The sequence below is a fragment of the Neofelis nebulosa genome, chromosome 1, assembly GCF_028018385.1.
Source record: "Neofelis nebulosa isolate mNeoNeb1 chromosome 1, mNeoNeb1.pri, whole genome shotgun sequence".
NCBI classification, from domain to species: domain Eukaryota; kingdom Metazoa; phylum Chordata; class Mammalia; order Carnivora; family Felidae; genus Neofelis; species Neofelis nebulosa.
In genome coordinates this window covers 50,057,621-50,129,709 of record NC_080782.1, presented here as the reverse complement: position 1 = coordinate 50,129,709, position 72,089 = coordinate 50,057,621, and the positions used below count along the sequence as shown (strand labels likewise).

The 72,089-nt window shown below is 41.1% G+C and overlaps 1 non-coding gene across 1 annotated transcript; it reads right to left on the bottom strand.

Moving 5' to 3' along the window:
* Window positions 1-53,538: 53,538 nt before the first annotated feature.
* Window positions 53,539-53,645, bottom strand: LOC131489624 (U6 spliceosomal RNA). The gene has a single exon (XR_009250667.1). It is a non-coding gene; the product is annotated as a U6 spliceosomal RNA (small nuclear RNA).
* Window positions 53,646-72,089: the final 18,444 nt, after the last annotated feature.

The window sequence follows — 72,089 nt, the reverse complement described above, 5'->3', positions numbered from 1 at the left end:
GGAGGGAGGGATGAAGGGAAAGAGATAAATGAGGGAGAGAAAAAAAGTAAAAATAATCAGTGAGAAAGAAACAGGGAGAGACAGATGTGAAGCAAGAGATGAGAAGTGGGGAGGGAGAAAAGACAGAAGCCTGATGACATCGCTTGAGGTCCTGCTTCCAGTCCACCCTTGAGGCCACCTGAATCTTCATATGTTCTACTTTATAACAAAGTTTGAGTTGGATCCTATGCTACTTGCAACCAAGAGTGATGACCACTCTAATGTCCTTAATCGAATACATTCCTGTTTCAAGCTTAGCTCTCAGTGGCTGTGTTCTAGAACTCAAAGATGAACCAGAGGTTTCACTGATAACCTTAAAACATAATCACTCTTGAATCTATCTAGTTGACTTCCATATTTCAAATAAGTGAAAAAATATATATAAGTTCCTTTTCCCTGCCTGCAGAGAGCATGTAAAGAAAGATCTTCATTTTTTTTCTTCCTACTTCCTATTTGGGATCTGGCTATTAGAAACCAATCCTCCACCAAAAATACAAAAGAAACCACTTGGAGGTTAAAAGCAGCATTTAGGAGAAAATCATGTTGTACATCATACCAAAATTTAATATGACTTTATGCAAAATAGTAATGTGTCTAGTAATACAATGATTCTTCTAAAGTAGGTTAATAACAATCCAATATTATTCTCCTTAAAAAAAAAAAAATGAAAATGTATGTCAAAAAAAAAAAAGTCCTAAAGTAGCTAAATCTTGTACCCATTGATGGAGCTGATTTACATAGATAGCATTTAACATTCCATCATCATTATCCTATCAGTCTCCTGTCTAACATGCAAGCCTAAAGACATTCAATGTGCTTAGAGGTTAAAAAAAATAAAAAATAAAAAAAACCTATATCCACCAGCCAAAATGGTGGTAAATGACAAAAAAAAAAAATTTAGGCAGACAGATGAATATCAACTGGATGAGAAAAAGACTGTCTTCTCACTACCTTCTGTTCCAATATAGTAACCTAAAAGATTGAATAAAAGAAAACTAAATATTTAAGAGTAAAATGTGGTTATCAAATGGGGAGAAGGGGAAAAAAGGAAGCATTATGATAATGGTTGAGTCTGCCTCTGCTAGAGGAAGCAGCTTTGAGTGTGTGCACCTTGACTTAAATGGAAAACAAATGTAAATGAAACACAGTTCATCCTTTGGAGTTGATTGTGTGAATATTTTCAGATGTTTTTTTCTTTTAAAACGTTAAGTGAATTTAATTCTGATGAGAAGAACCAGAGAGAAGAGAGACTCTGGGGAGACTCATTTGTCTGTCTATGCACAGTGTGGAGAGGGGAAGCAGAGTTACATGTGTGTACATCTTCCTCGTGTTGAGAGCTCCTTCTTGACCATGTACTTGACCATGGCCTTGCAAACATGATGACCTGCCCTGTTTAGTGCCTCTGCCAACATAACAGGAAGGCCAGAGGGATTAGAGGCAAAATGGAGCCTGGGGGGTTGTTGTAAAGCCATTGACCTCCACCATCACCTTAACCACTAGGTAGTTCTGTACTATATTTAGACTAGCCCAGAACTAGCCCTGAACTATATTTAGATGATCCCAGAAGTGCCACTGTTATGTCAGATGTGTGCAGCTGGATTGGTGTGGGAAGTACTCTTTAAATCAGCTGAAAGAGTATGTGGAGGCAGAGAGAAGAAAAGGAGAAACAATGGAAGAAAGAGCAGGGAAGTAGAAGGGAGAAAGGAAGGCCATAATGAAAGAGAAGATTACAAAGAGGTGGAGAAAAGATTAGTCAAGGGAAACAAAAATTTTCTTAGCTTCCATTCATCTGGTTCCTTACCTTGAACACCTGAACTGAGGCCCAGGCTTTCAACAGTTGCTCCAAACAGATGTTAAAAGTCCCCATACCCTTGCCCCTGGGCAGCAATCACTGACCTTGCTCTTTCCTACCATGCTGAAGTACACATTAGAATCCTTTCTAACACAACATTCCAGACAGTCACTGCTATTCAAGAGGACTCTAGCCTTGATACATAAGTGCCATCCCTAGAGCTTTTCCTCAGCCTTAAATCCAGACTGTGTCCCTTCTAGCAACTGTCCACTCAACAGCAGGCCATGCCTGGGATTGTTCCTGACAATGTTGAATCTCATTTACAAGAAAAAAAGGACAGAAGTCAATTAACAGAATTTGATACCAAGAGTAATATGCAGAAACTCCCAAAAATCTTTTTAAAAACTAACAACCTTGGGCCATGTCTCTTTTTGTCCTACCCCACAGTGTGACAAGACTAAACCAGACAAACCAGGTTCTCCCAGCCAGCAGTCTAGTCTACTAAAGAACAAAGATAAAATAAAGTGACAGCTTTTGAATATTAATAGGGCATATCAGCAAGGGTGAGCAGCAAACAGTGGAAGTCATCCACAAGTTCTAAAAGCAGTTCCTAAAAGCCCGAATTCATCTCATCGCTCCCCACTTAAGAATTCCACTAAGAAAATGAATCTTTATTTCAAAAATAAACTTCTGAGATGACTAGAGATAAAAGCAGAGGAAGAAATACTGAAGCACCACAGGACCATCCTTCACTCATCTTCTCTCCCTGGGGCCCATCACAATCACAATGCCAAGTACATTACAGATGCCCAATAAATGTTTGTGGCATGAATGATGTGAAAAGAAAAGGAATATTTTAAAAATCAACTTCAGAATGGGAATGGGCTTTGAAAACAAGCTAGCCCCAATCAGGATCACAGAAATAGAAAACAGAGTTTGAGGTCACTGAGATCTACTCCGGTTATTACCTATAGAATCTTTGGGGAGTTTTCATTTCTAAAGAAAAGTAGAAACAAAGTTTTCTAGAGCACATTTCTATCTTTTTTATTCACTCGCTCACCCACTCACTCAGTTCACTCACCCACCTACTCATGCGCTGATCCAGTCATTCATTCAATAAATGTTACTGAATGCCTATGATGTGCCAGGCGCTATGCTAGGTTCTGGGACTCTAGTGGTAAAGAGAGACAAGAAAGGGCCAACTCTTATGGAACTTACATTTGCTTTGTTCCTTCCCCTCACCCTAAACCTAAGCCTTACATGCTTAAGCCATTTCACAACAGCCTGAACTGCTTCCCTACCACAAATGTCCTCCACCCCTAATTCATTGCTCACCCATTTTGCGTTAATTTTTCTTAAAGATTACTGTCATCATGTTGTTCACCTGCTTAAAAATGTCCAATAGCTCCCTATCATCTTTAATTCACTTTAGGGCCCATTTATCAACCAGGCACTCCATATCCTAGCACATAGCTAAAATTATAAGATAAAGTCTAAACTCAACATAGCACTGAGGACTGCACTCATTATTTACCACTGTATAGCAAGTTATCCCCAAACTTGGCAGCTTAAAACAAAAACAAGTATTATCTTCCAGTTTCTGTGGTCAGGAATCCAGGAGAAGCTTGGCTGTTAAAATGAGATTGCAGTCAAGTTGTTGGCCCGGCTACAATAATCTGAAAGCCTAACCAAGGCTGAATGATCCACTTGCTGAAGGCTTGCTCACATGGCTGTTGGCAGAAGGCCTCAATTCCTCACTAGGTGGGTTTCTCCATAGGGCTTCTTGAGTGTCCTCACAAACTGGCAGCTGGCTTCCCTCGAAGTGAGACCCAAGAGAGATAAACAGAAGGAAGCCACAGTGCCTTTAGGAACTAGTCTTGGAAGTCACACACCCTCACTTCTGCTGTATTCTATTACAAGTGAGTCACTAATCCATACTTAAGGTGAGGGCAACTAAGCTCTACCTCTTGAAGGCAGAAATATCAAAGAATCCATGGACTTAACCTAAAACTGCCACAAATCTATTATCAGATTCGATTCTATTCTATTCTATTCTATTCTATTCTATTCTATTCTATTCTATTCTATTCTATTCTATTCCATTCCATTCCATTCCATTCCATTCCATTCCATTCCATTCCATTCCATTCCATTCCATTCACCACTAACTATAATCAGACTCGACCCTATTTACCTATTTTCATTATTTTCTGCTGGTTACAGTATTAACCTCTATACTCCAACCCAGCTGGCTCTCCTGAATATGCTGTACCCATTATAAATACTAACTCTTTCTTCATGTGTTGCTCACACTTTACCCCTATCCTCTGCCCTCCAAATTCCTTACTCCAAGAGAGGTAGCACTGTAGTAGCTAAGATTTGGGAAACTTGGGCTGCTTGGGTTCAAATCCCACCTCCTCTTTTGGTGAGTTACCTAAGCTCTATCTACTTGGATTTCCTAACCTATAAAGTGGTGACAATATTGTCTACTTAATAAGCTTGTTATGAGGATTAAATGATTCAATATTTATAAATTACTAAGAATAGTGCTTGGTGTGTAAAAAGTGCTTTATAGTATTTGTTAAATAATATAGATATTGCTCTTCTACATCCAGTTCAAGTTTCGCATGATAGCCCATAGTGAACTCATTCCCTGCACTCCTAATGCTATCACTGTGACCCACCTTAATCCTGGTCAGATCTACAAATTATCACTTCATTACCTCACTTGTAGAGGTTTTGCCTCATCTCCCAATTGTTACTTCCTGATGATCTTAGAGTGCCTAGGAAGAGTCAGCATTCAATTCAAAAGCAAGAAAGGAGGGAATTAATTTACATTAGCTTCTAGGGAAAATATTCATGCTGCTAGTCTAGTTTCCCCAAATACCAATAAACCACACTCTCATTATTTCCATGTGATCCTGTGATATCACAGAGCCAACCCAAATTAGGCTTTCCTATAAGACCAGCCATGTATGGACCCCCTTCCTCACTAAGGGAAACATGCAACATGGAAGAGGTGGGACATCCTTAGACCCAATGGTGGGGAAGGACAGGCATGAGCATCAGAAAGAGGGCCCAGGTACTGCTATAGCCACAGGTAAAGCCAACTTCAACATTATGGGATTGTGAAATTCTCAAGAGACTAGCATTTCAAAATCATCCCCAGCAAATGCTCCTTCTCCGTCTCCAACTCAAACTCAGTGGAATTTTAGACTCCCCACCTATACTTTTCCTCAAAATGGTAGTATTTCCTCCCCAAGAGCTTAAAGTTTCTGGTATAGGCCAAAACCTGTGCTGAGCCATTTCTCATATTTGGAACCTGCTGCTACTTCCAGGTGAACATACAAGTAATGGCAATGATAGGTATAGGGGGCTCTGGGGCAAATGTTCCCTGCCCTCTCCATTAGATAGAAGATTCTAGTGGTCCTGATTTAGCCACAAAGAGACTACCTTCATTTTTAGAGTCATTCCCTCATTCATTCCTTTATTCAACTAATCTTTATTAAGCATTTACTAGGAACAGTAGGTGATAACCAAGAAATAGAACACAAGTGCCTGAGCTTCAAGTAAGTTACCTGGAATAAGTCACCCTCTCTGGCATCAATTTCTTTGTCTATAAAATGAGAAGGTTGGACAAAGTCTCTAGGGTTCTTTTAACTTAAAAAAAAAATTGCTATTTTTCTGATTCTAATGCCTGCTCTGCTTTGCCAGGCAGGGTTGCTATGAAGATGAAGTTAGAAAATGTGCATGAAAGTGCTTTGAAAACTATAAAGCACTGCTCAAAATGTGAGGCATTATCCTCATTGTTGTTGCCATAGCCCCAAAAATCCCTAGAGGAAAGTTTTCAAAGACCTGCTTGATAACATCCCACTGGGATCCTAAATAGGAAAAGCTCTTCCTCAAGTCTCACTGGGATCTCTCCTGCTGCTAGAAAGTCCACAAGGTTGTTTCTGTACATTAGCAGCTTCTCATAGCAAATGCTTTTCAGAGATTGCAATTGCCCCCAGGGGGGCGGAAATCATTATGTGACCTAATCCTGAGGTCTAGTCTAAGTCCAGAAGGAAAAAGGCTGTGATCAATTAGTGATGTCTGCTATGGGCTTGGAAAGAAGTGGTCATCAGCTGATTGACATTCCTAGACAAGGTCCTTTTGTAGCTCTGAGGTATGAGCCTGAATAATGTGCCCTGCATGTTACTAAGTGTTTCATAAGAATTATCTCATTTTTGAAGTAAGTACTAATATTAATCCCATTTTACAAATGAGGAAACTGAGACCCCGAGACGCTGACTTGCCTAAGATCACACTGCTAGCAGGTGGTAGAGCTAGAATTACAAACAAATGATGAACAATCACAAGGCCAGTGTACTTTATGACATTACACTGAACTTTAGCTGAGATCCTAAAACAGCATCCGAACAGGTGAACTAAAGCAACTTTCTTACATTTTTTCCTGCATAAGCGAAACTAATATCAGCTCAAGGTTAGAAGGTATTGGCAGCCTTCAGCTCAGCACAGGGATTGAATCTTTAAAGTAGCAGTGTGTAAACTTCTTTGATTGCATATTCCATTAGTTAAAACAAAACATTGTGTCATCCAATCCAATATATAGGTATCTATTTATATATGTGTGTATTTATTTTCATATTGCATACATATAACACTAATGTAATAGAGACATATTAAAACATACAGAAAATTAAAAATTTTTAAGTGAGAAATCTATACAAATACAAATTCTAATAGTTTCTACCCAACCCCAAAGGGATTGTTGTCCCCAGTCTCTGAGGCACACATAGCCACTTCTTACAACACAGAGAAAGAATGATGTGTTTTCCTTATTTTGCCTCTGTTTCCTCTTTGGGCTCAGCTTCAGGGCTTGCCCTGGGAAAAATTCTCAGGAACAGAACCACTCCCTTTTCCCACCCTCCCCTATCTACCTCTACACCCCATACTCCACTCTACACCTCCATGCCACCTACCCCTTCTTCCCAGCCTTCTACCCAGGCTCCCAGGCACACAGATAGCTTCTTGTTTTCATACATTCATTCATTCTCACAACCTCTAAACACTTAGTAACCCTCTATTATGGGATGGCACTGTAGGAGCTCAGAGAATTCAAAGATGAACCAGTCCCAGGCATATCCAGACCAGAAAGGGATTTAATACACACACATAAATCAACATGATATTAAGTTAAAAGTAATACATTTGTTATGAGAGACATGAGAGAAATCATTTTTAGGTGAAAAGATAAGGAAAATGTACATGAATAAGGAGACCATGAACACAGGTGGGTGGGACTCAGAAATGGCAGGAAGTGCACTTTATAGGCTCATGGGACAATGAGGGGGGAAGGCAAATAAATAGGGGATCTTCCTAAATGGAACAGAAGATATGCACAAATGATGATCCAACAGGTGGGGAGTTGATCTTGTGTTATATGAACTGTGCAGTCCAGGCAGAGACCACAACATCCACAACAAAGTAAAAGAAGACAAGAGTAGAATGGTTGGAGTAGGCAGGCTAGGGAGTGCAGAATTTGATGAGGCTGAGCCCTGGGCCTGGCTCAAAACCTGAAAGGCTCACAAGGCAAGGCTCACAAGGTAAGTCATTGAGAAGAAAGTGTGCAGAGCAGCCCTAATCAGATCTACCTTCAAGAAAGATTGTTTTGGCTGCAGTGCACAGAATATATTGAAGACAGGTAAGGGAAGGTCCATCACTAAGGGAGGGTACACTGGCCTCCCCCGGAATAAACACATCACTCCAGGGTGTTCCCTGAAACATTCTGGTGGGGTAAAAGACTTCTGCACTGCAAAGCACTCCCAGCCTATTCCCAGCTTCTCTGGGGCCAGCCTGCTATCAGGATTAACTACAGAACACAGGCTGCAAAAAGATGGCAGGAGAATGCATAGTCCACCCCTGTACATTTTGCAGGCCAGCCCATCTCTTTATGGAGACTTTGGGAAAATATTTCCAGCCTCTGGGCTCCTTATAGCCTGGCAGGACAGATTCTTCTCTTGGTCAATCAGAAGCTTGGGAATCAGATTTCCCCTTCAGTTTCCAGGGTGCTCCAGCCTGAGCTGACACACTGCCTCTTTAAACACATTATGAAGATTATCAGCAATGTATCAAGGTGTCTTTGCAGAATGGTATAAACTTCGGCTGCACTACTTATTGCCATAAACCACACTTTCAGGTTTTTATTTATATGCGCATTAGTTCAATATGATTGGATCTGTAGGCAGCAGAGGGGATTGGGGTAATTTATATATATATCAATAAAGGTCTCCAGCCAGCCACTGGGTGCTCTAAGGGGAACAGTAGTTCCATTTAAAACATTAGGAACTGAAGAAATTGAAAATAACTCTCTATTTAGAGGCCAAGGATTAAGGTATTTTGCAGGGAAGGTCTCAGTCCAGCCAGGCTATGCTAAAAAGGCTGTTAAAATGTCATTTGGCTGATAGTTAAGCCACAGAATTTACCTTAACCCCTTCATTTCAATTGGATTGTGTGTGTGTCTGTGTGTGTGTGTGTGTGTGTGTGTGTGTGTGTGTGAGTGTGAAGCATTGACCCTAAACACAGGGACAGCGCAGTATGGTGGAAAAGGTGGCTGAGTGCATGGGTTTTTGTCATTTTTTCCTCCTAACATGCATTTCACTTTCTATGGTAGCATCACCTCAGTGAGATCTACCACACCCAGTGAGTGAGGTCTTCCTGGAACTGTTGGTCAAGGTTCCCTGTGATCCCCAGCCAAAAGACCTCCTTGTCCAGGCTGTACCAATCAGACTTTCCCCCCACCCCCCGAGATTTTGACTACTGATAAATTGTCACAAGAACCAACACTGGTGGAAATTGACTTTTCCTGGTAGTGGTATCCTGAAAGCACTCTGTTGATTCCTGCCATCTATTTCAGTGGAGCTTCCCTGACTCCTGGGTCTCGTGCTTTCTCTTCCATTTTATGAACGATGAAATAGCCATCTACTGGGTTCTTCTGCTTGTGTTAGCTAGAGTTTCTCTTGCTTACAACTAAGTGAGCCACCAGGAGCCCGTGGGATGTTTGGCTTGGACCCATTGTTGCTGTGTGCGGGGACAAGTAACCTCCCTACTTTGGATGTCAGCTTCCCCACCTGTAAAATGAAAGCACTGGAAGAACCCAGTGATTCTTGAATTGTAGAGAATGTCAGAATCACCTGAGGATCTTGTTGAAAGTTCAGATTCTGATTCTGTCATTTTGGGGTAGGGCCCAGGCATGTGCTTTGTAGCCAGCAGTGATTTTGTACCTATTAAGCTTTAAGAGCACATTGTCAACTTATGTTCTTAGGATCCTTAGTCCTGGAGAGGATCCACAGAGATGGCCTCTGGTGCAAGAAAAGTTGACAAAGGTGGCCCTCTTGTTTCAACTAAAGCAACTCTCCTTTTATGTTTTATATATTGAGGTTCTACATTAAATTTCCTCTCTAAAAAATGATCTACCACTGACAATAAATAAATAAATAAATAAATAAATAAATAAATAAATAAATAAATAATCAGTGAACTAGGATCACTAGATAATCTGCAAGGAACTTTGCTGTCTGATTCCAAGAGGCACCTCCTACATGGCTTCCAAGGGGAAGCAGGTGTCAATCCCTCTGGGGAACTGAACACTGTATTTATTTTCCTTGAACTTCAGCTTAGAGAAGCAAAACCAAGACCTCAATACTGAAATTATCTTCCTAACAAACCCACGAACAGTTTATTTACCCCACTGGTGATGATGTAGCAGCACAGACCTTGAATGACTTGCCTGGTGCGATGCAATTAGATAACAGCAGACCCCACTGACCTCTCAATCATATGGCAGGGTTCCTCCTACAGTGCCTCTTCCTGCTGTGGAATTTGAAACACCATAAAACTGGAGCCAGAGGAGATCCATAAACAACACAGTTCTTATTTTTTACTTTAGAGTCCCTATGTGGCTTCATTTATTTTCAAAAGAGCATGTGACATGTTCGTTGGCACCTTCTCTGCCATAAAATATCTGTTGACATTTGTGGTTTGGGGCTGGGCTGGATTAGTTGCTGTTTCATTCCATTCACCTACTGCATGTAGTACCAGGAGAAACACCCTTCTACCCTGAGCCCCTGTTACACCTTCTACCCTCTGAGAACAACACATGTGTGCCCTCTGCTGAGTGGAAAGACTAAAAGATCTACTCCATCTTTTATCAGGTATGCAACCTTAGACAAGGCATGTAACCTCTGACTCCACCTCTTGGCCTATGTGAGGTTTCTTATAAGGATAATGATTAAAAAAAAAAAAAAAAAGGAGGTTACTGACAGTGGCTAATGTTTTTCCACTACCACTTACCATGAATCAGACACTAAGCTACACTGCTTTCTTGAGTTGTCTCAATTTTTCCTCTCATAAGCCTACAAGGTACTCATGACTATCATTACCCCATTTTACAGAAGGAAAAATGGAGGAGTGAAAAAGTAAAGTAACTTTCCCAGGGTTACATAGCCAATAAGTGGTGGAGTAGGCTTCAGTTTCAAGAAGTCTGACGCCAAAGATGTGTGTTTTATTGCAATACTATCTTCGTGGTGCTTCTCTGTGCCTGGCTGAAAAGTTTGGAGAAGTGCCAGCCTCCTATAGTATGTTGAGAGAATCAGAGGGAGGGTGATTTAGTGTAAAATAATGCAAAGTAAAAATATGATTCAATGGAAAAAACACCAACCTAGTCCCAACTGGCAGTGGGATTTTGTGTTACTTGCCCTCCCAGAGGCTCAGTCTTCTCACCAGCAGAATGGAGAGTTTTCCTATCTCAGAAGGATAACAAAAATAGCAATGTGTGCACAACCACCTACCAACTACTCAGTAAAGGGAAGTGATGTGATGTGTGTGCCAGCATTCCAAAAAGCTAGTTGAAATCAAGACATTATTATTCATATAAAGTATTAATATATGTTAGAGTAACATAGAATCATTTCCAAGATTATAAAGCTAACCTAGAATTTTTTCCCCCACTAAGTTAAACTCACAGAGAGTTTGAGTCAAAAGTCCATAGAGTTAAAACAAACAAATTCGTCTCCATCTTCCACCAACCCAATTTACCTGGGCCAAAAGCCTTGAAATTCCTACAATAGGAATGTCAGGGCATTACATATGAAGGACAATTTAGGTATTATCCCATATGGAAAATAATCTCTTTTACACCTGTCATCCAGATAGAATTTCTATTAATAAGTTTACATAAATCCTTTTAGATATGTTTCTGTACCTATACACATTACACTTACAAAAAAATATTTTAATGAGAACATATTACAGATGCTAAAATTGAAATCTATTTTTCCTTAAAAATATGCCATAGACATCATTCTATGCCAATAAATGCAGAAACACATCACCATTTTAATGCTGTCCTTAATATTTTGTATAGATTTACTATGATTAACCGAGTAAAAATTTAAATGGCTTCCAATTTTTGCTATCATAAATAGCGTTGCAACAAATGTCCATGTACATGCATCTTTGTGTATTTATTCTTTAAGGACTTAGGATGAATTCCTGGATATAGAATTGCAGAGTTATATATACACACATATTTAAAACTTTGCTGTAAGATCTTCCAGATTGGTGAACACATCCACATGCAAAGAGGGAAGTGCACCCCAATTCCGTGGGGACAGAGCTTCTCCTCTAGGGACTGTTGAAGACCTCCCTCTATGTACTTCTTCATTGGGCTGTTAATCTGTATCCTTTATAAAATCTTTCGTAATAAGCTGGTAAACATAGGGCTGAGAAAATTAATGTGAATAAGATCTATCACTGGTTAAGTGCAGGGCTAGCCTTGAAAACAAGTTTGTTGGACATCAAGCCAAACGTCCTTTCTGCTCTTGCTGGACCTCTTCATGGCTTGTTGGTCCAAGATTCAGGTCCTGGAATTTGGCCTAATGAGTACAAAATTGCACGATGAGAAGACTGTGGCCAGTGTGAACAAGTTAAAGATGCTGAGTGGTTATTAACTGACCTGATTGGAACAATATTGTTCACAGTGATGAAGACCGTTGATTAAAGATGCCGAACAAACATTACTAAGACCACTAAGTACATGTTTAGACAGGAAAAAATAGCTGTGGAATGCTGGGAACCTGAAAAAGCGTTAGAGGATAAATATTAGACCTGTGGAGGAGGGATGAAAAACTTAGGCTTTCTTAACGTGAAGAAAACAGGAGTGGGTAATAATTCAATAATGACTCTATGATACATAAAAATTTATTCTGTGGGCTACAGTCTGAATCCATGATGTGTACATGGCTTGATCTGTTACTTTATTTGAGAACATAATTCTCAACACTTGCTCTTGAGAAAGTTTAAATATAGTGCTTTCACATCTAAAAAAAAAAAAAACCTTGCTATGTATTTCTAAACTATTTTTCTTTTTTTTATTATTTTTAATGTTTATTTTTGAGAGAGAGAAAGAGAGAGAGAGAGAGAGAGTGGGGGAAGGGCAGAGAGAGAAGGAGACACAGAATCTGAAACATACTCCAAGCTCTGAGCTGTCAGCACAGAGCCTAACATGGGGCTCGAACTCATGAACTGTGAGATCAAGACCTCAGCGGAAGTTGGACGCTTAGCAGACTGAGCCACTGGGTGCCCCTAAACTATTTTTCTTTAGAAAGATAGTTCCATCTTAGCTTTCTACTAACTGTTATGAGTAGAGGGACTTAACTGGTAGGTTGAACCTATGAAATTGTCCTATTTGTTGGGCAAAAGTGGTTGAACATTGGTAAATTCACACAGTTCAATCTAATAATTCATTCCTAATGGGAATCAAACATTGCCTTTCCATTGCAAACACTATGTTGGCCATTAAGAAAAGGGCAAGTAACATGTTTGTATTGTGCACCTTTTCACGAAGGATGGGAGGAGGAAATAAATAGATGAAGATTGTTTTAACTGCCCCTCTGACAATGTGCAATTACTTGAAGAATGCCTACTTTCTAACCTGGAAACAATCTGTTCTTAAGTAAGGTAAGGCATTGATCCTGAGTCACAGGATGGCAAAGAGTGAGTCAGTCCTCTACCACCCCTGTTTTGTCAAGGGATAGATTTAATAAAACTTAAAACCATCTCCCTAAATCTGGAGGGATGTCACAGGCATTCCTGGATTGTGTTCTAGGGAACATCAGTCCTGCAAATGCTCTGAGAATAAAAATGTCCATGGTCATATATGTTAGAGTAATAGGGCATCCTCTTTAATTTAAAATTTTTAATTTATTAAAATTAAATTAAATTAAAAATTTAATCCTGGCAAGTCACAGTGTACTGAGAAGTCGTACAGTAAAGAAGCCTGCTCCTTTTATTGAGCTCTGTGTTTCTCACAGTTGTTTGACCACAAATCCCTTTGATCATATAATATTTGGTACCATTCAGTGGGACAGACTTGCAAAAGTGTCCCAAACTCCCATTTTATTAGAGACTATCCTGAATTATGAAGATTACACAGTAAATCAATGGCAGAGCCATGAGTAGAAGTATTATCTCAAGCCATCCAACAGATATTTATTGAGTGACTACTATATACCAAAATCTGTGCCAGGCACTGGCAAATGTAGTGAACAAGACCTAATCCTTGACCTCAAAAAGGTTATAATCTAGTGGGAGGAAAAGGCAAATCAACAGGCAATTTCAATTAACTGTAACTTGTAATAATCTAGAACATGTGGCTATTAAACACTTATAATGTGGCTTCTGAAACAGAGAAACTGAATTTCTTAATTTAATTTAATTTTAATAAATTTAAATTTAAAAACTAAGGCAGTGTAAAATATTTTTCTATTAAATGCAGCTTTGTTGTTTGGAAGGACTATATTTCACTTTAATCACTGAAAAGTTAGCATCTAAATTGAGTTGAACTATAAGTATAAAATACACACCAGATTTCAAAGATTTAGTTCAAAAAATGTAAAATATCTCAATAACTTTTGTATTGATTATATGTTGAAATGCTAATGTTAATGTAAATAAAATGGATTGTTAAAATTAATTTCATCTGTCCCTTATTTAATTTTTTTTAACATGGCTACCAGAAAATTTTAAACTACATATGTAGTTCATTATATTCCTTATGGATAGAGCTGATCTAAAAGACTTAGGGTGCTCAGAAAACAGAGAGCAAGATGCCTAACCAAGATCTAGGGAAAGCTTCCCAGGAGATGATGGTTAAAGTGAGATCTGAAGGAAGAAAAAACATAAGCCAGAAGAGAAGGAAGAGTGCTTCTAACAGAGGAAAAGGTTGTGCAAAGGCCCGGAGGCCAAACAGAGCACAGCACCTAGCTCCAGATGGGTATCATTTCCAGTGTGCTACAGCTTCTCTGCTCCAAGCCAACAAATGCTCCCCCTACAGATCACTACCTGTAAAACCACTACTGGCTCTTTATTTGGGATGAAATATCTCTGAAATCAGATATCAGGGGCTTGAAAAAGAATAATATGTTCACATTTCATGTAGATGAAAGCTAAATGGAGACTCCACTCTTGCACAGGCCTCTAATTCATTCAAGCTGTGCAACAATTTTATGTGTGCTCAGAGGAGTCTTCTTTATAGGAAATAGCTCCCATCAAAGCAAACATCATATTATTCCCAATAAATGTAATTGCAATTGGCTATTGTGAGGGCAGAGAGGAAACTCAGCTGCAATCGTGGCTGCAGAGGGGGCCACTAGGAACCATGTAGCACAGTGATGAGACCTCAGGCTCTGACAGCTCCACCACTTACCACTGTGTGACATCAGACAATGCCACAAACACTCTGGGCCTCAGTTTCCTCACTGGGAAACGAGGGAAGGATCAGCATCTACCACCAAGTTGCCCAACTATTGACATTTGGGCCAGATAACTCTCCATTGTCATGGTGTGCTTTGTGTACTGCAGGATGTGGAGCAGCATCCCTGGTCTCTGCCCGCTAGATGCCAGTAGCACCCCTCACCCCATATGTGACAGCCACAAATGTCTCCAGACATTGCCACATGTCCCCTGGGGGTGGGGGTGGGGGAGTCACGGCTTACTGAGAACTACTGACCTACCTAATAAGTTGTTGTAAGGATTAAACAGAATTCTGCAGGAGAGGCGGTGGGTATAGTGCTGAAATTCGGCAGATGCTCAATAAACATCTGGTAAATAAATACAGAAAGGAAGGACAAGTCCTACAGGAATGACAATGGTGCTTAGCAGATCTGCCATTTTGTGAATTTAACCAGCCATCATGTTAGCCCAAGAACTTTCATCTATTCCCTCTCCTCCTCCCACCTAGAGAAGCCAGGCCCCGAGTCTCCCGGGGAATGTGGGCAGAAAGGCCCTGCAAATGGGACATGACTGCCTCGATGGATTTAATGGTGCTTTTTAAATGTGGATAATTATAGGGCCTCTTCTAAGCAAGTGCACCAGTGGCAGGAGGCTGTGGGCTCTGGGGCACTGTGGGCCCGCATAGCTCAGCTCCGTCGAGCTCATGGTAATGTTATTAAATGTGCTCTCTCCTTTTATTAGGCATCTTAATAACCTCTAAGTTGCACCCAGGAGAGTTGGTGCAGAAAAGGAATTCTGGCCAACCTAATTTGTATTTGAAAATACCCCATAGGCCAACGGAACAAGATTCAGATGAATTTCACAGGCAGCTGAGTGTTTCCAAATTGTACTCGATTACTGAATGCAAAATGCGTGCCTCTCTGCCTTCCCCACCCCCATGCTTTGCCCTCCTTCTCTGCTAATGCTGTTGTACCCCCCCACCCCCCCCCCCCCGCCACATACACATAAATATACAACCCACACTCCAGCCACTGGCTAACTAAGAGGCTTAATGTGGGTCCTCCCTTGTCCACAGGGAAATAATGATAGGAGCTCATACTTATTGACCATTTATTATCCTGAGCCAGACCCCAGTGCATTCCTTAGAATAACCCAAAAGGTGACTACAATCGGTATCCCATTTTATAGTTGAAGAAACTGCAGTTTGAAAAGGTTAGTATCTTGCCAGAAAGAATTACACAACAAGATAATTACAGAGCATGGATATAAACCCAGTTCCATGTAATTCCCAAACGGGAGCTCTTCACCACCCCACTAACATTATTCACTAGTCGAGTGGTGACAAGGAGTAAGTCCAATTATTAACTCACCATATTTGGGTGACCATATGTTCCAGAATTGTATGGAATATTAGGAGAAGACACTGCCCCTCTCCTCAGAGATCCCATAATGGTAATTACACACAATGGAAAGAACATTTTAAAGGAATCAGGAAAGATGAGTCACAACTCACATTCATTCAACAAACTTTCATGAAAAGTTACTATATGCCAGGCGGTATGTTCTAGCTACTGGGGATATTGCCACAGTTACAAATAAAGGGGGCAGATTTGAAAATCATTCCAGGTATAGAATGACTGAAAGGTTAAGGAAGAGAGGGAAAGCAAAGGAGACTTCGATCTTCCTGGTGCAAGAGACTGTAAGGATGAGCTAGCCATTAGGTAAGGGTGGCGGGTGGAATTTGGAGAAGTAGTGAGTTTGTCTTCAGGATTGTTAGGTTAGAGTTGTCCTAAGGCATTGTATTAGTTTCCCATTACTGCTATAACCAGTTACCACAAACTTATTGGCTTTAAACAACACCAACTTAGTTTCTTCCAGTTGTGGAGATCAGAACCCCAAAGTGAGTCTCATGGAATAAAACTCAAGGTGTGTACAGAGCTGGTTCCTTCTGGAGGATCCAGGGGAATATCCATTCCTTGCCTCTTCTAGATTCTGGGGATTGCCAGCATTTCTTGGATCCTGGGCACATCATTCCAGTTTCTGGTTCCGTCATCACACAGTTAGTTGTTCTCTGTCCTCCTCCATTCCCCTTGTAACCACACTTGTAATTACAACAGATCCACTGGGATAATCCTGGATAATCCCCCCATTTCAAAATGCTTAACTTAATCACATATGCAAAGCACTTTTTGTCATCTAAGTTAATATTCAAAGGTTCCAGGGATTGGGACATGAACATATTTGGGGGGCCATTATTTAGCCTACCACAGACATTCAGAAAGAGATGTTCTATACACAGAGATGTAAGTCTGGAACTTGGGGTAAATGATATTTCTTCATCCATTCAGCCATTCAATAAACATTTGTTCAGCAGTGAATATGTGCTATGAAGATAATTACACCAAGGGAGTGGATTTGGAACTCATCCCCATAGTTCATAAGTGATGGGAGTCTATGTAAAGAGAGTGTAGAGAGTAAAAAGTAGAGAACTGAAGACAACATTTTGGGGGAAATTGACACATTTCTGGAACAGACAAGAAAAGGAAAACCAATGTGAACTTGTCCAGATTTAAGACCTATCATGCAGCACAATTTGTACAGGTTTGTTTGTGTTAATGGGTGACCATAGTTGATTAGATAGATATAGATAGATGATAGATAGATAGATAGATAGATAGATAATAGAAAAAATATGATCTCAAAATATACTGTCTGGTGGCAGGAAGGTGGGGGGGGGGGGAAAGGGGGAATTCAGGTACATTCCTTCTTGGGCCATGGCATCTCTGGAAGTTCTATTCTCCAGCCTCTCATCAACACTAGTGACTATGGTTCTGGCCTATTCTTTTTTTTTTTTTTTTTTTAATTTTTTTTTTCAACGTTTTTTAATTTATTTTTGGGACAGAGAGAGACAGAGCATGAACGGGGGAAGGGCAGAGAGAGAGGGAGACACAGAATCGGAAACAGGCTCTAGGCTCCGAGCCATCAGCCCAGAGCCTGACGCGGGGCTCGAACTCACGGACCGCGAGATGGTGACCTGGCTGAAGTCGGACGCTTAACCGACTGCGCCACCCAGGCGCCCCTGGCCTATTCTTTTCTTCTCCTTTTCTCAGCCAAGTGCAGCCATTGAGCACTTCACATCCAATCGCTACAGCCTGAGCTCTTGGCTGCCCCAGTAATGGAGGCAGCAAGAATTTAATCCATGGCAGCCTCAGGTGCAGAAAGATGATACTAAATATTTCATTCCTGGGATGATGGGAACTGGAAGCCCCTGGAGAGGATCTGGCTGAATCTTTTAAGTGAGCCCTTCCAGGAATCCATTGGGTAACTGTGCTATTGGCAGTAATGATTGCCACTCGGGCCTTAGCTCCCCAGTGGGAGGGGAAGCAGCATTAATGTGCAACAGTGTTAAAAGGCCAGCTCCAACTCTGGTTCTAGGAAATTAATTTAATTTTTTTAAAATTCTGCTTTCAGAGGTTTCCTGTCACCTCTTTGGATCCAAAATACATTTGTCACCCATTTTTCCCTTTTTTGTTTTCCACAAAGAGCCAAATGAAAGGAGAATAAAAAGATCTAACAAAGAGAAATCATTTAAGGTACATTTCTTCTCTTCAGGAAATTACCTGCTTTGGCTTACATCTTTAACTCCTCTCAATCTTTAATAGCAAGCACTAGAAGACAGTAAGTGTTAGAATGGACGAGAAAAAAACAGATGCATTATCTTGGTGAAAAATTGTATGGATTGTATTGGTAAGTAAATACCACTTGTTAAGCACTAAAGTATTAAAATGAAAAAAAAAGACTATTTTTCCTTTAAAAATTAAGTGTTTTGAAAAACTGGATTAGATTTTTTTTGTTATTCTTCACAAAACTAAAAACAAAATGTATACGCTACAGACTGAAAAATAAAAAAAAGAAAGTGAAAAAGGTCAGTTTCAGTGTAATGCAAAGGGGAGATGACCTGAAATATGACCCTTTTGCCCTTCAGACTTGAATTTGGATCTGATTTGTGACTCTAGGCCAGAGCTGCATACACTGAAGGAGTGGGGTGCAAATTGGAAGTTAAAGAACCATCTAGCAGGAAACTGGGCTCCTAAGGGCACTTGGAGATAGTAAACACCTCATATCTCTTCCCTAACCCTGCCACCCTGTAGGAAACTCTACTATCCGGCCCAGTGTCTACTGCCTCTTATGAACTCCTTCCTTGCTATCTGGACCATCCCTGTGTTCATAGAGCTTGCTTCCCTCAAAGATAGTGTGAGCTCCTTGAGGGACAGTTGAATGGAAGCTATTAGGAGCCTGCATGGTTCATTTCCCTGTTCCCAAACTATTGTTTGCTTCACAGAGTACCCTGAGGTTGGCTTTATATGCAGGTAGAGTGAATTTTTATGTATCTTTGTATCCTCTGTGTTTCCTACAGAGTGATAAGTGAAGTAAAGGTAGTGTGAAAGATGGCTTTAGATGGTAGTAAGTGGATATTCTCTAAAGGGAAAATATCACTAAAGAGTAAACATTACTATATACTAAGTAGAAAGCATTTTCTGTTGATATCAATATTATTTTTATGTGTCTTAGAAATATACACATTAAGAATTCCTCAAAACATCATGACAATGGAATATAAACATATAATAGTTTTCAAAAATGAACTTATGTAGAAAAATATTAAGTCAAAGTTCACATGGAAATTAGAAATGGCAAAAATCATGAAGATGATGCACAAAGACTGATGTGTTGGAAAATGCTACCCTATGCCATTTAGCACAATACTTTTTATATCATCCAACATATATTTGTCAATTGAATGTATCTCAAATGCTATTGTTTGCTTATCATCCCAGTAGCTTTTTTTTTTTTTAATCCTGAGAAAATATCGAGAAGAAAATCATTGGACAAAACAAATAAATAAATAGAAGCTTTCATAACCACCGAAAGCCAAGGCAATGAACTTTGGAATAACAGCAGACCACTGTTTAAATTCTGGTACTGTTATTTTCTAGCAGAACTCCTAAATGTAAATAATTATGTGTTCAGTGCCTCAGTGTTCCTATTTGCCAAATGAAATTGATATGAGGAGAAAAGTAAATAATGTTTTCAGTGTTTAAATAACATTGTTTAATAATAACAATAACAATAATAACAATGTTTAAATAATGTTGCTAGCTTGGTGCCTGGCACCAAGAAGAAACAGCCCAATGTATAGTAACTGTTATTAACAATAAGGGCATCAGCAATAACAATAAAAATTGACATTTATATGGAAATGCACATCTTTTAAATGGCTTTTATCCAGCCATTAACATTTATCCAACCCATCTACTAGGTGCCAAGCACTGTGCAAGAGTTGGGGATTCAACTGTGGAACAAGAAAAGCATGACTGCAGGGTAGGTAGGGTAGAGAAATTGAGCATAGAATCGGGTGGCCTATTTTCAAGCCCAAGTTTTGCTGCTTCTAGTTGTATGGCCTTGGACCAGTGACTTACCTTTCCATACCTCTGTTTTCTCATCTATAAAATAGTAATAATAATAATAATAATCTCGTAGCTTTGCTGTGATGATTAAATAAATCCATGGACATTATCAGAAAGGTATCTCTACATAGTACACTGAGTTTATCTTAGTTTTTATTATTGTAGTTCTTGCCCTCACAAGACTACCATATTCCTCCAATGACAGCTGCCTTCCAAACTTTGTATTTGCCACAGATTATACCTAGCCACTAATTCAGAGACAAAGGTGTAGCCATATAAGGATGTTTGATGTTTCTCTACTGAAAACATTTTATCACTGAATCAAATCAATTACTTAATATAGATTCAGATAAAGCCAGTCTTAGAGTAGAAGGTTACCTACATCATACATTCTCCCAACCACTAGGAAAATTTCCATCATTGTCTTCTACACCTAGAGACTAGAGCACACAAAGATACACACACACACTTTCTCATTCTGTGAAAGTTTATTGTTAATGGAAATACCAAACAAGGCAACTGCATGCTTCACTCTTGAACCTGAGGTCAATTTGGATCAAGCACTGACCTAAAGTCTTCCGTAGGAACAACTGGCTATCCAAATGCAGCTATACCATCTGTGTAAGAAGGGATATAAGAAGCCTGATTTTTTTTTTTGATCCAACATTTTTTTTTCTTTTTTACCTTTATAGAAAATCCAGACAGGTACCTGAATGGCTAGATTCAACATATAGATAATGAAGTTGCATGAACCCAGCTCTAGATAGTGTCAGAACTTCCATTCTTTTGACAAGTGAAAACAGCCAAGTCAAGACATTCCAGCCAGAGACTGTGGCTTCTCCCCCTGATGAAAACAACTGCTTCAATCTGGGCTGTGCCAACGCAGCCCCAGACATAAAGGTGATGAAGGGCTGTTTTCAAAGCCCAAAGTCTTGCCTCAGGACCATTTAGAAAACACTGCTGGCTAGGGAGTCATCATACACATAAGTCAATGAAATATTACCCCTAATTGAGTGGGCCATTTGAGAATGCAACCAAGAGCGTGTCCAAGGAGTCAGCACTCCCCTTTACAACTCCCCAAGCCCCTCCTGGGTTAGTATCCATTTAAAGAGAGAGGAAAAAAAAGACCACTTTCATCACTTAAGTGTAAATGAATCAAAGTATGATATGGATAGGGGAGCAATCAGGTTCCCCTGATGACTGATCTATTAAAGGGAATGAAGGGTGATTCATTCCGGATGTGGAACTCCCGAAACACACTACTGGGTCATTGATTCTAAATTCTTCAAACCTCCACAAATACAGAGGGATATTTAGGTCAGTTGGCATGGACATAGGAGAATTGGTGGCCTTGAAAATGAAACAGTGGGGTGCTGAGTGGCTCAAGTCTGTTGAGTGCCCAACTCTTGATTTTGGTTCAGGTTGTGATCCCAGGGTTGTGGGGTTGAGCCTGTGTTGAGCTCCACACTAAGTGTGGAGCCTGCTTGGGATTCTCTCTCTCTCTCTCTCTCTCTCTCTCTCCCTCCACCCTCTTCCCACTTGTGCACTCTCTCTCTAAAATAAAAAATAAAATGAAAAGGCTTTGGATGCATCAGATTTGGACACCAAGGGCAATCCAACTTAGTCTCTCAATCACTCTTGAAAACTCCATTAAGACGTCTCCTGGAGAAACTAATCCCAAAGCCAGTTTTGAAAAGCTAGATATCTCCCAAAACTGAAGAGGCATATTAAAGTCAGCAGTAACAAACTGGCCCATTTTCTTTAGCCCAAACAGTGCTTTGTTATTTTCATTTTAATTTATTATCAATATTTTTTTAAATATCAGGATGTTTAACTCAGATTTTGCATCTCTTGAAGATCATCTGACCTTCTGTTTCCACATGGTGAGTAACAGCACAAGTTAAGTAATGGCTACATCTTCATGCAACCCCCATAACCTCTATCTGGCCTCCTGGCATGTTATGTTAACTGTTGGCCTCTTCAGGCAACGACTTGCAACTGCTGTCATGAAGTGCCTGTATAGAGAGAAACCACTTCTATTCCCCTGGTACTGACAAAGAATCTATGTTAAGGACTGAATATGGGCAAAGTCAAAACCATCTCCATTTGGCTTGACATGAAACCCGACCCAACAGATGCCTCATGCTGAGTGGTGACAAACTGGCTGATTTAGATTCTTTCTCTTGAAAAGTATGACATATCTGTGAAGCGGCTTGAAATAGCTGTCAGTTTTCCATGAGGTCTGCCATATATCCCAGTTTTGAAAGTATCAGAATCCAGAACATTGTGTCCACGAAGGGTGACTAAAATTCGCAACAATGCCTATTTCTAAAGATAGGCTAAGCTTGTCTCTTTTTAGAAGTATTAAAGACAAAAATTTGTTCCTTCTGCATATCTCAAAGCTCTACTGTCTCTACACTTGCATCCCTATGGAGTAATGTTGCTTTAAGAGGAAGTATAGCAGAGTGGTGATGAGCAGAGCCTCTAAGATCCAAATGCCTGGCGTTAAGTGCCTGTTCTAGTCCTTGCTACATGATTTTAGGCAAGTCTCTTTACCTCCCTGAGCCATTGTTTATTCTTGTGCAAAATGAGATTTAAAATAGTACCCACAAAAATTACTTACTTAATTAATTAAAATAAAATAGTACCCACATCGTAGTACTCTTGCAATAATTAAATATAACAACACATGTAAAACACAGTGATTGCCTATACAATATATATTCCATAAACAACAGGTTTAAAAAAAATGCAAAATCTACAATGTGAAACTTTCACCTATATCTTGTTTAAACCTTTTGCGTTAGCCTTCCTGTTGCTCCTGTAGACTAGCCAAATATAAATTGTATAGCCCCGCATTTTATACTTTTGTCCCCCAAACTCCTCTTGCTTGAATACTCTTTTTTTCTAGGTATTTAATATACTCTAATCCATATAGTAAGGCTTAATTCAAGTTCCACTCTTCCCACAAAGCCTTCCCTGACTAACTCAACTACAGCATAAACTCCCACTCTTCTGTAATCCACACTATCAAGTGGTAGATGTTTCAAAACTACCCAGACATTGCAATGAAAGTGATCTTGTTGCACACTAACACAGCAACCTCAATATAGCAGAGACAGAATGATGTGCGGCTTTTCCTCCTGCAGTCATTGCCATGTGGATCCATATGATATGGTGAATGTTTCATAATTACTCAAAGGCTTAGAGGGATTTCACCTCAAAATTCCCAGCAGTAAATTCTTTGTATTAGCAGTTAATGTCTGCTTCCTAGTCATTGCAGATACCAATCTTGGTATGATAAAAGTCAAATAATATTAAAATACGAAGTATTTATCACTGATGGGGGAGAAACTATTTGAAAGGAGAGCCAACAGGACTTGTTGTTGGATTAGTTTGGGGATGTGAAGCCAGGAGCAACCAAGGATGACTCCTGGGTTTGCGGAGTAAATGAGTGAGTGAATGGCAGTGCTCTCTCCTGAGACAGGAGACACTGAGGAAGATGTGAGAATTGTGTTGGGTGTGAAAGGAAAATCAAGAGTTCTGGCCATGTTAAATTAGAGATGCCTATTACAAATCCAAATAGACCAATGAAGAGGGAAATTGTGGGAGTCTGGCTCTCAGGAGAGATACTGATGTTAGAATATCAATTTGTGAGTCATTACTATAGAGATGATATTTAAAGCCAAGGGATTGAATCAGATTACCTAGGGGATGAGAACAGAGAGAAAAAAGAAGGCTGAAGAAAGAGCTGTAGGGGCAACTAACCCCACTGAGAAGAGAGAGGCAGTGAGATAGGAGGAACAGCAGGAGACAGTGACACAGCACAAGTCATGTAAAGAAACTTTCAAGAAGTTTCTTGAACTGTGGTCAACTGTAACAAACACTGCTGACAGGATGAGTAAGTCATCAGTCACTGATTATCAGTCACTGATTTTTTTTTTTTTAATTTTTTTTTCAACGTTTTTTTATTTATTTTTGGGACAGAGAGAGACAGAGCATGAACGGGGGAGGGGCAGAGAGAGAGGGAGACACAGAATCGGAAACAGGCTCCAGGCTCCGAGCCATCAGCCCAGAGCCCGACGCGGGGCTCGAACTCACGGACTGCGAGATCGTGACCTGGCTGAAGTCGGACGCTTAACCGACTGCGCCACCCAGGCGCCCCTATCAGTCACTGATTTTAACAAGACGGCAGACATTGTGCCATTGACAAGAAGGTTTCAGTGGAGTGGTAAAGAGTAACATGATTAGAAAGAAAAGAGAGCGTAGTAAATACAATATAGTAAACTCTTTTGAGATGTTTAGTATAAAGGGGAGCAGCTATGTGTGTGGAAATTCATCCATAAGAGTAAATAGAAGCAAGAAGACCAACGGGAGGCTATTAAAATTGTGATAGAACAAGTTGACCCTTCAGAGGTAAGATGGTTATCCAATTCCACTAAAACCTAAAAAATAAAGTAGTTATACTGCCAATGTTCTGGCATAATGGAGGAGTTGATTTTTTTTTTAAGTTATTATCAGAAGTATTAGAAATAAAGAGAACCCCAGATCATCTAATCAACCTCAACTGCCACTCACCTGACATTTTCGAAGTAGAGAAACTGAGACTGAAAGAGATGAAATCAGGTGTCCAAAGACAGAAAATTTATCTGTGTAGAAATAAAATTAGAAACTGGAATGCCAATTTAGTACTCTCTCTTCATACTATATGTGTGCCTTGTGTGGAAAACTATAGTACATTAAACCAAAGTCAAAAGGGAGAAATTGTTATTTCATGCAGAAAGACATTTTAAAGTAAAGGTTAAAAATAGGGGCACCTGGGTGGCTCAGTTGGTTTAGCATCCAACTTTGGCTCAGGTCATGATCTCATGGCTCATGAGTTCGAGCCCTGCATCGAGCTCTGTGCTGACAGCTCAGAGCCTGGAGCCTCTTTCAGATTCTCTCTCTCTCTCTCTCTCTCTCTCTCTCTCTCTCTCTCTCTCTCTCTCCCCCTCTCTCTCTGCCCCTTCCCTGCCATACTCATGCTCTGTCTCTCTGTCTCTCTCTCAAAAATAAATAAACATTAAAAAATTAAATAAATACAAATAAATAAAGGTTGAAAATGGAAATACCTTATGTTCCAATAATTCTACTAGTGAGTATTTACCCAAAGAAGACAAAAACACTAATTCAAAAAGATATTGCACCCCTATCTTTATTGCAACATTATTTACAATAACCAAGATAAGAAAGCAATGTAAGTGTCCATTGATAGGTGAATGGATAAAGAAGATGTAATACACACACTTGCACATACACACATACACACACAGTGGAATATTACCAGCCACAAAAAAGAATGAGATTGTGCCATTTCCAACAACATGGATGGACCTAGCAGCTATAATGCTAAGTGAAATGCTAAAAGACAAATACCAGGTGATTTCACTTATACGTGGAATATAAAAAACAAACAACAATAAAAAAAACAGACTCTTAAATACAGAGAACAAACTGGTGGTCACCAGAGGGGAGGTGGGTGGGAGATGGGCAAAATGTATAAAGGAGATTAAGAAGTACAAACTTCCAGTTATAAAATAAATAAGTCTTGGAGATGAAAAGTACAGCATAGAGAACATAGTCATTAATATTGTAGAAAAAAACTAAAGGCTAAAAACATAAGTTTTAAGCTGCAGTTCTGACTTGGCCAGTTATTGTCTACATGACCTTAGTCAAGTTACTTGCATTCTCTAAACCTCAGTTTCTTCATTCATAAAATGAGATAATAATAGCACTTGCCTCACAGGGATTTTATGAGGATGAACCGAGATGATGTGCATAAAATCATAATGTCAGGCATACACTAAGGACTTAATAAATGATACCAATTAGTACAATTTGTTGCCTTTTAGTAGTTCAGGTATGAATCCAGAGGCTAAAGTCAAATTCTTGTGAAGAATCTCAACAACTGAGAATGACAGGGAGAGAAATTGCAGGCAGAGAGATTATGATCAAAGTCATCGAGGAAGGGATCATAGATCACATTTAAGGAAGAGTACAACACAAAATAATAACAAAACATCATTTTGGGGCTCACATCACAGAGAGTCAAAAGGAAATTCAAATTCACACAGATAAGGAACTTAATTTTTTTTAAATGCTAGTCTATTACGTCTGGGGACTTCTGTGATTCATAAAGCACAGCCATGAGCATTTGATTCCTCAACCCTGCCAGATAAGCCAGGCAATTACTGTTATTATTATGCCCATTTTAGAGATAAACAAATGAGGCTAAGAGGGATTAAGTCCATGAAATCTAATAAGTGCCAGAGCCAGGACCACAGCTCAGGTCTTCAGTATTTCCCATTTAGGTGTCTCATTACATGGGGGGAGTCTAAATACAGCTTCTGTAGCATTTGATGATTTTATGATGTGCTTTGGGATTTATGGATGTTATTTTGTTGGTACTTCTCCACCTCATAATCCACAATAGCAGTGTCTGCCTTTTGTCTATGAAACATATAAAAGTACCCAGAGGTTGTTAAGTGGTGGGTGCATCCAATAAATACATAAATCATAAAAATACAAAGAGCATATGATGGCTGGTTTCCTTTCTGACAAATCTGTTTCCTTCCTGACAAGAGATGCTGCCCTGTGGTTCTTCATGTGGGGAAATAAATGTCATAAGTTATCAGCCATTTAGTATTATGCTGTGTATGCACCTAGAGTCCTATGGGGATTTAAATTTCAAATTGAGGCACATCATTTATGAGGGCTGGCCTAGGCTTGTATATCGGCAAAGTCAGTGGATCGTTTTAAGAGGTTATTTGAGAACCTTCAAAAGTGTCTCCTCTGTCCTCAAAATTATTTCTTTGTCTTGCAATAGTCTCTAAAATTTCCATCTTTATGCAGTTCTTTGGGTTAAGTTATTAAAGGTTTTCCCAGTGTTATTCAGGTATATCTGTTGAGCTATGACATATTAGCTATGACACTGTTCTCAGTGCTGAAGATGAGGCTATAAGCAAAATAGATAAAGACCTTACCATCACAGAGCTTTCCTTCCATTATGGGATGGAAGAATAGACAAATGGCAGTGTTGGGAAATAGGAAATAAACAAAAGTAATAGAATACTATTAAAATATTTTCATTCAACCAATATTAATGAAGAGCCTATTATGTATAAAGGCAGCATAGGTCTTGAGAGAGGTTATCCGGGAGGTCATTTAGAATAATTTAATTTGTTAGGTGAGCCAGCTAAAAACCTCAAAGAAATTCACATAGTGTCAAGCTCTCTATAGTTTCTTGGCTCTCTGTGTCTCCCTTCCCTGCACCTGAAATAATTTGGTTTAGCTCCATCTCTAGGACCAGTCCTCACCATATATGAACAGGAAGGATCTAAGCAATGCCAGTCACCAATTCTTTGGAATTCCCTCCCAAATTATACTGATAACTGAGTTTCTTTCATTTGCTCAAAAAACATTCCTGTACATTAGATGTTAGAGCTACAAAGATGCATGAGGTAATCCCTGCTCTAAACACTTCACAACCTCTAGCAAGAAGAGGAAAAAGTAAAAAAAAATAAATGATGCTGAAGCCCTATTACTACTTACAGACTTCCCTGCTACTCCTTCTAGATAAATTCGCCATCTAGAATTCCCACTGTCTAGAGAAGTACTACCGAACAGAACTTTCTGCAATGATGGAAATGTTCCATATGTATGCTGTCCAATATTATACCCACTTGCCACATGTCAAATTGAGATATGGATAGTACAACCAAAGAACTGAATTTTTTGTCTTACTAAAAAAAAAATTTTAGTGTTCATTTATTTTTGAGAGAGAGAGAGAGAGAGAGAGAGACTAAGTGTGAGCAGAGGAGGGGCAGAGAGAGAGGGAAACACAGAGTCTGATGCAGGCTCCAGGCTCTGAACTGTCAGCACACAGCCCAGCACGGGGTTCTAACCCAAGAACCATGAGATCATGACCTGAGCATGCCAGACACTTGACGGACTGAGTCACCCAAAGTGCCCCTGTCTTACTTATTTTAATTAATTTAAATTTAAGTCTAGTAACCACATGTGGCAAGTCTCTACCATCTTGGACAGCACAGGTCTAGAATTAAGAAGGTTTCCAGGAGAGACAAGTCTTGAGAAGAGATCTCGGAACTCGGGATCTGTGAGGTTGTGGTGTTCTGGTGTCAGACTCTCCAAAATTTTGCCATTGTCCTGAAAGTTTGCTTGGACTTTCCTAGTTGGAGGGCTTTCTCTTTCTCCATGTGGTGATTCAGGACCCAGGCACCTTCCTCTGGTAGCTTTACAGCATCCTGTAAAATTTTGGTGGCCACTGTGTTTAGGCAGTACATGGAAATAGAGAAAATAGAAATGTCACACTGACTTCTTAGTAAACTCCCCCCACCCCAAAAAAGGTTCCTTCACATTCCACTGGATATAATGGGTACAGGGAAATGTAGTCTCTGACTAAGCAACTGCTTCCCAGTGATAACTACACACCATAAAAAGAGGATAACAAATTTCTGGTGGACAGCTATCCATCTTTGCCACAACCAACCCTAGCCCTCTGTTGGGATTCTAACATTGAGCTAAGGAAAGCACCTAATACATGGCCCCAAGTAAAAGCTACTGCTCTGTCAGTGAAAATAGGAATAGCATTAATCAAAGTGTCACTGAACTCAATTCTCCAAACAGGACATCAGAGGGTAAATTCATGGCAAACACCTAAGGACAGAATGCCCTTCGTAGCCAAGGAGAAAATGTCTCCTTGCCTGTGGATGAAAGAAATCTGCCCTGTTTGCACTATTCTTTTTCACACATTCATTAAGTGACCCTCTAACAGTCCCCATCTCTCAGCGAGTTGGCTGATAGGCTGAGCTGTGACTGTTTCCCCATCCCCTTTCTACTCTCAATGATCAGCTTCAAAGTGTGCCCAACCGTTTGACAACCTAAGTCCAGCTGGAAGGGAGAATTTAGGAGGTGTGAAACAGGAGGTTCCTTTCATCTCAGTGGCCCTGAAATGCTAAAGTTGTACATGTCAGAACAGGAGGAAGAATTTGAATATTTGTGATTTATGGCTTTTATTTTTGTTTTGGCAGATTCAGCTTCAAATTCAGGTTTCCTGGATGGTGAGACCACACAGAATCCATTGCTCTGTTGTCAGGATCATGAATTATGGTTGTATTGATGACACTGGAACAGTGTTATATGAATATCTTTCCACAAATAAATACAATGTAAGCCCCATATTTCTTGTTGTTCATTAGAATGGCCTGAATCACTAAAGCAAGAACATTCCTATGCCAGACAATTCTTCCCCTTGGAATTCCATTGTTCCTTTGCTGCAAGAACAATTAGATTATCAATGGATACAGTCACTGCTGCAATCATGTTAGAACTACAAAAAATGTATAAATTCACATCAAATCTACATTACAGAAAATGATCAATGATCCCATTGCCATTACTCCATAAATAACAGAAGCTACCTCCTAGAGTTCTTAGAAAGTCTAAATGAAATATTGTATAAAAAATGTTTTGTACTTTTCTAAGATACAATAAGTACTTAGTAAACATTAGCTCTAATTATTATAATTTGGCTATCGAGAACATCTGTTATCCATTTGGATACAAACAATCCAGTTTTCTTTCAAAAACATTTCTACACCAATATTAACCCATATGATTGGGAGTGGACAGCTGTCACCATCTCCAGGCTCCAAAGGTGACCCCATAATCTAAGCCTGAGCAAATAACTGCACAGTGCCTAACCAGTTCAGGGATGAGTAGGTGACCCAAGCCAGGCCTGGTGACAAAAGCACTCCCTGGAGGTATGCTCACTGGGGCATCTGGGAGGCTCAGCTGATTCAGGGTCCAACTCTAAGTTTCAGTTCATGTCATGATCTCATGGTTCTTGGGATCAAGCCTCACGTTGGACTCTGCACTGAGAGCATGGAGTCTCGGGATTCTCTCTCTGTTCTCTCTCTGCCCGTCCCCCTGCTTGTGCTCTCTCAAAAATAAATAAACTTTTTTTAAAAATGAAAAACAAAACAAAACAGAAAAAAGTGGTCTCAGATTTTTGTTTCTCTTCCAAGCTGGTAGAACATAAGGTTAGAGCAGGCAGGTGCCACCCTGTGGAGAGGGTGTAAAGTCAACGGAAGGGAAGAAAGAGCTGAGACAGAAACAAACAATAAGACTTCATGATAACATTTAGAACCCTGGGTCTGAACAATTCTCCACCCAAACCCATATGCACCATCCCCCCAAATTCCCCTTTTTCTGTAGACCTTATGTGAGTGGTATTCTGTCTTTTTAATTCTTTTTTTTTTTTTTAATAGGCTTCATGCCCAACATGGGGCTTGAACTCACAACCCTGAGATCAAGACCTGAGCTCAAATTAAGAGTCCAAAGTTTAACCAACAGAGCCACCCAGGCACCCTGGGATTCTATCATTTGCAACATAAAGAGGCAAAAACAAGAGCAATTAGGAGAACGTGACAACCACCGGACATCTGTTGTCAGTGAGAGAGTATGAATATGAATAAGTTAAAATATAAAATATAAGTTATTTTGAAGTTTACAAAGAACTTTCATAGTTATCACCTATATCAGGTTATTAATACAAGCTGCTACAACAGATAGACCCTAAAAGCTTAGCACCACAAAGGTTTATTTTTCATTCACATCATAGTCCATGGGACTTAGGTGACCCTTCTCTACTTTGTTGCTACAATTTTGGAACACATGGTCCCCATGGCAGAAAAGGAAAGGGTTGGAGAATCACACATGAAAATTTGAAGGTGCAGTCTTGGAAATAGTGTACATCACATAGGCCCACATTGTATTAGCCAGACTCAGTTACATGGCACCAACTTAGCAGCAAGGGAGGCTGGAAAATGTAATCTCCCTGTACGCTCACAAAAAGGAAACAATGTGGTGAGTAAGATGTTATCCTTGCCACACCTTTTGTTTGTTGTATTCAGTCTCTTACCAGACCGGCAGGAGCCCAGGTGTCTTGACCCAAGTTGGACTGCTGGGTCCCAGGAGCCTAACTGGGGTATGGGGTCAGGAATTGGCTACAGAATATGAAACTGAGGTGAGTGTTCTGAGAGGCAACATCCCAAGGTTGAAACTGAAACCAGCACCAATCTAAAAGCAATCAAAGAGGGTGAGAGAAATCACACACAAGTTCATAGGATGGATCCAGAGAAAACAGATCCTGGTTAGAAGAGACAAAGTGGAAAGTCAGGGAGCAGAGCCTGCAGGAATGCCTCAGCTATGAAAAAAGAGTAATAGACTCTTTGTAAAGTGCTAACAGCCTCTGCATAGGCAGAGAGACAGGAATACTCAGAATATCCCTTTGATATAGGCAAAGCAGACATTATTAACCCTGTTTCACAGGTAAGGCTCAGAGAGGTGAAATGATTTGCCCAAGGTCACACAGCCAGTGACACAAAAATAAGATTGAACCTAAGCCTTCTGACATTCAGTTCATGGTTTGTGAGTTAGACTACTAAACCTACTTAGCCTTCTTCATTCTGCCCTCAGCAAATCCACATGCCTGTTGATAAGCAAGAAAGGAGACATCTAATTCAAAGTATCCAAGTTTCTACTAAGCAGGAAATGCACGGATAGTGTGCAACTGGGTTCCCTCTGTCTCTATATGAAATGGTGTGTGAACCTTCACTGTCCCCAAGACCTGGGGGCTAAGTTGGATGTATTCCCCCTATGTCCTCACTGCCTTTGTACATCCTCTTAGTATATGTTACCATGTGCTTTAATGGCTTGTTCACCTGTCTGTATCCCCCATTTGAATGTGAATTCTATGATGGCAGAGACTATGCTTATCTAAAACTCCCTGATGTCCCCCAGATGTAGCACAGGGCCTGGTACACAGTAGAGGCTTAGTAAGTATTTATCAAATTAATGAATGAATAGATGAACAAATATCACTTCTCATACTGTGCTAGAATTTCCAGCTGTACTAGAATTACTCAGCTCTCTACATAGATTTTAATCTTCATGAGGGCAGACACTTCAACCGCCAGAATCTCGCTGAGTATCATTCTCATTGCCCAGTCTCTGGCATAGGAAAGACACTCAGTATATATATTTATGGAATACACAAATGATAAAAAAATAGTTATAGAAATTTTTATATCAGTTTTATACCTAAAGTTACCTTTTTTGAAAATAAGGCCTACTCATGCCATCTCACTTCTTTAAACTCTTTACTGGCTGCTCGTTACTTTTAGTGTCCAGACAAAACTCCTTAAAATTAACTACAGAGCCCTGCCTGAAGCACTGAACAGGACAGTCCTCTATCTGGGGGTCACAAACCCTTGAGATGCTGCTGAAAGCTATGGCCCTCTCTCCCAGAAAAAGTCATATGTTTATGAGGATATACTTCTGCATGCTGTTTTATAAGGCTGGTATGGAGCCCCTTGTCTAATCCTGAGCCCTCCTGCCCTCCTGAGACATATAACCCTAGGCTGGGGGCATCTCAGTGGCTCACTTAATCTGTTCTCAGAGTGAGGAGAGAGGTCAGATCTGCTAAGGACCTCTTTGCAGCTCTTCAAATATGAGGAAGCCTACCCCCACTTGAATGCCAGCTCTCTGTTAGTTAGCAATTCAGAGTGATTTTTCAGAGTAATCCCTCAGTCTCCCATGATACTTGTCTGACAACCCCTTAATCTTGGCAAGAGCTGCATTAAACCAACCTGTCATCATTGTCGCTGCACAGAGCAGTAGCTCTGAGAGAGACACACACACTCAGAAGCAAACTCCTTAACCCGTTAGAAGAAATTAGAATTGGGGCGGTGGGGGGGGTGGCTATTGCTCCACAGCCAGCACTCAAGAGCAGCCCGAAAGGGCATGGCAAGAGGGGGCCAGCCAAATTCAGGTTTAAGGTGAGCTGCTTCCACCCTAGGCTGTGTCAGGAATTGTCAAAAGGAAGGTTTAAACAATCACTACTCTCAGAACCCAAGTCCATGCCCCACTGGATTAAAACAAAGGAATGGAACCATGATATGAAAAGGTATCAGGGGAAATTTGCTGAGAATGGAATTTATTTTGACAAATTCAAAGAGCCCTATGGTTACCTTGGTTCTGGAGAAACTGTTTCATCAGTTACTTTTGTGACCTGTGAAATTTTAGTTCTTCTTAGAAGGAAAAGTGGCACTATGTCCAGCTGACACCCCCAATATATTTTGAAAATGTAAAAAAAAACAACAACAATAAAAATGCATAATAGGTCAAAAAAGTATGTACGGTCAAATCACTCTCTTGGGTTAACACTTTTACAAAATCCATTGTTTATCAGATAATTATTATAACTGTTTTGACTATCATTTTTTATTTTATTATGCTTTTCTTAACCATCAGGGTTTTTTCTTTAATTGAAGTAAAGTTGACATACAATATTATATTAGTTTCAGGTATACAACATAGTGATTTGACATTTATATGCATTACAAAATGCTCACCACAATAAGCGTAGCCACCATCTTTCACCATACAAAGCTATTACAGTATCATTGACTATATTTCCTGTGCTATACTTTAATCCCCATGACTTATTATTTTAAGTTTGTACCTCTTAATTCCCTACAACTATTTTGCCCAAAATGGTGAACTACCATTTTTTGATCCTTTATCATGCCTAACCACTTTCAAATCCTTTTTTCCAATATTTATTGAGAGTCAATTGTGGTAAATTGATTGCATATTGGCCCCAATCTTCACCTCTCCTACGCTGGTCCAGGTGACCTGTCCTACTCCCTGACTCCTTGCCCAGGCAATGATTTGGCCAGTGAGGTATTAGCCGATGTGAAACAACCAGAGGCTTGAAAAAGCATTTGTGCATTTCCACTTTCACTCTAGTACTCTAACATTACTATAAGAATATGCCCAGGCTGTCCTTCTGCAGAAGGAAAGATATGTGGAGTATAACCAAGTAGTCTCAGGTACCCTCGACAGCTGACCCTCAGACCCATGAGCAAGCCCAGACAAGATCAGCAGACCTATCTAGATAGAGTCGAAATGACTCGTTTTTTTTTTTTTAAGTGAAGTGTAGTTGACACACAATGTTACATTAGTTTTAGATGTGCAACATAGTGAGTCAACAAGCTTATACTTAATGCTATGTTCACCATAGATGTAGCTACCACCTGTCACCATACAATGCTATTACAATATACACTGACTATATTCCCTATGCTGTACCTTTTCCCATGACTTATTCACTCCATAACTGAAAGCCTGTATCCCCAATCCCTTTCACTCAACCCCCTAACCCCCTCTCCTCTGGCAACCATCAGTTTATTTTCTGTATTTATGGGTCTGTTTCTTTATTTGTTTATTCATTTGTTTTGTTTTTTCAGATTCCACATACAAGCGAAATCATACAATATTTGTCTTTCTCTGTCTGACTTCTATCACTTAACATAATGACCTCTAGATCCATCTATATTGTCAGAAATGGCAAGATCTCATCCTTTTTCTTTTTGTCATTGAGTAATATTCTATTGTATATATGTTACCATTTCTTTTTTTTACCTATTCATCTATCAATGGACTTGGGTTGTTTTCATATCTTCTTTATTGTAAATAACGCTGCCATAAACATGGGGGTTCATATATCTTTTCCAGTTAATATTTTCATTTTCTTTGGACAAATACCCAGTAGTTGAATTGCTGGATCATATGGTATTTCTATTTTTAATTTTTTGAGGAACCTCCATACTGTTTTCTACAATGGCTACACCAATTTACATTCCCACAAACAGTGTACAATGGTTTCTTTTTCTCCACATCCTCACCAACACTTGTTATTTCTTATCTTTTTATTTCTAGCCATTCTGACAAGTGCAAGGTGAAATCTCATTGTAGTTTTGATTTGCATTTCCCTCATAATTAGTGATACCAAGCATCTTTTCATGTGTCTGTGTGCCATCTGTATGTTTTCTTTGGGAAAATGTCTACTCAGCTCCTCTGCCCATTTTTTTTTAAGTTTATTTATTTATTTTGAGAAAGAGAGACAATGTGAGTGCAGGAGGGGCAGAGAGAGAGGGAGACAGAGAATCCCAAGCAGGCTCCACACTGTCAGTGCAGAGCTGGATGTGGGGCTCAAACTCACAAACTGTGAGATCATGATATGAGCTGAAATCAAGAGTCAGATGCTCAACCAACTGAGCCACCAAGGCACCTCTCCTCTGCCCATTTTTAATTGAATTTTTCTGATGCTAACTTGTATAAGTCCTTTATATATTTTGGATAAAATCTCTTATTGGATATAACATATGCAAATATCTTCTCACATTCAGTAGGTTGCCTTTTCATTTTGTTGATGATTTTCTTCATTGTGTAAGAGTTTTTTTTTTTATTTTATTTTGGTGTAGTCCCAGAATTAATATTGTTAAAATGTCCATACTATCCAAAGGAATCTACTGATTAAATGCAGTCCTTACCAAATACTAATGCAAAAAGTTGTATGGACCCACAAAAGACTCCGAACAAAGAAGAACAAAGCTGGAAATATCACAATTCTAGATGTCAAAATGAACTACAAAGCTGTAATAATCAAAATAGTATATTATCAGCACAAAAATAAAAATAGATCAATGAAACAGAATGGAAACTCTGGAAAGAAACCCATGCTTATATGGTCGATAAACCTATGACAAAGGAGGCAAGAATATACAATGGAGAATGGACAATCTCTGTTATAAATGGTGCTGGGAAAACTGGACAGCCACATGCAAAAGAATAAAACTGGACCACTTTCTTATACCATACACAAAAATAAACTCAAAATGGATTAAAGACCTAAATGCGAGACCCGAAACCATAAAACTTCTGAAAGGAAACATAAGTAGTGATTTCTTTGACATTAGCCATACCAACATTTTTCTTTGTATACCTCCTAACACAAGGAAAACAAAAGCAAAAGTACTGTTGGGACTATATCAACTGACTCTTAACATAAAAGCAATAATGTCACATTTTATTGTCTATTACTATATACCATTCGAGTTTTGTGACTAGTTATTACATGGCATTTTGGCAATGGATAGCTGATATACCAACCATATGTCAGGCACTGTTCTAAAATATGGCATAGGGCAGTAAACAAAATGGGCAAAGCCCTTCCTCTGTATTCCAGATTATATTATCTAATTCAAAATGTATAATAATTTTATAAAGTATGCTATATTCCCATTAACACACAAGGAAAGTGAGGCACAGAATGGTTGCTTGCCCAAGGCATTATAGCCAGCAAATGGAGCTAGGATTCCATCTCAGGCTACATGATGTGGTGGATAAGTCACTGCACTCAGCCATGACTTCTGCATCTGAAAGATATAAATAATAATATACTGCACACCCCCAAGAATTACTGTGAGCATTAAAGAGCATCATGCATGTCAAAGCACAGCATAGGGCTATGTACACAGGAAATTCGAGAAAGTTTTGCTGTACATTATACTATTTCTGTTATCATTATTATCATGGCTGTTGTCATGATGCTATCTGAACTCAGAGCCTAACTACTTAATTCTTTATTATTTTATTGCCTCTGGTCTAGTTTCCTGTCCTCTCTACCTGATCAATGTGTAGATAGAACTGATTGATAAACCTGGTAAATGTCACTGCTCCTTTTCATAGGGAAAGAATCAACTTTCAAAACCTTTATACCTCTGACCCTACAGTGAGCAATAGGTCATTTCTGAGAGGTGCACTAATGAGGGGTTAATATACACTTAGGCTAGAATCAGATAGTTCTAAAGGGAAGAATCAGATACATAAATTGCAGGAGGCATTATAAAATAAAAATACAGGGACTCTTGTTCAAATATTATTAAGAATTTATACCAGAATTATGGTTACATCAGGGTGTTGAACAAAACATGGGGCCATTCTAAGCTAGTGCCTTCCTTGTGGAGTTGTTTTGAAGAATAAACGAGATGAGTACATCCAGTCCTTAAAGAAATGTCTAGCAAAGAACACATACTCAATAGTAGTGGTGTAAGTTTTTACTGTTATCATTATATGTTTGTCAAAGTAATGAAGGGAATCCCAGTCGATGTGTAAGCCCTTTTCAAAACTCTCAGGCAGCCATTTTCTCATGTGGCTTTTGTAACCAGCTCTGAGAAACAGGCGGAGTGGAGCCTTCTCTGTCCCACAGCTAAAGAAATAAAAACTCAGGGAGTGCTTAGGGATTTCCAGAGGCTACACAGTAAGAGTGATTGAAGTCAGCCATCTGGGGTCCTCCAGCCCTGTAGTCTTTCCACCAAGTCCTCCTGGCTCCAGCTTCATCTGGCCCTGACAGAATTGCCATGCAGACAGCAGTTACTTATTTGGTGTAGTCAGGACCCAAAGATCAGGCTGAGATTAAAGATTTACTTTGCAAAAAGATCCACACCAGAGGCTCCTGATATGTTCCCTCGAGGCACTTACCACCCTCTCACTCGCATTATAATGTTACTATGTCTTCTGAGCAAACCATAGCCTGCCCAAGAAAACAGGGACTGGGATAATTGTTCAGTAGATGATTAGCACACAGGTCCTGGAGTCAGACAGGGAATTTGAATCCTGGCTCTGCTACTTAATAGCTTGGGCAAGCGCTTAACCCAGATTATCTCAATATTGACATTTTGGGCAGGATAATTCTTTGTTGTAGGAAGACACTTTGTGCATTGCAGGATGTTTACAACAACCCTAGCATCTATCCTCTAGATGCCAATAGCACACCTGACCTCCTCCCTCGCCCCTGGCTGTGTGTCCAAAATGGCAATTGTCCCCTTTGTCGGCAGCGAGGAATGGGGGGTATCACTACCAGTTGAGAACCACTTGGAGAACCATCCCCAAGTTTCAATGACTTCAATATAATCTAGAGGTAATAATGATAAAAATACCATCTTAATCAGGTTCTGAGGATTGAATGAAATGATCAGGTACTGGTGTGGCATACAGCCTGGCACAGTTAGATAGTCAATAAATATATGCTGCTATTATTGCAGTATTGGCCAAGGAATGGGGATCTTTGCACAAACTCCATAAGCTTGCTGGATTTAAGGCTGAAAACTCATTTCGGCAAATATGTATTGAGGATCCATTTCCAAAGGCATTTTCTCAGGTACTGGGAATTAAAGTTTGAATAAGATTTAGACTCTACCCTCAAGGAGCTAGTCTACCTAGTAGGAAGCTCTCAGCCTAGACCCAGTTCAAATCCTATCTCTCCAACTCGCATATGTGATTTAGGACAAGTTTGCAGCACTTTTCTGAGTCTCTGTTACCATATCTGTAAAACGGAGATAATAATAAAAATCCCTAAGGGACTTAGCTCTTAACCAGTCAGTTACACTGTCTCCCAACAATACCCATGGTTCCTGATTGTTGAATTCCTTTCCCCTCACCCCACTGCCTGCAGCACAGAGAAAAGTCCATAGCACACCCCAGTGAAAGATGATACTGCTTACCACGAACATTTATAATCATCCAGGAAGTGATTAGGAGGCTAAATTATGGGGTCAGATGGACTTGGACTCATGGCCTTGCCCAAATCACTTCACTTCCCTCATTCATCAGTCTATATACGAATGCAATGGGGACAACAATGGTACCTTTGCCATAGGGTTCTTGGGAGGATAGAATGAGATCAGTCATGTAAAACATCGCACAAAGCCCAGCACTAAGGAAGCACTCGATACCCTGTCACCATGGCAATAAAGGTGTTGAGAAAGGGGAGAGGGACACTGACCAAGAAGGGAAAGAGGAAGATATGGCTCTCCACAGCCTGATCCAATAGCCTTTAGAGAGCGGATGCAGGAGTCCAGAACTCAACTCCCTCCCAGACTGAGGGACATAAACTGCAAACCTTTCAACACCAAAACCTCCTCTCCACTCCAGCCCTTCCTGGGCCAATTGTAGCAACTTCTTCCCAGGCCCCCACCAAACGATTCAAGTGGATTAAAATATGTATGCATATATTTATGAGGACAAGAAAGAGGAAAAGCGTAACTTCTAGTCACAGCCTAAATTTCCTGCCTCCAAAGCCCAGCTGGATAGCACGAGTTCTAACAGAAAACAGCCGCACAATTAGCTGGAGTTCTGTAGCTGTCTGCAGCAGACTGCTTACGCCGATGTCTCGATAGGTGGTCTCCCAGTTCATCAGTTCATAAATAAGTAATTTGAAATGTGTTCCTGAGGGAAATTTTCCTCCTGCTCTCCCCAACAGACTGTACTCATCAGTTTTCCCATTCTCCAGGTAGCTGCCGTCCTCATTTATAATGGCCAGAGGAACTACGCTGTTCTAATTCCTGCTTCATTACATTGTCTAATGCGAGTTTTCACCAGCCTCACAACTCCACATTTCTTTATATTGATAAGAAAAAAAAAACTTTGCATATATTATTTATTGGCACTTTGGAGGTAGCTTTGCTACAGGTTTAAGTGGAATATTTTTTACATACAAAGCAAGATGGCCAAGTTGAGCTCTGGACAGAGGTTTGGAAATGTTGTGGATAAGCTCTCGAGTGGCACATACGTGTGCACTGGGCAGGCATGCACACCCAGTGCACAAAGGAGGCATACCGCACACCGTACGCAAACTGCACAGTCCACACACAGGCCAACCATCACCCCCTATTTTACTTCCTTTCCCTTGATTCCTACCCTTGCTGCACATGTAGACTGGCAGATATTTTGTACACATCTTGATGCATTGTTCCAACCCTATATTTTTCCACTCGAGAAAATGCACAACCAGATCAAAAGCACCTGGTGACTTAGGAAAACCAGAGTCCCCCACTGGTGAAGCTAATGGAGTCACTAATTTGCCTGGCCAATAAAACCAATGATTTCTATACTAAAAGCCTTTGAGTGAAGCCTCCGGGGCTTGCTCCAGGGGTAATGGAGGGGGCTAGTTTCCTCTTAGCCAATAACCTAATTATTTTTTTAAAGCACTAACTGTACCTTTCATTATAATAATGCATATAATTGATTTTACTGATTATGTCTTTTATGGCATCTATTAGTCACTGGGAACTATATTTACTTCTTTTTGTTGTTTTTATGATTGTTTAGCTTTGGGGTCTCATAATAGGTAATTAATAAAATATGTTAATCTGAGAGTAATTTACCTAATGAGATCTCCAGGAATGCTTTTCTCTCCTGATAAAGGAATTCCTCAGAAGGCTTTTATGGAAGAAAGCTTTCCCGTGAAACCTTGGCACAATCTGGAACCTAAATTCAGAATTATTTTTGTTTTCCTGGAATCTGGACAGCCAGAGAATTTCATCAAAAAAAATTTTTTAATGAATGTCAGGGACTGTCCTGTTTCACAGGAAATTGTCCTCTTCTCCTGCCTGGTGGCAATCATCAACACCCTCTCCCCCAGGACAACCATTCAGGTAGCCATCAGTGAAGTTGGCCCTCCAGCTACTTGGACGGCTCTTTAAGAAAGGAGCTATAGTTTTGAAGGAGAGCTAAATTATTGCAGTCCAAGAAAAGCCAAGCCAAAAGGGTAAGGTAAAGAAACGAAAGAAAATAAAGGGGGTAACAGGGACAACGTTTACACTACAATGTGACTTTTGGCAGAGAAACGCACTATCTGGTAGGAGAGAACAACAAAATCTAGACCAGTTTCTCCAAGGCAGGAACAATCCATCTTTATCTACAAGGGGTGCCAGTGTATTGAGTGGAAATAGCTCATTCTCTGGGATGATGGTCAGACGTAACTAAGGACGTCTGCAGCACAGAAGGCTGTTGAAAACAGTGTCTGGAAGCAGATGCATCTGACTCACACGCAGTCCTACACCTAGGACTTAGTGGACTTGGTCACGTCATTTCTTCCCTCCATATTACCTTTCACTTCCAAATGAAGGAGGATGATGGTACCTAGCCCATTGGATCTGTGAGATTAACGGACACTTGCCTGTAATAAAGGAACACAGAGTTTGGCATTCACCAGCGTTTCTCAACTTCGGTATCCCTGATATTTTTTGCTGGGTGGGGGAATGTCTGCGTTGCACTCTGTTTAGCAGCATCTCTGCTTCTAGCCATAGGAGCCAACAGCACTCCTCCCCTCCCAGTTGTGGCAACTGAAATTGTCTCCAGATATTTCCAAGTATCCTTTGGAAGGGGAAGGTAGACGTAGTAGGCAAAACTGCCACCCCTGAGAACCACTGGTCTACACTAAAGACCGAAAAAACACTAGCTCAGTGTTAGGATGATCTTTTCTGAGAATCACCTAGCAGGAGAAATGAGAAAGCTGCTTCCGGGGGTGGGGGTGGGGGTAATACCGTAGGGTGTCCCACAGTGAATTCCGCCAGCTCTTGTTATGATCACTGGGAATAATTCCAGGCTTTAGTTTGAGTATCTCACACTAACATGCAGAAACCTCTTTCTAGAGGAGGCCAAAGTCTCCAAAGTACATAGGGAGCAAGTAGGGGTAAAATGACTGCAGGTTATGGATTACAGACCAAGACATGAAGGCGCCATCTTACCTCCAGTTCCTGGAGAGACAAACCAAGCCAAAAACCAAAGGCCACCAATATAAAGTAACGTAGGTCTGTATGTGTCTATATACATAGATACAGATATAGATAGGGGTATATAGATATATCATACACATAAGTTTACAATATGTAAGCACAGAAAACTACAGTGAACTCTGCTGATTGACAGAAAATTGTAAGTTCCTCTACCCATAAAAAGCAAATTATAAAAATGTCTAAAGTCTAAAACTGACCTGTCCAATCTTTGACTCCTATGACACACAACTTTCTCTAAAAACTCAGGTCCCAGATGCTTTTAGAACTCAGACTATTTCAAGTTTAGATTGAAATTCACTTAGAGTGGCTCTCTCTTTTACTTGGTGAGAAAAAGTAACCTTCATGCACTGAATACAGGCTGTGTGCAAGACTCTTTTACAAACGTTATTTCATTTGGCAAACTAGAGCCTGCCAATTTTAGCAATCATTTGATAGTCTCACTCTGTAGAAAAAGAAAAGAGAAAACTGCATGTGTATACATACATATTCAACCAAAAGAAAAAAAAACGAAAAAACAAAAACAAAAATAAAACACATGCACTTAATACCATAGAAAACCACATAAACACAAAAATAACAGACAATTGCCCAAATGTGTGTTCATACAACCCTCTCATGCACCCCCTCAAAAATAAGTACCCGATGACATGAAGTAATATACTGGATTTCCCAATAAGCAGAAAAAGCATGTACCTCCTGTGAAACAGGAGCACTCAAAATAAAAATTTTAAATAAAATTTGCTACTTGAAAATTACCAGAGTAGGGGCACATGGGTGACTCAGTCAGTTAAGGGTCCAGCTCTTGATTTGGGCTCAAGGCATGATCTCATAGTTCATGAGATCGAGCCCCACATCGGGCTCCACACTGACAGCGCAGAGCCTGCTTTTTCTCTCTCTCTCTGCCCCTCCCTTGCTTGCACACACCTACTCTTTCTCTCTAAATAAATATATAAACATTTTTTTAAAAATTATCAGAGTAGTCATCATGGGAAAAAATATTTATTCTACTTCCTTATACTTCTGTTATAGCTTTGCCTTGTTTTTATTTTCAATCACCTAAATTGGGAATGGAGAGATAACCACAATTTTTGAGTTATTCAGATCTTTAAAATCTTAATTGAGCCCTGAGACACATGCAAACATTCACATCCAAATTTATAAAACATGGAAACCCATGCCTGTTATCCAGGTGCCTCTTAGCATGACACTTGGGAAGGGCGGAGGGACTCTGTTCTGGCTGCCAGGGGACCTGTATTCTAATCCTTGCTTTCTACTTACTCCTCACTGATACCTCAAATCTCAGTTACTCGATGGGGGGGAAAAAAAAACCTAGACGGTGGAATTGACATGACTTTCAACATTCACTTTAGCTTTGACTGCCTGTGAATCCCACCTCTTGCCCAAGGTCACCCTCAGCTGGTGGCCACAGAGACAGAACTGGAGGTGATTCCACCTCCTAGTTCAAGGCCTTTCACACAAACGCCCCCTTCCTTCTCTCTCCTCCCTCAGTTCCTTATTACTATGCACTTCCGATCTCTTCTCCTTCTCCCATGCAGTCAATCCACAGCCCCTCCCTACCCCCTACAGCTCTGCTCAGCAGGTAGTGCAGGAAAAGATAGCAATGGGGAAAGACAGCCAGGCACACTGAAGGGGTTACTTTGCCCGGGGACCCCTTTATCTGAAGTTGTCCTCAAAAGCGAAAATGAGTTGATTTGCATTTTCCCACTGAAGCATGCAGAGTAGCTGAGGAGTGTTTCTCGTTACTAAGTATCGTCTTCTCTGGTTTGCCTGAGGCCTTCTCTGGGGCTGGAACAGCTCTGAAAACACCTGTATGCTGCCCATTTAAATACATGCTTCAGACAAATCTTTTCAGGGTTTCAAAAGGGAAAGACTAATGCTTTCCCTCCCCAGCATACATTATCCTTCCTGTGAATGCTGAAGGCAGAAATTAACCCTTTCCTGACTGGTTCCTTTCTTGTCTGTCCATGCAATGCCTGCATTCACATTCATGGCTAGAGTTAACAGCTTTCTCCTTTACTAATTCATTCATTCAGTTGGTCAGTCAGTCAGCAAGTATTCACTGAGAATCTGCTGTGTACCAAAGCACCATGTTGACTGCATTTAACCTACAGAAACAACTTTGCTAAGGGTCTTGCTCTGAAATTGCTCACAGTCTAGCCAAGGCAATAACATGCCTGGACATACCCAAATATACCCAGATATCACCTGGGGGCCTCATCCACCTCTGAAATTGGTTCAGACAATATCATGGCTTGTTGGAATCCATAGCTGGCCCTATGAGCTCTGCAAAACCCCGGCCTTCTTTCTCTGCTGTGCATTTAAGCCTCTTGCTGTGATTGGGCACCAGCATCTCATGACTTTGGTAATTCTGTGGAAGAACTGAAATGAGTGGAGAGGGGTGGCATCAAGCACCACATGGTCTTCTGCCATCTTGGTGGCCCTTTACCTCATTCTCCGCTGGCTCCCAAAGTCTGGGCTCTCCAGGAGATGGCCTGCCTCACCGTGCACATTCCCCTGAAGTGTAAGCCCACCCTGCTCTTCTCATAGCTAGCACATCTCACAGACCAGTCTTCCTTCCCTGGTATCCTGGGAATTGGGGGAATAAAGTTTTCTCCATCATTTTATTCAAATAAATATAATACAAGCAGGAAAGCGATGGAAGCCATAAGAGTACACTTGGCCCCAGGCAGGCAATTAATAAATATATTGAATGAACATACTTGTTGAAGGAAAGGGTTGGAAAAGGACTATGGATGTTAAGGGGAGGGGAAAAAATGGCTATCATAAAGGATTCAAAGAAGGAAGGCTTTTGTGCAAAAGCACATAGTGGCACATGAGCAGGCAATATTTCAGGTTACATAATCCTTTCTGACCCTCATCTATATATGTTTCTTCTCCTCTTTTCTTCATTTGGGCATCTATGGAGCTCTTCATGAAATACTAGCAGACAAAAGGATCTTGGAGGTCTGAACACAGGACTCAGGAATCAAAAAATCCTAACGGGTCCAAGCAAGAAGAAATTGTGGAGCTCATCTATCCCAATTCATTTGGTTCATAAAGGAGTAGGCAGACTTTCCAAGGTCATGTCGCATGTTAATGGATCATAATGCACTCAACCCTCTCTCTTCTGTAGCAGAGACATCCAGACAGACCTCTGATGTGTTTTATTTGGCTGGTACAGTGTTTTCCCCAAATCTTAATTTGAAGAGTGATCAGCATTTTAAAACCATGAAACTTCACAAAATAATCCAGAAAAGAAATCAATGGTCTGCCAACCCTGGGCTCACACTCCAGCAATGGTTGGAGTTGGGTGGCATGGTCTCCTGTTTGCACAGTCCCCTTCACTCTCAGTTGCCTAACATTCAGCTGGCCCCACTCATCTCCATCACAGTCATGGCCCTATGTCTTTACACTGAGAAGCCCTACTTTTCAGCAGGCTTCTTGCCCTGGCCAAAAGAAAACCATTTAGCATGTCTAGTCTCAAGCAGCACTGTAAGTGATATGATTCTAGAGGAACTGTTAAATTCAGTAATTTCTCTCACCTTACCCCTAACCAAAACCTAATAATAATAATAATGATAATAATAATAACAACAATAAATTGCAGGCAAACAAGCACACAAAAAAGTCTTTCTCATTTTCTGGTACTGCCTGAAATCCCACTGTAGCTTGGGTTAAGTATTGTGGTTCTCTAACATCTTGGATTTGGAATAACAGTGATGAAGAAGGAAGTGGTTCCTAGCACACACGTTCATCTACTTTAATATTTTGCCTGAGGGCAATTCTTTACTAAGAATGCTCAGACCTTCTATGTGTACATACACACAATATACAGTACAATACACAATCCCTTCTCTCATTTTCCCTCTCTCTCAAAATCAGCCACATGCCCAACATTGTTGAAATCTGACCCAATCAACAAAAATGAAATTTTCCCCTTAAAAAAGAAAAAAAATACAATAATTTTCATAAAATTAAAACACACAGCAAATAGAAGAGGAAAATGTGATGGTTTCCTCTGGAGGGTCAGAGAGAGCATGATCCAAAGGAATAGACTTCAAGAGCACAGGATAGCACATTTTGATTATGTAAGTGTGTGGCCTTTGAGAGGCAGAAAGTATAGGAACACAAGGCAGAAAGAAAGAGAGAAAAACTGTCATTTTAGCAGCGGTTACTTTATTGTGATTTCAAGTTAACAGTCGGGTAAGTACCAAAATGCTATGTCCAGAATTTCAACACGTCTTCTTCCTTTTTCTCATTCCCATTGTGAGTTCCAGGAAATGGAGAGAAAATATAATGAAGCATATTTCTTTTTAAGTGGCATGTAGCTGGCCCCTATGTGGATCCTGTTTTCTGGCATCATTTTAATTAGGAAAGGCGAGAAAGTTCCCAGTGTTCCCCCCACCATCCTTCCCTGTGTCTAAGTGAGGGTTTCACAGAGAACTGGCAACCAACACAATTTTGACAGAGTGAACTTCTTTCTCTCATAAGCATCCCTCCAATCCCTAGATAATAACCCTCATTCCTCCCACATTAACTAACACACACAACTTTCTTCCTCCCACCCTCCCCCAGCCCACACTTCTCTCCAAAACGTATAACATAATTGTGAAGGCTAATTATCAAATAATGCTTAAGCCTTTGGGAGCAAGATAGAGGGTTCTAGAAATGTTTTAAAAAGTCCCCAGGCTGCAATAGAAACGTGATTAACTGAAACAAAAATGCCTGGTGAAAAGTTTCAAAACTAAAATCAGTTTAAAAAATTCTTTTATATGTACATGTATTATACACACATATATACATAATAATGTGATATGTAATATATATTGCATCATACATAGTATGTGTGTATATATGTTTATATGTGTGCATATAGATATATGGTATCAGTTTTTTAATAGGTCACAGAGACTCTCTGACACTCTAGGGCAAGTCCTTAAAGAGAGAAATAATTTGAAGTTGATCCATCTTTTTCTAGATACTGGGATATCCACCCAGTGGGTAGATTTCTGCCCACTCCCTCCGCCCCCTGAAAGAGGTCCTCTCAGCTGACTCTGGAGGGAGGGAAGAGAAGTCTGCCTCTAGTAAGAGGAAAAGAGAGAGCAATTCTGGGCAATATAATTCTCTTCCTGACCCCAACATGAGCAGATAGAGGCTGACAGATGTAGCCTTTATCATGGAATAAAACAGGCTCACAGCAGTGTGCCACACACATGAATGTCACATTTTATGAATTGCCGTATTGCTGCACTACACACTGCAGTAAAAGCAGAGGTGGGTAGACCAGGAGGTTGAGAGACAACAACTGGGCCTCCTGCCTACCATGCCCCCTCCACTCCAGGCACAGGTATTGGTCTTCTGTCTATATCCTCAGAGAGGAAGAAACAGACGGTGGATGCAACGGTGTGGGGGCCAAGTCCTCAGCTGTGCGCAAAGAAGTTAAAAATAGTACCCCAGATGGTCCAGTTTCAACTGTCCTGGGACCCTGAGCAGTTACAGAGCAGAAGGGGCTGGGGGGAGAAGAGTAGGAAGGATTCAGAGAGGTGTGCATAATAACTATGCATGGCCTATCATGCAAAGAACTGCAGGACAGAAAAAAAGCTCCTCCCTCTCCTTTAGTAGAAATCAAGCCTAGAATGCTGATTCTGTGCATGACAAGTCCTGTGACAGGCAGGAGATCCCATCCATGAACTCTGGGTCAGGAAAACAACGAAGGTCCATTCTGAGACTCGATCCACAGATGAGCATTCCATGAGAATCAGCTCTTGATTCAACACTGTAGAGTAGATGGTATCCATGATCTCCTGGGACTCACTTTCTAATTGAAGAACAAGTATGACTTGCCATCTTTACCTCATGCCCCACTGAGACTTCCTGCCTCATTCATGGGACTCGGGTATGATTGGGGATTCTGAACAAGAGAAAATCAGAATCTATTGGAGATCCTCTCCCCACCAATTATTGGGTTAGGCCTGAGTCAGTTGTAGTTGAGGCTAATGACACCTCTTAATTTGCCCTGTTTCCTATGGTGGGATGTCATGCCATCCGAATTAGATACGGTTCCTACTATGGTGTAATGTGGTATTCCAGAGTCCTTACAGCCGTGGAAGAATTATGGCATGTGTTCCCAGACCAATTTTTCTTTTGTTGCAGAAAATTATGCTAGGGAGATTATTCTTATTAGGAAGCAAGCATACATGTAGAGTACCCTGCAAAACTCAAATATTTTTAAAGTAAAATGTAAGTCTTCAAAGAAATTGCAGGCTTCCAGGAGACTATTTTGAGCTTCAACCTTATCACCAACCCGGAAATGAGTGTACTTCCCTCTGTTATTAGGGATTCTCTGGTGCAAAACTGTTATGCATATGGTATGCTAAATAGTGGCCCCCCAAAGATATCCATGTCCTAATCCCCATAACCTATGAATTTTACCTTACATGACAAAAGGGACTTTGATTAAGTGAAGGATTTTGAGATAGGGAGAATATTGTGAATTATCTAGGTGGACCCTATATGTAATCACAAGTGTCCTTATAAGAAGAATGCAAAGGAAGATGTGGCTGCAGAGAGAAAGTGAAGTGATGAGGTAGAGATTGGAGTGATACACTTTGATGATGGAAAGAAAGGGCCACAAGCCAAGAAATACTGATGGCTACCTGAAGCTGAAAAGGGCAGGGAAGCAAATTCTGCCCCCAGTCTCAGAAGGGTTCCTTCTGAGGAAGGAACACTTGATTTTAACCCACCTTGATTTTAATCCATTTTGGACTCTTCCCTCCAGAACTGTATGAGAATAAATCTGTATTGTTTAAGTCACTAAATTTGTAATTCAGAAACAAAAGTCCAGGTCATGTGGACCAGCAACTTCACACTATTATAATGAGTGGTTTTTCTCTGAACCATACAGAACACAGGATGTTGGAGGACAATTATTTTATCCCTTCTCCATTAGAAAATATTCTATTAAGCCATAAGTCATGTTTTGCTCAGACTGGCTTCCATGCATTTGTTCATATCAAGAATAGCCTCAAGAGCCATTCTCATCATTGCTATTTTGGGTTCTATGGTGAAACAAATAAGTGAAATCTTCTTAAATTTATATGCTTGATGAAAGTGAGGTTTTCTGTGCCCCATGGGCATTAGTATTTAGAAAAAGCAAAGATTTCTTTTTTTCTTTTTTTTTAATTTTTTTTTTTAATGTTTATTTTATTTTTGAGACAGAGAGAGACACAGCATGAACGGGGGAGGGGCCGAGAGAGAGGGAGACACAGAATCGGAAGCAGGCTCCAGGCTCTGAGCCGTCAGCCCAGAGCCCGACACGGAGCTCGAACTCGCGGACCTCGAGATCGTGACCTGAGCTGAAGTCGGACGCTTAACCGACTGAGCCACCCAGGCGCCCCGCAAAGATTTCTAATCTCATAAAGATAGGAGGTACCAATCTCAGATTTTTAGACTGCATGGTCTGAGTGAAAACAAAAGTTTCAGGACACCAAACTGTCTTTTCTACTGGCCTACTATTCTACTGGAAATGTATACTATCCATTGGGGATTACAGCTCAGTTTTTCCAGTGTCCCCCCTCCCGCCCCTGCAGTAGGAAGAAAATAATATAAAAGACCATGGTCAGTCATTATCCCCAAATCACAAATCAGTTAGGAATAGGTGCACATTTGCCCAGACCTCTTATGAATTATGGTAAAATCCAAACAATAGGAGTTTACATTAAAAAGAGTCAACACGGGGCGCCTGGGTGGCGCAGTCGGTTGAGCGTCCGACTTCAGCCGGGTCACGATCTCGCGGTCCGTGAGTTCGAGCCCCGCGTCGGGCTCTGGGCTGATGGCTCGGAGCCTGGAGCCTGCTTCCGATTCTGTGTCTCCCTCTCACTCTGCCCCTCCCCCGTTCATGCTCTGTCTCTCTCTGTCCCAAAAATAAATAAAAAACGTTGAAAAAAAAAATTTAAAAAAAAAAATAAAATAAAATAAAATAAAATAAAAAGAGTCAACAGGAAGATAGGCAAAGAGGATCCAATATACAACTACTAGGAAACCCTAAAGAAGAAAGCAAAGGAACAGAAGAATCTCGAGAAAAAGAGAACAAAGAAAATACCAAAAACTGTAATTCAATAAAGTTTTCCTAATATAATAAAGTGATTTGAACTATATGTTGAAAAAACATACCCTGTACCTGAGAATATTGACCCAGAATGACCAAAACCAAGACATATTCCAGGAAAAAAAAACTGTATTTAAAAGAAAAGGGGAAAAAAATAGATATTTAAGCAAAAGGAGCATATAACTTACAAGGGAAATCAAATTAATTTATCCTCAGATTTTTTTTTGACAGCAAAGCTTTTTGCTAGAAGAAATTAGAGTAATGTATTTAAAATATTCAAGGAGAGAAAATGTGAACTAAGGATTTTTTATCCAGGAAATCACAAGCTGCTAATAACATGTAAAGACTCAGAGAATATTATTCCCATGAGCCCTTCCTAAGGAGTCTTCTAAAGAACAAGTTTCAGTCAGGTACTGCTGGTGAATATCAGATATATAGTTACTTGTAGATAAAAAACTAAATGAGGGTTGAAAGGTAGATAGTCTAGTATATGATTCAAATGCAAATATACTACAACTATAAAAATTGGGGAGATGATTAGCATATGCAAAAAACATTTTATCTGCTTTCACTAACAATAATGTCAGTAATAGTACAAATATTATTATTCTGAGGATGTTGTATATATAAAGTAGAAAAAAGCAAATGCTAATTATGGGACATTCTAATTCTACCATCTCCCACGCCTCAAAGGATTTTTTAGTTAAAGGAACTATGTAGATAATAGAAGATGTTAAATAAACAATATAGATATGAATCTGAATTAGACATATCAGTATAAACTCATGGGGTATTTGTCTATTCCAGCTCTTTTCACTAAAAGGGTTTAAAAACAAAGTCAACCCAACAGCAGTGCTCATCTCCAGCATTCAGATTTGATCTTCAAATGACACAGCCCATTGAACTAAACCAGGATTTCTTGGAGAAATGGCTAATTCCAGGTCTTAGGCAGGAAATGTTTATGATGAGTTTGGAACATCCTGACATGCAGTTAGAAGGAAGCTATCAAAAACTACTAGGGTCATGTCAGAAGATCTCAGGAAGCACCTTGAAGAGTTTTCCACTGGCCAAAGACTTGAGCTTTACAATAGATTGAAACTAATCAAATATAAATATATATAAATCCAAGAGATTATGACATATATCTTAAAAATAATAACTGGTCACCTTCTGAAGAAACAATGATCCAACTGTCATCTTGAAAATGGGGTAAATAAAAGGAAATAATCAAACCTCATCCTAGCTATCCTATATGAATTATAGTACTATGTTACAAAATAGTAGATGAGGGAAAGTGTCTCTTTATAAAAGTATGCCAGGTGATAATTAAAAGGACATATAAAATTAAAATATTACTATTTTTCAACTCCCAGTGAATTAATGGATATAGACATTGAAGATCTGCTAGGACTAACATTAAAGAACAACGTAAACCAGACAGAAAACATAATACTACCTTAACCTTGTTAAAGGCATCAGACTTGTGTCAGGACAAGCCTCTAGATTCAGCTCCCAATTTGCAGGAAATAGAGAAGACAGAGGAACACATTGAACTGTACCATGAGTGAGCAGTCAGCAAATCTGACTGTAGGAAACTTGACAGGCTAAATGACCCAAATCTGTTACCAGATAAACTATAAGGAAAAGAAAGATGTGGAAGGAGAAAACCATAAATTAGAAGAGACCTAAAAAACATATCAAGTTTTAAAAAATGGGAAAAACTAAACTATAGGGTTTAGGGATGGCCAGTTGAGTGATAAAACCATAAATAAATGCAAATAAGTAATTATTATAAAAGTCACAATAGTGATTACTTCTGGAGATAGGAAGGGATTGTGTTGGGATGAGGCGTGTGAAGGGGTTATAATAGGGGTGGCTGGCAATTCTATTTCTTGATTTTGGTGGTAGTTATAACAGTGTTCACTGTATAATAATTTCACTAAGCCACACATTGGTTTGGTTTGGTTTTCTGTGTCTGTGTTTAATTTTACAATAAAAATATTTTTTTTAAAAAGAATTAACTGTAGTGGTTATTTGTATTCCTTCTCTCTGGGTTAAATATTTGGTCATGATGAATTAAGAAGCTCTCCCCAAAGCAAGGGCTCCTTTGATTTCTGAAGGAACTAGGACATAATAACTAGTGTCCAGCTATGATCATTGAATTAAGCACTTAGGAGGGCTCATTAAGCTCTTGTTGCATGAAATCAGTGAATCAGTGAGTCAACAGACAATGCAAACACTCCATATTCAAAGTCACTCTGCAGACTTCTACTAGATAGCTCTCCCTGGCTAGAAAAATCTTCAGGAGCTCTTTATTACCTGTAGGAAATGCTTACGCTTCCCAGTTTCACATTCCAGCCTCTTTTCCAGAAACCAGTCTCAACCAACCTTTCCAATTTTAGCACAGCTAGTTTTGCAAATGCTATACTCCAGTCAAACAGGTCTACTTTTAGAATTCTATCTCCTATCTTTCTCATTTCCCTTGCCCCCATCCCTTCCCTGGTACCTTCCCCCTTTCTTTCTACTGACAGAAACTCTACTCATCCTTTAAGGTCTGGCTCTATTCTCATATCTTCTCTAAAGACAGTCCTGATTACTCTTTCCCTGTTGTGCTTCCTCTTTCTTCTGAACCTCAACAATGTCTATTCTCACTTTTGGATACTTAGCCCTTACTTGCACTAGTATTATTGTGAGAGAATTTTTTATCTTTTTAATTTGTTTTGGGCCTGAAAATACACTCGATATTTTCTGAAACTATGTCTGACATTTTAAAAAAATGATTACACAAAGCCTATCACCACATTTTGTGCATCTCCAATCAGCATATGTCAATTAACTGTTAAAGTGGGTGGGCGGATGAATGGGTGGATAGGCAAAAGAACAGATCAAGTTATCACATATTTGAGAGCATTCAGTGGGTACGGGCAGACACACAAGTTTATATACTCAATAGGGGTAGAATTACAGGGGTCTACTTGACTGCAAGGGGTCTCTGGTGAACTATAGGCAGTTACAGATGTTGGGTACCTGGAGGCTGAGATGCTGAAATGTAAGAAGAGAACACTGAAAATATATGGAAGAAACTAATAATAAACTTTCTTTCACTCACAGCTTTGTCCACATCTAGACCTATCTGTGGCAGTTCATGCACTTAAATACTGAAACTTGAAGCAAAAATTTTAAGAGTCCCACTCTATATACTTTACAAAATCACTTATGGGAAGTTTGGGGGTGAACAGGACTATAATTGAGTTTGATGAGAGTTCCCTGTGACCTAAAATCCAGGTATGAATTGTTACGTGAAAAATTAGAGGCCCAATCCTTCAGTTATGAGGATGACTTCTGCATAAAGAAGAAAAGTAAGGTCCCTGAAATGTGTCAGCTGTCCCAGGAAGCTCTGAGCTGAAAGAAATCCTTGTCCTAGTCAGAACACTAGGTCAGCCGAGTAGCACAGTACCTGGAGCCTGATCCTTCTGGTTCCCTTCCTCCAGCTAACCACAGACCTACCCTCCTTTTGAAGCAATGGCTCCAGGGAGAAATCTGCAGACAGATTAGAAGGGATAAATGAATTGGAGTCTGTGAGCTAAGATGTAAGCAAATATAAATAAACAGAATTAGAGGTGGAAAGAATGGAAATCTCTAGAGCCAACAAACTTCTTTACCCTCGTGCTTTGGCATTTTCCCTTCAAGAAAGCCAGGAAAGAAGAGAAACGTTCTACCATGGATTGGAGACCTCCTGTGTAATGAGAACTATCCTAGCTGCTTTCAAACATGTAATTTTATTTAATCCTCCCCCTCAACTTGTGTGTCATGCTTGTGCAGGGCCCATGCTAATCTCTGTATCATTCCAACTTTAGTATATGTGCTGCCAAAGCAAGCACCACCTCAACTTGCAAGGAAAGAGTTACCTTCCATGTTTTACTGAAGATGCAAACCCAGATTTAAAGAGATTGAGAGACTTGGCCAAGGCCACACACTTAGAAAGTATAAAAACCAGGATTGAAACTAATGTTTATTTTCCTCCAGAGCCCTGCCCACTACACCCCTAGTGGAAACAGAATTATAGCCTGTTTTAACTGAAAGATGACCTCACCATCATCCCCATTTCACAAATGAAGAAACCAAGGCCAGAAAGGACAAGCAACTTGCCCAATTCACATGGTCAACTTGTAAGAGGTTCTCAGCTGTAGCCCACACCTTCTGATTTCCAAATAGGAGCTCTCATTATTTGTATCCTTCGAGGTCCTACAAGAATGGCACACTCAAATGGGAGCATTAGTGGGGAGCTTAATGAAGGGACTGTTATGCAAGGGCACATTTAAGGGAAGCCAAATAAGGATGGTGAAGAAATACAAGTGTAGGAGCTATAAAGGGGGCTATGAACACCCCTGTGCCTGAAGGGACAAGGCCAGGGCCCTTAACTCACTCTGAATTTTGGTAAAGAAAGGCACTGCCAGCCTGCAGGCTGGCAGGGAGGGAATCTAGGCCATAGTACTCTGTTCTCCCTCTTTCTCTAGTCTACTTGTGTCCTAGTGGTGCCTCCCATAAGCTGTACTGGCATTCTACCAAATGCCAGAAGGTGAGGGGTTTCCAAGGCAGCTTCCAGGGCTCAGAGCAGGATAGGAAAGGAAGAAGATTGGACTGGGAGAGGCAAATGAAGACTTCTGAGTGCACTACTACACAGGGATGCTTCTCTGGACCTCAGTCCTTGGGAAGAGTCCTGCCTCCACAGGTCAAAGACAGCAAAAAAACAATAAGTCTCTCATGCCAGTCAATGTGGAGCCACGAAGGCATGGCACAGGGAAATAAAGTGCAGCCACAGCACAGAGCTGAATTTCTCACTACCCACTGCATGAGTGTTATCCTAGTCTGGCCAACTTGTGTATGATAAAAGGGGGCAGACAGAAACTCTGTTCCAATCACCTCAGGATCAAAGGCATTGTGTTGGGACTTTTCTGCTTTGGTACAAAGATCACTACTGGCGTTCAAGCAGAGAGTTGCTGGTGTTTCAGATGAGTTTTTGTGGGTCTTTGAGAATTAAAAACAGAAGGGGGAGGAAGGGAATGCATGTGTGCAGGAGCATGTTTGCTATTTATGAGTTCTTGGAAATCAATGCCACTTTTCAAATAAAGACAATCCCTAAGTGAAGGCGGCTTGGCCATCCTGTTAAGGCACATCCCTCCTATCTATGCCCTGAGCACAGGCATCCTTGCTTTGGTCCTAAATCTCTCCCCCAGGGCGGAGATGCCCCAGTAGGCTTCTGCGGGCCACCCTAGTCTTCCACCCCAGCCTTCCATCCCTGCCTGAAGTTTCAACTTCAGCTTCCACTGAGCCCCCATCGTCTCCCTGATTTGGTCATATTTCCTACTTAGTTTAAATCAACAGTCTGATTTTATCAACAATAATGCTTTATGGAGGTTTATTTCTTCAAACAGACTGTGCTCCTCTTTGCTATAAAGTTAATTTTATGTTCTTTGTTCACTTTCCTAATCTGCAAATTACATCCTCCTGTTCCCTGATTGCTTACTATTGGAAAAACAGCCCCTCTTTGCTTCCAGTTTGAATATTCTCTGCCTTATCTTGATGACCCTAATCTTTCTCCCCCGACCAACCTCTCAAGGCAGCCATGAGTAACGGGCAGGGTGCAGCCTGTTCACCAGCACAGACCCTGTGTGGCTGAGTGGGCCAGGGCTGCATACCTCCCTCTTCTGCTGGCCTTTTTTTCTTCCCCAATCGTTTTTTTCTCAAAGTGTGGGAAGAGGGTCAGTTGCAGCAGGAAGGATTAGAAATTCTGGGAGCCACTCCATGCTCTCAGAAAGTCCTAGTGGGAAGACAGAGAACTTCCGACACTCAGAGAAACAAGGACAAATGCTTCGGAGGCTGACGCTCCACTGATACCACATGAAAAATGACCTGACTCTTTTGTTGGAAGTGCCTGGAGGGGGAGGGGCTACAAAAGGAAGAGAGATCACTGGGAATGGTGAAGGGAAAAACAGAATCAGTTCTTACATGATCAGGATTTTTAAAGAGGATGGGGAAGAAATTACCCTGCTATCAGAAACGTCAAAGAGAATTAAGCATGTTCCGCATTGAGGGAAGGAAGGAGGGAGAAACAGGCAAAAAATTAAAAAGACAGAGCTGGAAGGGACCTTAGCAACCCCCATGCTTTATGGAGGAGAACACCAGGTTCCCTCAACCAGACCCTGAGTTCCAATAATAGCAACAGAGTCATAGCATTGATGATAATAATGATAAGTGATATTTGTTTACTGTTATTTACCAAACCAATCCACCATTTTACTGTTGCTTACCATATGCCATGTTCATTTCCATCTCCAGGTCTCTATCTTCTCAAAACTCTAAAAGCTAGTATTTCTTGTGTGTTGTGCACTGGACGCTGTTTAAATGCTTTACATGTCTTATTGCACTTAATCTTCCAAAAACAATTCCAGGAGGTAAGTAGAGTTATCATCTCCACTCCACAAGTAGGGAAACTGAGACACACAGAGGTTGATAACCTGGTGATGGTCACAGGTAGGAAGAAAGAGCCAGGATTCAACCAGGTCTGTCTGTCTTATGAACCCACATTCAAAAAATATTTAGGGAATCACTATGTGACTCTTGAATTGGTATATTATTCACACAAACCTCATTCCTGCGTTAGTCTCAATGCTCTAGTTTTCTGGGGACTGTCTAAACCCCTCTAGGCTTCCCAATTTGGGGGCAGAGCCTTCTTTTGATACCCTAGGCCAGACCAGGCCAAAGGTGGAGTAACTCTATAAAGGGCCATATAGTAAATATTTTAGGCTTTGCAGACCACATATGGTCTCTGTCACCATATTCTTTGTCTCTTTGTGTTCTTTGTTTTCATTTTTGTTTTTTACAATCTTTCAAAAACATAAAAAGTCATTCTTAGCTTGAGAGCTCCCTCTGACCTTGTCCTGTGCCCACAAACCTTAGAGTCATGCTTTAAATGTTCCTTTCACACCACCTGTCCATCATAAATATCTTTAGGTTTGGGCTGCATCTCAAAATACCCCCTAAATTTGTTCCAGCTCCCCCCATCCCTAGTCCAGTTCCTTACTATCTCATGCATGCTCTGGTCACCAAAATGGTCTCACCTACTCCCCAAAGCAGCATACCTATCACTGTTAGATCTGTCCTCACAAGCAATCATTCCCTTGCTAAAATACCTTCAAATCTAAGCCCATGACTCTGCATTCAAGGGCTGATTCTCCAAACATACACACATACATACACACAGGGTTATCTGGTCTTTAACAATAATACAGACAGGAACAGTTAACATTTAGTTAGCATTAATACGAGCTAGCCACTCTGCCAGCAATATGCATCATCTCATTTAGGTCTCAACAGAACCCTGTGAGACAGGTGTGATTATAAGCTCAGTTTTACAGATGAGGCTCAGAGACATTAAAGAATATATGCTAGTTCACACAGTCAAATGGTAAAACTAGGAACCGAATTATGGCTGTCAGACTCCAGGGGCCCTTTCCTTAACATCCATCTTTCACTGCCTTTAACATGTCTCCCCCTCTGCCCTCCCACGGCCAGTCCCACCAAGAAACATCCTCAAAGGAACCCTTGATTCAGGAGACAGCAAGCAAGTCACCCACATGATACACATCTCAGCTCTTGCCCCCCAAAGGGAAGCAAGTGCCCTGGAAGAGAAGCCGGTGCCTCTGAACTTAGAGCACCATAAATCGAGCAGGAATGACCCTGGGTACAGACAGCAGGTTCCATCTGATGTCCCTAGTAGCAGTCTGCCTGCCAACAAGTGGGCAGCTCAGAGCAGCTGCATTTCAAAGCAGCAGACCAGGGCAAGCTACCAATGTGTGGACCAACCACTCCACAATTTGCCTAAAAGCCACACTGTGTTTCCTGGACTATGGCCACAGGCCAAAACACACACATTCCTGTTTTTATGACTATAAGGTAAGCATTCTTTTAATGGTTCCTTCCCTGTTCCCTCACTCTCACTTGTGTTGCTTTGCTTCTTCCACCTCCTCGCTGCTCTGCTCTCTGCCTCCCTTGCTTCACCCTCCTGCTTCAAAGCTTCCTCACCACTGTCTCACTCCTTGCTTTCCTGCAATGTCCCCATTGCAGTGGTTTTCCCTTCCTTTCAGGCCCTTGGTCAGGTTTTCTCTAATTACTAGACTTCCTCTCCTTCTGTTTTCCTGTTTGCCTGGCAGAGCGTCCTTCCCCTGCCTGTGCAGATTCCCGGCTTTAGCACAGACTTGAAAGCTCCACTCCAGGTTCTTCGTCTTCCCCTTTCCCTGCTTGGTCCACTCTCTCTCCTCCACTGCAGCTCCTCTGCATGGCCCTTCCCTTTCTTTCTGGACACCTGGTCCCTCGTGTCTCTCTTGCCCTTCCCCACCCTCTTCACCCTTCACCTCTGGTCTTTGTTCCCTTGTCTCCTGTCTTTCCTCAGCCCTCCCCTCCCTCCTCTTGGGTCCCCTCCTGGTTTCCATACTCCCCCCCCCCCCCTTATCTTTGTTTTCCTTCCTTCTGGCCGCTGATAGAGTGGGAGTAGTTGCAGGCTGCAGCCCTGATTTCACAGGCAGACCCGGATGGAGCCAGCTAACATTGCCCAGAGAAAGGGAGTCTCAGTCCCTACATGCAGTTCCCACCCCTTACACACAGATTGGAGCTGAACTTTAAGGGTTCAGTATAAAGAAAGTACCCGGAATCTGAGGGATACAGCTCAGCTAGCAGAATGGAGAAAGGACTATTTTTCCCCCAACTGATCTCCTTTAAATCAAGGTCAAATACCAGAGCCAGGACACATCATTTTTAAGCTGCAGCCTTAGGGTAGAACCCCAGTGACCATCCCTACACACACACACACACACACACACACACACACACACACACACTTCACTTCTTATTCACTTTTATTAGGAGCAAAAGACCCTGTGACTTTTCAGATGAAGTGTGTGAAACACCCATACTGCAAAATAAAAACTATAAAGGAAACCAGAACCACCACAAAAGGAGATGTTGCTGCCCCAGGGAAAGAACCCTATTCCATCCCTTCTACCTCTTCCCCATCAATTCTTTTCAACTTCAGTTGTTCCTGTTTCCTGGACTGAGTCCCCGGTGGAGCAGAGCTAGTGTCTTTCCTTAGAGGACAGCGCCATCTAGCAGGTGAAATGCCAAACCCTTAGCTAGGAGCTGAGAAGAAAATCACCTATCCCAGGCTTCCAGCTTCTCTTTCTAACTCTCAGCCAGTCAAACCCCAACGATCTGAAACAACAGTTTAACCTTTGGCTTTGTTGGAGCTTTTAGTCCATTTCCAAGCATGCCTATTTCTCCAGTACCTGATTTAGTTTCAGTGTGTGGCCTTCGTTCCTAGAAAAGGCAAGGAAGTTCTAGGTGAACCAACAGGCTCTGCCTGATGCTGGGGAACTGCAGGTGACTTCTCCAAAGCAAACAAATTGGAACGTCTTAAAGATATATCTGCAGAACTGCTCAGGCCACCTCTGGAATTCTGTGGCAACATTTGCTATTCTTTCCTTTTTTTCCAATTGTTTCTTCCTCCTGCCTTCCTCCCCTCCTTTCACATGTATTCAGTGCCTGCTGTATACCTGGCACTATGCTAAGTTAATTAAGAGACAGTTCCTCCCTCAAGTGTCCAACAGTCCAATGGACTCAGATGTTAGACTCTCAGATTTGCAGGACGTCTGACTCGGGATAAGGACTTTGTATTTCTGGCTGTGCTAAGGGTCTATGGAATAGAGAAGAGAAGACAGGCTTAAGATACCCACCCCCCCCCCCCACACACACACACACTTCTACCTCTATCAGAGCAGCTTTATTTTTATCTAGGTTTTACTTATTCGATGTCTGCCTAAATTTTATTTGAATAAAGAATTTTGATGCTTGTGAAGAAGTTTGAAAACATCTGCTTCAATCTAAATGTCTCCCTCTACAGATGAGGAGTATGAGGTCCCAAGAAATTCAAGGACTTACCCAAGCCCATAGAATAGGGGAATAGCTCTCCACATTCTCCTTTCCTAGCTCCTTAACAGTAAAATCCAAAACTCAGCAGGTCTTCAAGGGCAGGCTTCTACAAAGCAAATGGGTACAAAAGTAAACTGGTCTGGTTATTTTGTATTTTTGTTTGCTTCTCGCCTGCCAGATTCCGTGTAGGCAAGGATGGTGTATGATTCTGCTAGGGCTACCACAACAAAATATCCTTCAGTGGATGACTTTAACAGCAGAGTTTAATTTTCTTATAGTTCTGAAGGGTAGAAGTCCAAGATCAAGGTGTCAGCTGGGTGACTTTCTTCTGAAGGCCATGAGGGAGGGATCTGTTCTAGGTGTCTCTCCTTGGTTTGCAGATGACCATCTTCTCCTGTGTCTTCACATCGTCTTCCCTTGTACATTGTTCTGTCCAAGTTTTGTCTTCTTATAAGGACACCAATCATATTGAATTAGGGCCCGTCCTATTGACCTCATCTTAATTTAACTACCTCTGTAAAGGCCCTGTCTCCAAATACAGCCCCATTCTGCAGTACTAAGGGATTCAAACTTCAACACGAAATTTTGAGGAATACACAATTCAGCTCATAACAGAGGCAAATGGTTTTTATTTTCCTTGCAAACCTTGATCAACTGGTAGTGGCTGCCTGGACACCCCTTGCCAAAAAGGCTGAAAAGGACTCTAAAACCAAGTCTACACAGGTTCCACATTGCTAATGTAAGCTACAGGCATGGGAGTGGGGAATAGAAGTGTGAATGTCCACATGCATATAGACACTGCCCTCTAGGAGCAAGGACATGCCATATCTCAACATAGCCACACCACTGAAAGAAGGTCCATGGCAATCATGCACTCCTCTCAAGCCCTTCATTTTAGAGGTGGGGCAAATGATCCAGGGAGGTTATGCCTTGCCTAAGTCACTCAACTCCTTTGTGACAACATTAGAGCTAGGTGCTGACTTCGTATCTTTGATCTAGTGTCTTTTCCAAGACCTCATGTTACCCCTAGTGACATCCAATAAATATTCAAACTTCTATATTTCCCAAGGATTCCCCAAGTCCCCTATTCCCACAAACCCAAGAAGGCACCATGTAGAGAGAACTAAGCTAAAAATTAAAGGTCTTGGTTGGCATCTATGGCCAACTCCATGATTGCACAGACCACTAAGTATTAAAGGATTCTGAGGCTGTATCTAGGCCTTTCCAGAAAGAATACTGCCACCAGTTAGTGATGTCTGCCGTTGCTGTGGGCACAGGACTGGGGAGTGGGAAGATGAATATTACATATATGCTAGACTAGATAATCTCTAAAGTCCCTTCCAGTCCAAAGACTCTATGATGAGAGCGTTGGGCAGGTGCCATGGGTTTCTTCCTTGAACTTAACTAGAAAGTTGGGTTAAGAGACATGCCATGATGATCCTGATGTCCAGACACAATTATGTGACTTAATCCAAGGGCTTTCTGCACAGGCGCCTTCTTTGTCACTTCCTGACCCAGAAGCTCTAGCTACCCAACCATAGTTCCAGTCTCACTGAACTTATCACTGGTATTTCTCCCTGTAGAATCTCCTTTCTGGAGACCTAACTCCTAGTCCTGACGAAACACTGGAAACTTCCATTTACTTGATGCAGCAACAGGCAAGGAATGTTTGCTGAAGAGTGATCCCTCAGCCACTGCAGGTGAGGGGGCATGCAAAGGTCAGCTGGCTGGCTCATGGGCCTTGGAAAAGGTCAACTACAAGAGAATAGATACTATTTTGCAAAGGCTTTCCAACATGCTACAACCTGATATGTGGCTGAGCCATGAGGCTGCTCAGGGAGAGGCACTTTGGAGGAGTTGAAGACATTTGCCTCTTCATACAGAGAAAAAGGAGTCTTTTTCAGGCTCTTCTGTTCCATTCAGCTCACAACTCCCCAGCTCCCTCTTACTTATCCCTCTTGGCAGGCAAGCCTGGACAACTTCTGAAATAGGTATTTATCACCTGGAAGAAAAAGTTCTATGTGAATTGGTATGAGGACCTGAAACTGGCTAAGAGCTCAATGCTGAAGATAATAAGATCTTGATTCAAATCACGATCCTGCCACTTTCTAGCTGTGTGACCTCAGAAAGTTACTTAATTTCTTTTATTCCCTAGACCTCAGTATCCCTGTCTAAAAAATGGGAATAATTATAGTTGTCATAGGGTTGCTGTAAGATTAAATGGGGCCATAGTTACTGGCACCATTATCAGTATAATTAATTCAATAGATATTTAGGGAATACCTATTCTGAACTGATTAGGATACATATATGCATAAAACATTGTTTTTTATTTTACAAAATTTGTAGTCAATCATAATTCAGTTCTAGTATAACATCAAGTGTCTCACAAGATATTTGTCCAAAATACAAGGCAAGAAGGATTAACTCAGCCTGGGGAGCTGGAAACTTCCCTTTACATAGTCAATAATATTTGAGCAGGATTTTGAGGAAGGAATAAGATTTTACTGCAAGCTCTCACCAAAGCATCAACATATGCCAGAGGAACAAAACCTCTTGTGGAAATTTTTGCATTTGGGCTGTTCCTAGAGATGGTCAAGTCCCTGGATTTATTCTCTTGGGTCCAGAAGGGAGCACCCCTGAAGTCAGGAGATCTGACCTGATCCTGGCTTGCTGTGTTATCTCAGTCAGGCCACCTTACTTCTCTATGCCTCTTCAACAGTCAAATGAGATTGATTTCCCACCGAGAGGTTCTACCAGGCTTGAAACTTTAAGTAAGAGGTATATGAAAGATTTGGGGAATTAAAAGAGCTATCCAAGCAAATAATAAGTAACAAGTGTTTGCTAATCACTTACTACATGCCAGGCACTGTGTCAATCATCTTAGCACAATCACCATTACCATCGCCACTTTACAGATTAGAAAACCTGTAGACAAGGGAAGTGACTTGCTCCAGGTGACAGAACTAATGTCGATGTGTAAGTGAGGGCAAGGGAGAGTGCTCCTTCTCTCCACCTCTTAACATGCTGTAACTATTTTCTAATTATCACGGGATCTGGCTAGACACCGTGAGAAATGGCAGCACCAAGTAATGCCACATGTCCACAACTGGATTCAGGGTGCAAAACAGTGCCTTTCTGGAGTCTAGTGGCTTGCTAACCCCTAAAGAAGCACAGAGAATTCTGGGTCCCTCTGTCCTTTACCAGGGAGATCATAGCCATAGCACATCACTCTTCTTTGACCAGTGGGTGCCAAGAAGAGCTCAATAGCCAAATGCCAAGTTTTGTTGAAACACACCCTGGGTCACTGCCTGGACTGGCAGGAGTCGGCGGGGGGGTGGGGGGGGTGCGGTGGGCAGGAAGCAGCAACCAGAGCATAGAATACATGTCTGATTCCTATCGCTATGTCACTGGGATCATCCCTTGGCCATAGGCCCCAGTCCCACAAGACACCCCACTGGAGGGCCCAAGGCTCCTGGAAAGAGCTCCCTTAATCCCTACAATGATGCTTGGCAGAACAGAGCTAAGGGAACCAAGACTACCAATGCCTCCATGCCATAAGCAGGAAGGATCCGCTGTGAGAAGCTGACTGGGAGACTGGCTGGGGTTCCCAGGGCAGACCTACTGGGGAGAATGTGGAGGATGCATTGGGCTGCCCAGGGGCAGGGATAACTGAAGCTTCACAGATGAAAAGGTCAGGTTGGGGTGTCAAAGGAATGTTACCCACTGAGAAAACCAGGAGGTAAAAGCTCCCAAGGCAAAAATGGCATCCATGATGGTCCAGAACTGGGAGAGAACCCTGGTTACAATTCTTTTCTACTCTTGAGGAAAAGAAGGAATGGGGAGATAGCTGCTTGTACATAAAGTAAGAGCAGAGTAGGGTGCTGGCTGTCTACCTGCTACCCCCTAAGCATTCTAGCCAGTTGTCCAATTTTCTTTCTTTTTCCTCCTCTTTTTCCTCTTCTTCCTCATCTCTTACTACTACTTCTGAGTAGTAAATTTATTTACTGAGTATTTATTGAGTACTACCTCTGAGGCAAGTTAATGTTAAGTGCTTTATATGCGTCATCTTATTTAATCTGCATAACAACCCTCTGAGTATATATAAAGATTTCAGAGGAAGAAACTAAAGTTCAGAGAGGATTAAATAAATTGCCCAAGGTCACAGATCTGATACAGCATCCAAATCCAAAGTCATACTCTAAACTTTGCACAACCTTGTCTATGAAGCCTGTTTGTAGAGAGGGAGCCCATCAGACGACTGCCTACCAGAGACTGAGCTCCAGCTAAGTTATTTTTCTTTCTTACCAGCTGTGTTACAATATAAATCCCTGAAGGGAACTTTCTTTAAAAGGGAGGTGTTGTGAGAGTACTCAACTGTTCTCACATAGGGATGTAATAAGCTTTCTGCCTTTTGAGGGTTTAAGAAAGAAGCGGTCCCACCCCAGGGGAGGGGGTCAGTGAAAAGAAAGTGAGATCATTGTTCTAGGCTGATGAAAAGGTAGACTTTGAAGTCAGCCCCTAACCAATGATACTATTGACAACTCTGACATTGGAGCAAGTGAGGACAAGCTAAGAGAGCCTAAGTTCCCAGTGCAACCATGACCAGACTTGAGTTGAAGCCTCCCCCCAAGAATGGTGCAGAATTATGCTTTACCAGTCACACCATGGGCCAGTGAGAAACCACATCAGTAGAAGACTGACCATACTCCAATACCCTCCTCAGTAAGTATCCAACAAAGACTAACCACCCTTCGGGCTAAGTAAGTTAGCCCTGGGATTTGGGATAAGTTAAGGGGTGGTGGGAGACTCTGGGTTTCCTTTAATAAGTCATGTGAGGATTTCAAGCAATTACATGGAAAAATAAGAAAATTGATTCTATTTACATACTGAGGTTGCTCCACAAGCAGTGATATTACAGAGTTCTTCTTTGGTGTTTCTCCTATTAGTCTTTCTATTCTGTTGGCAAGATATGACAAAGGAGTAATTGGAATAACTTGCTCAAGAGAGTCATAACTCACCAACACAAGGATGGTTTCTCTCCTCCAATCAAATCAGGGTCGTCATATATGGCTACTCAGGCTGTACACTGCTCAACTCCAAGGGGCACTATTCAAATAAAGTATGATGTAAATGGTTTCTCCTGGAGTTATTCAATGAAGAGGCAATAAACTTCACTCTCCCATATTTTAAGGATCAAGTCAGATACATCCTTTTCCACTCAGCCTTCCCCAAAACAGCCCAGCTGACAGGAATCATTCCCTCTTTTGTATACAGTGTACTCCCACAGTATATTCTCTACAACAAGACACTTCCTGCCTTGTAGTTACTGCTTCATGTGAATAGCTTATCTTTCCCACCAGACTATGGTTCTTAACCCTTTTGGGAGTCCTGGGCCCCTTTGAAAATCCTATCAAAGATACAAATATTTCCCCAAGGGAAAAAAGAGTGCACAGATACATGTAATTTTGTATCCAATTTCAGGAAGTTCATGGATGCCCTAAAGTCCATCCACAGCAATTTAGTACGTGGCTTCCACTAGAGCAGAGACAGTATCTGTCTTATTTACAATGGTATCCCAAAAATTAACACAATGCTTGAGACATAGTAGCATAATAAATGCCTGTTGAATGAAGAAATGATTGAACCCTGGAAAGTCCTCGAGTGCAGGGTCAGTGTCAGAGCCATTTCTGTGGCCTCAGGAGAGTTTCCAAGACAGTGGACCCTCAACCATCCTGACATAACATTCAAAAGGCCAGCTGGTAAATCAATGCTCAGTCCCCCTCGGGCTTGGGCACCTCAACCAGCCTTGGCCCTTCCAGGCCCAGACAGACAAGGAAATTTTGCCAAGCTCCAGAGTCTCCACCATGGAAAGGCAATGCCCCCACTTGGTGGGAGTTCTAGGTGCTGAATGGGAAATCTAAGCTGACACAATGACTTTTTGGCCACAAATTTATGTTTCCCTTCCTTTCTGTCTAAGGAGATAGCCAAGTTTGTTTAGTGAGGTGAATGAGAATGTTAATAAAAATAATAACAGTCCTTTATATAATTTGCAAATTAAACTGTCCTCCACATTTTCACACATGTGACCTCATCTAGTCTTTGCACATCATCCAGTGAAATAGATATTGCCTTCATTTTACAGATCAGGAAGTCAAGGCTCAGAGAGGCCAAGTGACTTGCCCAAGTCACAGTGTTTGTCAAAGGCTGGAACTAGCTTCGAATTCTGTTTCTCTAGAATTCTTTTGCTGACCTCAGGCTGCTATCTGAGCAATTACTGAATCACATATTAAATGTCTTCCATATGCAGACGTCAGCATACACTGAGTTTAGTCTATCTGGGCCATGCCCCAGAGTTTTTCTGCATCAAGCTAGCAAAGTTAATCTGCTCAGCAACTATCACCTGCCACAGGCTTCCAGCTGCCAGAGGCTGGGGTAAATCTGGCCGGGGGCTGCCACTAGGATTCTCTTAAGTCAACAATCAGCAACACAGTGGACCAAAATGGCCCACCCCTCCTCTATTTCCAACTGCTGGCCACAGCAACTTCTCAACCACACCTCCTCTCTGCCAAAAGTAGGCTAAGCATGTCCTCATTCTTTGGCCACCAGACACGACAGAAGTTGAAGGACTGGAACCTCAGCTTCCACAAAGAACAGTACAAATGACTGAAGGAAAGAAAATAAGATTGGGAAATGAGTCAAAAGACCTCTCAGATCAGGGTCCCCTACTGGAAGGAAAAGAAATCTGTGAGAGGCACTCCACATGATCTTTAAGTACACAAAGGTACATGTCTCTGTGGATGATTTAGACTCTCTTTCTTCTGTCTGTATCAGAAGTAAAGAAAGGTAAGAGCTCCCACTGCAACAGGAAAATTTTAGATTAAGTGTGAAGAAGGACTTCCCAAATGCAAGAGTGAATGAGGCCATGGAAAGCCCACCCCTAGAGAGCTCCAGAGTAGGATTTGCAACCCTTAGTATCAAATTGCTTAAGGGCAAATTACCTTGCATTAAGATAAAGGGGTATGTCAGCTGACCTTGATACAGGCCTCCCTTCCTAATCTGAAATTATGTTGCCACTGCAAATCATAGTAATACCTTACAGCTGTATAGACTTTACAGTGTTCAAAGCCTTTTATGGAGATTGGATCATCTTTGACAATTCTGGAAAGTAGTCTGGGAAGAAATTAGTATCTCCAGTTTATAATGAAGAATGAGATCTTGGGACCCTGACAGGGCAATGCTTCTTCCATCAAGCTGTGGAGAGCCATGCATTTTACCAGCTGGGATTTCAGCTCTCAGTAGCTCAATAGACAAGGTCTGAATCCTTATGCCAACCACTTGGATTTCTGAGAAAGCCCAGGGAAGCTCTACACAGACATTGAGGGCTGGGGGTTGGACAGCTGCACAGCCACAGCAGCCAAGAGTGAGAAATTACAGTGACACCCCTTATCTGGCCGGAGCTGCCTGAAGATAAGGTAGAAAATAGTGCACGTCACAGTTACTTCCTGGGTTTGTGTTCAGACAACCACTGCCCCATAGTCCCATTAAAAAAGACTCCAGCCATGAAATGCTCCTCTCTTCCTGTCTTTTTGTCTTCTCTCTGTTCTTTGCTCTCTCCCCAAGCCTCCTTCCTTATCTTACCGATAAGATAAGAGGCATGCTAGTCCTCACCTCTCACCTCTCACCTCTCACCTCTCACTGCAGGGCAGAGAAGCCACTCACATGATGACAGGTGCTGGGAAAAGTCCCTTGCCCCCAAAAATCTCCCTTTTGCAAGAGTTAATGTTCCCAAAATGAAGGGCAGCCTGACATATGTATATTGATTAGTTAAATCTCTAGCAACTTGGTGGGAATTATTTTATCACAATTTCCCCCTTTGTACCAGGAGTGGATCTAGTGACGTATCTAGTCTACAGCGGTGATAGGCATAAAGATACATGGCTCCAGACCTCCTGGCACTCCTGGTCTGATACACAGATTCCCTCAACTCTGATATAGGAGTGCATATCCTAATTCCTCTCAGTCTCCAGGCAGCTGGGCAGCAGATACAAAGACAGCCTAGTCCCTCATACGAAGTTCTCATTTGTCATTTTCTATGTGTGCTGCATCATGAGAAAGGCTGAGCGCTGATCTGGTGGGCCTACAGCAGTCAAATCCAAGGCTCCTAGAGAGAGGAAGGGAAGGCACTGAAAGGGAAAGACAACCCCAGACCAGAGAATTGGAGAGCCTAAAGATAACTGTTACTTCACAATAGGTCTGGGATTTACTCGACTCCCCACTGCCACCCTCAATCCATTCACACACACACCACAACCCAACTGAAGAATTCCTATGGACTGCCTTTTAACAGAGGCTGACCTTGAGATCAGGGCTCTTGAGAGCCTCTGATCTCCCACTTGCTTCAATTTCCAAGCCAGCTATTTCACTCTTGTTTTGGCTCTCCCAAGATCTGAGGGGTAAAGGGTCCCAAGACCACACAGCACATGAAAATAAAGTGAATGAAAAGTTAGATCAGGCACCAATGTACCTGGATTTGAATCCTGGCCCATCACCTACTACTAATCCTGCAACCATACGCTTATTACTTAACTTGTCTACCTTCCCTTATCTGTACAATGGGTATTTTAATAGTACTTACATTGTTGTAGTCTACTGAAGACTAAATGAAATAGTACAAGAAGATGCTTATTGGAATATGATAAGCATTCAACAATATTAGTAGCCAGGTCTGGAGGCTTTCCCTTTGGATTTGCAGTACAGTTTTTGTTTTGTTTTGTTTTGCTTTGTGTTTTTACCAAATTTCCCTTTGTGTCATGGAGAGGAGCCTGAGATACTTATGACTCAGTTCCTGATGCAGGGGAAAGAACAACCCTTTGAAATGTCACCAGAAGTGTACTTTGTCCTTGCTAAAGAATTTTGTACCTCTCCACATCTTCTGTATTTCCTAGTAGAACAAAGCAGACCCAAAATCGGAGGTCTCCCCACCATCTCTCAAGACCAGCCTCTTGAATCAAATTACAGAAGGATCATCTTTTCAAATGCAACTTTGATATCAGACTAGCCAAGAAGATACAGTGCTCTGGTCTTAGTGACACAATTCTTATCTCACTAGTGATTCTTGCAAAGAAAGATATGAAAGTCTCATTCTTCCACAGAAGAGCTTGAGTAGAATTGAAGATTGTGCAGTTCGGGGGAGACTTGCTATATAATATCTGAAATCACTAGACATTTGAAAGCAGAAATGTCTTTCTCCTTTGAGTATTGCATCCTAACTGCCATCCAGAGATGATTTATATGTGCTCATCCTTATTACAGACTACACATAATAAAGGCATGATAGAAATCATATCTGCATAGATTCAGGCAGCTCTGGGAGAGAGGTTGCCAGTTTTGTTTGACAAGACACTCAATCAAGCAAAAAGGTTTAAAATATTCCAGGAGGATCTCACTGCCTGCTCAAGACTGTATATTTTTATCCAGATAACAGAAATCCTAATTGAACACAACATTAGTACTCATTTTTCCTAACTCCTTCTTGAAATAAGAAGCACCAAAGGAAAATTATGGAAACGCTCTGCTTTTGCAGGCTGGGGTTATGAAAGAGAGTTCGCCATTCAGCTGTTCTCATAAACTCAGGCGTGGTCACTTCTTTGAGGGCTTCTAAGCAGAAAGTGAGGTCTGTGGACACCGTTTCCAGCAAGAAACACACACAGAGCTGAGTTTTTCCCTACATTTTTGACTCACTGCATGAAAACTTGCCTTCAGGATTTCTTCATATGTTTAAATCCCTTTAAAAGTCTTCCCTGCCCTTAGATTTATAGGAGGGTCTAAACCAGGGGAGGCAAATGAGACACTTACCCAGGTGCAAAATTTAAGAGGATACCAAAAACTCGGGAACCAAAATGAGTAGTTTAATGCATTTTTTTAAAAAAATTAGAAATGAAGGCCAAAAAAAAAAAAAAATCCACAGTGAACAAAATACCAGAATTTTAAATAAAAACAGAAACCCAGTCTATAGTTGTACAATGTCGTCTCACTCACCTCAGCCCTGGACCCACAAAGATTCATTTACAAAAACAGGCCAGCTGGTCTGCAAGTTATATTTCACTGATTTTATTTCTTAATATTGCATTAAAATATTATTCATCTTGATCCCTGCATTTTTTTGGTGCCTACTTAAATTTCACCCAGAAATAAAATGTCTCACTTGCCTTATCCTACTCCTAGCCCCAGAATAGACTAAGATGCTCCAAAACCCTCTAGGAAATTTAAAGACCCCAAATTTACTTGTTTAAATACCCCCTCGCCATCACACCATCCAATGGCACCAAAGACCTTTAATCCAGACTAAAGGTAAGGAGAAGAGGTGGGGAAAAAGCCATCATCCTAGCTTCCAAAAAGAATCTCTTTTCTAGCCATTATGAGGGCTGACAGGTTGATAAAATGTTTCAAGGCATAATGTTCAAACAGAGAAAAAAATTAAAAATGTAATAATAAAGTTAAATGTAACTGTTTTAATGCATAATTCTTTTGAGAGACGAGTTTTATGTTGGACCAGCATTTGAAGTAGCAGTAGTCATTATTAACGGGAACCTCCGAGAGAGAAGATTTAAATCACCAAAGTAATAAAAGCAGAACCAAGGACTAGCACCTTGAAAGGCACTTGGAGAGAAGATTGCATACAAATGCAATTAAAACGATGCTTATAAAATACTAAGATGTTAATTGGGTTCAGTCCCAGAAGCCCCAGCAGTACAGTATGTCAGAAGTTAGCTGGTTTGAAGTTTAAAAAGAGTAGTTTAATTTGTACACCTTGTCCTAATTACAGAGCTTTCTGCAGCCCACGTATCTGTATGGTTTATTGTAGCTTGGAGCTTTGTAAAACAAACACACACACCAGTTAATTGGGTTATTGCGATGGAAAATTGGGCTACAGAACAGCAACCTCTCTTGCTGGCGTGCCTTTACGGCTGGTAATGAACGCTCCAGCCACGTCAGGGAACCCTGATTTGTAAGGTGTGCCGTTTACAGCTTGGTGATTCTGTTGGGCTGAGGAATAGGAGGTGATGCCGTGAAAACAAAGAATCACACCAGATAATGTTCCCTCACGACCATGCTCCCGCCCCAGCTGGCTTGTTTAGAACTTTTAGCACTGCCACCCCACTCCCTGTCCCTGCCCTTTCAAACATCCCAGCCTGTCTGAAGGCCACATTCTCACATTAAAGCCCTAAGCCCCTGGCATGGAGCAAGAAGAGGGCTCCTCCAGTAGCCCTGTTTTTAGAGCACCTGCAGGGAGACCTTGTGAGGGGGTGGTTTTTCTCCTAACCAGCAAATAAATACGTAATACTATCAAAATAGGATCATTAAATCGGATTAGGAGTGAGTGTGGCTGAATCGTTTTCCAGGAGTCCTATTGGAACGTGCTTCCCACGGTTGGGATTTGGGCCATTTCATGCCTGAGACTGGCAAGTTTCCTTCATGAGAGAGGCCTTAAAGCTGTGACATATCACGGGTTATGGTCTCTCTCAGTCACTCTCCCAGTCCCCTTCTACCTCTAGTAGCTAAATGTGAATCTGAAATGAAGTGAGATGAGAGTATTGGGACTTTTATCCCTATGCCAGCTAAATTATTCATCTCTAGGAGGTCCACAAGTGAGCAACGAGGCAGCAGCGAGTGTGGAAAACAACAAATGCAAGATCCCCAGCCCAGAATCCAGCTAGTCAAAAATATAAGAGGGCCCCCTTAGTCTTTTCCATGACTGAAAAAGAAATATCATCCTATGCCACAACCCAGGGCAGTTTTCCAGATGGAGTCTGTGGTCCAGGCCAGCCAGGGGTGGCCAGCACAAAGCAAACTCAGATAGTCAACACCTAATTCCAACTTCTCTTCTACCTGGGTACAGCGACTGGCTCCTCACAACAGAGAGGACAGTGATCTGACAAATTAAGGCACCTGAAGAGTTGATGTCTCAAAGTTTTCTCCAACCAAGAATATTTGCAGCTTAAAGGAGAATTGCCATGGGCAGGCCACACTTTACACAGATTGGGAGAGGAAGGGCTTGGGAGTCAGGGCTCTCACACAAGGGTTCATCCATCATGCAGAGTGGACTTTAAAACTCTCTCAACACTGAGGATAAACTTTTCAATGCTCTGGGGGCTGTAAAGAATCTTGAAATGCAAAGTCTGTCCAGCCAATGAGTTGACATTTAGGAGACGCAAAGCCCAAACCTGCCTTTAAGGTACAGGGCTGGTCTGGAGGTTGAGTGGAGTAGGGATAATTATCTGTACCAACAATCTCTCTGGGCCTGAAAATGTGGACTTCAAAATGTTTACTTTGGGTTA